A 72,089-nucleotide genomic window follows, 5' to 3' on the forward strand; every position below is an offset into this window, starting at 1 on the left:
CTGTTAATACACAATTGAGTCAATATTTTCCGTTAAAAGCATTATAGCACACACTGTCATTTATATATTCAAGATTAAGTAAAATAATTGCCATCAATTCAGATATTAGGTATTATTTGTTAAAAATATTAGGACAGCACGAAACACAATATATATAGATTTTATCTTATGTTTGATGTATTTTAAAATTAAAATAAAACGCGACATAATGTTAAAAATTAATATATTTTGATAGTTGATTTGGAATAAAATATAAGCCCACGTTTAAAACTTTCACCTTGAAGAAAGGATTTTAGGCCACAAAAGTGTCGTGTGCTTCAGATATGTTACTTCTGCAACTCCTCTGCAAACTGATCTCAAATCACCAATACAAGGACCAATTGAAATATCTTGCTACCTCATCACTTGCAAACAACTTGCATAGGTATCCCTCAAAGCTACTCACCCCTCTATTATAAATATAAGTGCCCTAAACATAAAGCATGCATCTTTTTTTACATTAATATGTTGGGTGGTGTTCCTCTGTTAATGATGAAGTGCACCTTATTAAAAAGGGAAAAATTCATCAATATTTCCGTGGTTTGCTTCAGAATCACCTATGTTCCTGTGTTTTTTTTATCACATATGTCCCTGTGCTTTGTAAAAAATAAAAAATCACATGGGCATATGTGATAAAAAACATACCCTTTTGCAAACCACAGGGCATATGAGATAAAAAAAATCACAGAGGCATAGGTGATTCTGAAGCAAACCACAAGAACATTGGTGAATTTTTCCCTATTAAAAATGGTGCATGGCTCAAGGCTGTCCACCTCAACTACCTTATCATTACAAAGATTCTAGAAGAATGTGGAGAGTTTCCCTCTCCCTTGTATAAACTCCATGAGATCATTTGTATGTTGGGGTTGGATTGTTAGAGAGTTTTTCTCGGCACCTCTGCGGAGAAGTCTGAGTATTAGACTTCTTTAGGGAAGTTTAAGTGTACCACCATTTGTTGATGAAGTTTGATCATTTATAACCTATTATTTTCATAGTGGAAGTTTAATTTTGGACTGTATCTCGTGATTTTTACTTCTTCACATTGAATGAGATTTTTCACGTTAAAATTGAACTGTGTTTCTCTCTCTCTCTCTCTCTTTTGCATTTTTCGTTTACTGCTGTGTTGGCCGATCTGGTGACTTAGGCGTCTCTTATTGTGCCGAGTTTGACGTCCAACTTAAACGTTTCTACACCGAGTTGAGGGAACCCAGTTCCCAACAGAATAAACCTGCTTGCACAAAATATGATTTGAGCTTGAGTGTCTTGCATGTGCATCCTCACCTTATTTCAGGGAAGACCAATGGATTAAAATTATATCAAATCACTTCTGTGGAGAAAAATCATCATAGTTAGCCAAGTAAAATTGGTTTTGATCAGTAGTGTTTGATAGACATTTTAAAACAGAACAAAAGATAACATATGAGTTCTATTTTATGCTTGATGAATTTTAAAAACAAAAACATGAGATTAAAAGTGCTATATTTAATGTTATCTTTAATTCCACCACAGAAAATAGAAGAGAACAAAATATTTTGTTTTACTCGATAATCAATACCTAAAATTTGAAGCTAAATTTATGTTATCTTTATCAAACCTTGTTTGTTTTTGGCATAGATAATTTGAAGCTAAATTTCCTAACTGGAAACAGGGGAGTTTTAAACCCTGTGCATCACCTAATGGGAAGTACCCATTGCATCATTTGTGCTAGTGTCTGTTGTGTTATTATAAACCTTTCTCGTTCAAAAGTCACGTATTATGATGAAAAAAAAACTTCTACCAATTGAGCAAGGTGATCTACAGCTTGCTCAATTGGTTAATATAGACTTAACTTTCTAACTCTATTCGTAATAACATATTTATCATTCAAAATAATATATATATATATATATATATATATATATATATATATGGTAAATATTTCTACAGCCACTTTTTTTTTTTTTTTGATAACATTCTGCAGCCACTTTAGATAAGGTTATCTACAGCTGCCCCTTTTTAACTAAGTGTGACCGGTCACACTTTAAAATTGCATTTTCTATCTTCGCCACGTCAGCCAACAGTGTCTGAGGAAAGAGAAAAAAAAACAGCTTTATTGTTATAACTAAGTGTAACCGGTCACACTTAGTTAAAAAAGGACAGCTGTAGATAATCTTATCTAAAGTAGCTCTAGAAATATTTTTTCCTATATATATATATGTGTGTGTGTGTGGAGGTTCTTTTTACACCAGTGTAAGACTAATAAGTCGTGCACCTCATCTCAGTCGTTGATGGACATAAATCATTGGTTGATATTTGTAATGTAATTAATGATTAATTAGTATTAATTAATTCGTATGACTTCTTAAATTATAATGTTAGATGCACGAAAATCAACGATTGGGATATGGTGTAAGACTTATTAGTCTTACACCACCGGTGTAAAATGATCTTGATCTTATATATATATATATATATATATATATATATATATATATATATATATATATATATATATATAATTTTAACAATAAATATTCTAATGTATAAAATTTCTTTTTTATTTTTAGTAGATAAAAATTTTAATTAGGGGAGACACATCTCATCCAAGATCAAACAGAATCACCAACTTCGTTAAAAATTTAAAATGAAATTAAGTCACCGCTAACATGGGCCAAAAATTCCACCAGCTGTAACAATTCTTATTGCCAATTTTGTGTGTGTGTAAAGTAAAAACATGAAATCGAGTCTCATCTTTGTACCAGAATAAGGAGTTTGGAGCAAATACAAAATTACCTCTCCTTATAATAATATAACAACCAACAAATGATGAGATGTTCAATCTTATAATTATCCTTTGTCCATTTTAAATTTACGCAAAGTTCTTTTTCCCATCTAATAATTACACCAACCAATTAGGCGGTGCTATGCTTTCAATCTGTCATTATGTGATCTAACTAACGAAATTAATTATTCTTTAAATGATTAATCAATATATATTCATAACAACCACTTCAACCATGTACAGGCTATATGGGTTATTCAGGCCAAGCCCGCAGCATTGAAAACATTACATTTGCAAGTAAAAAGAAAGACCATGGTTAACGTGACACATTTACTAATATAGTATAAGAAAAATAAATACCTTGGGCCTTAAGAATTTCTCCAAGAAACACCCCGCGTCACAGAGTCTGTGGATTGTGTTGGGTGTTATTGGGCCTGTACAACCCAATGCAGCTTACTTGTTATCAGTTCTCTGTTCACATTGCATCCTGCAAAACACAGCATCGCATGCACATGGTGCTTGCTTAGAATGGATTTTTTTGTGCTCCATTATTGGTTATGACAAGCATAATTATATATATTGGTTATCTAAAAATTAGGACACTTTTGAATATACAAAAAAAAAAAAAAAAAAATGTTGTTACTTGCAATTAAAAATTCGTATCAAACACAACTTGTCATTTTAAATTTTAATAGAATATTCTTTTTTATTGTTTTCCTGTTTTAAAATACGAGATTATAAAATATCCTCTCGCGTTGAATAAATTAGTTAGTTGAGGCTTAGCTGGTGAATGTTCTATAATCAAATGTCAATCTTGTTTTTTTCCTTAATGATGATAAAATGAGAAAGAACAAAATCATTCATCTAACAAAATTGATTCGAATGTTCATATTTGAACATGGTACAACTCAAGATAACAACTCAAGAAGATATACGTATATTGATAAAATTCTACGGCAATTCGAGGTTGCCGACAACTCCAGAAAATTCTAGGGAAGAAGAAGATGAAAGTTTCTCACAATATTCAGATATCTCTACTGTAGCATACTACCAGCATAAAAGAAGCAACAGAAATCCTAATGGGCCGTTAATAAGGTCCATGTTACAATTTTATTAAATTGACTGAAATTAGCAAGTGACTGAGTTGATGCTATTGGGCTTCATTCAATTCGGCCCATTCCTCTCATCCAATAGTCTTTGGTCCACTTGGACCTCAGTCTAATTCTTTCTCCTTTGTGTTGACTATCAGTTGTCAATCCCCTCTGTTCTGTCTCCTCTGTTTGAGTAGTCGGTGGCTCTTCTCCCACTCCACCAGTCAGTGGCACTTCTCCTTCTCCACCGCTTCCCATGCCACCTGTTCCACCGCTTAGCCTGAGGTTCGTATCAGATCCCTCCGTCCTTAAAGACTCGAGTTAGTATAAGTGACAAAACTCACAACATAGGATTTGATACCACATCTTTACACATTAAGTTTATAGGTCATTTCACTCATATGTACTGATCTGGATAAAATATAATAGGCCCGCAAAGGGTTAAAACCCAAAGATCAAAGCCCAAACACCTAGGGTCCATATAATGCGCGATATCTACATTACGCATAAAGAATCAAGGGGCGCGATGGATTCATCGTGCCTAAACCGCCTAAGACATGACTTCAGAGCTAAGGAAGAAATCCATAACATAAACAAGGAACCACCGCGCCATGAGCCAATACTCTAAGGATAGCATCAACTTGCCACCCCTCTACAAAGGTAGCTTGACATATAGAGCCAATACTCTAAGGACAGCACCAGTTTGTGTTTTACCTTGGAATTAATTTTATGCATTCTTGTAAGAATTGATCACTCATATAGGGATTTGAGGGTTAGGGTTAACCATAGACATATTGGAATTTTAATCCTGACAAGGGTAAAACAACAGTTCTTGCATGATCTAGAGATAGACTTGCTTGGATTGCAAACTTTTAGAATTCATCACGTTTAATGCTTAATCTAAGAGAAATTTACTAAGACATAAGTATTCCAATTGGGTTAAAGACACTACGATATTAGGATTTAAACAACCAAATAATTAGAAGATGAATTGTTTGAAATAATAAAGATGAATTATTATTGAAATTAATTTAAACTACTCAAAGAGGATCAAAGGTGAAATTTTCCCTGCCTACAGCTTCCGTTATTGAATTCTTAATTCACGTTTTAATTCTCTGCGTTCTTGTCTGTTCTTTATTTTCATTTTAATTGTTTTTCTTTTATTTTAATTCAAAATTACTCTTCTCTACACATATTGATTTGTACAAATTAAAGGAAATAGTGAGAATAGTACTTTGTGCAATTAATCCTTGTGGGAACGATATCTTATTCATAACTCTATTACTTGTATGACCAGTTACTTGTTGTGATCGCAATAACTAGTGTCATGTGGGTTTTTATTTCTTCATATTGAAAAGGAAATTTTCACGTTAAAAATTTATTGTGCTTTTCTTTTTCTCTATTTCCTTTGCATTTTTTCGTTTCTGCTCGCTGACCAACCTACTGACTCCGACCGACCTCTTTGATAGTCGAATTTTGAATTCGGCATGACGACTTCCATAAAGGCTTCCTAGTCAACTTCGAGGGATCGAGTACCCAACAAGTTAAAGTGAGCATTTGCACCTAAAACTTTGTCGTTTGAGAATTAATTGACCTTTTAGAAAGAGTGAAAAAAAATTCATTTTATACAGCACAAAATAGAAGCTAAAAAATTATAGAAGTCATTGACCTTTTGTGTCATGTCTCCATATTTGGACCCCACTGATAGCCTTGCAAAGTGAATCAAGGGCCAAATATATATTGATATCTTGATTTGAGTGGTACATACTACATGAGTAATTAATAGGGTGCGTATTATCAAATTCCTTTGGCACAGGTGGTAAGGAGCTTGGGTCTCTTATCCAGAGATCTCGAGTTCAAGCCCTGGAAACGGAAAAAAAAAATTTGGGAGAGCCGCCCCCGAAAGAGTCCGACAATGCTCGATTAGGGATTAGTCTTCGATTACGGCCAGAGAATACCTTTCATATTACTGGAAAAAAAAAATAGGGTACATATTCTACTAGCACAGTCCAAAGTTTAACCAAAAATTCATTGGCTTAAACTATTTTTAAATATCTTAACAATTAATAATGTTAGTTGGGGTCCTCTCATAAAAATTACATATTTTAATTACTTAATCGACAAATTTTATTACTAGACCTCTAGTTCTTAAAAAGTGGACTCCTCATGCAAAGTTTTAATATTATATAAGTGTTTTGGGTTGATAATTGTATACTCATTCATCAAATTAGGATTTTTATTATATTCATTATAGCGGAAATTTATTGCATGCTCTCTCTCTCTCCTCTCTCCTCTCTCTCTCTCCTCTCTCCTCTCTCCATCTTTTTCTCTCTTGCGGACCACGAGGGCCGAGAGCTTCAAATATAATCTCCACTATAGCATCTATAAAGGGTTGAAGTCTTCGTTTTTTACTAGGTTTATTTTTTTCCCTTTTGCAAAAATGAGTTGCGGTAGTGTGAGGAAAGTTCGTGACTTAAATTGTTTTTTAAGTTAGCTATATTTTCTCTTTGACCAAACTCATTTCGTGTTCAGCTATTGTTTGTACTTTTTGTTTCGTCGTCAATAAGTTAAAAAATTGATATATAATTATCGGATTTGAATCGTCTTATACGTGTTTCACCATAAGAAATAGTCAAAGCGAGATACACAATTTGCATTTCCTCACTTCTCATATTTATCCTAATATTTACTTCAACTAAACGTGTTCATTCCTAAATTTTTATCCTATCATGATAACAATTCCTCACTTCTCTTATTAAATTGATATGCAGCATCTGACTATAGAATGGAATAACTAATGTTTCTGGTTCATATATAACAAAATTTTAAATCATACAATTGGACCAATAATGAATGACGGAGGCATATAATAACGAGTAAATACTATTTTGGATTTCTGATAAAAAATACGGTTCCCACTTTAGTCTCTTATTAAAAGAAATTATTCATCTGGTCCCTATAAAATTTAAAGTTGATCCATTTTAATCCTTTTGAGGGACTAATGTGGATCTTTTTTGAATTTGTGAGGAATCACGATTTTAACTAAATGAGTCCATTTTAAATTTCTTAGGGACCTCGAGACTAATTTATTTTTATAAAAGATTAAAATGGGAACTGTACTTTTTATTAGGGACCTAAAAGCATATTTACTCTGTAATATCTTTAATATTGGATGATGTTACATGATTTCATTATCTCGTTATAAATAAATTGATTTTTTATTTGTAAAGTCAAGTTGTACTAATCTTTTTGTGAAAAACTAATTCAGTCTATTATCAAACGTCTTCCCCTCTTATAATTACGTCACAAGTAAAATTCATTTTTTAATGAATTTTCTACCAGCAATACCATATAGTGGACCACAAATGCTTCATAGTGGAAGAAAATAGAGGTTCAAAGTGGAAAAATTAGTTTTTTAAATATAACTTGTAATGTATATAATCATTATATATATATATATATATATATATATATATATATATATATATATATATATATATATCTTTGACAAGGATAATTTTATATAAATTACTGTAAAATTTTTACATAAATATTATTGAATATAATTTTTTTAACAATTATGTTATCTAAATATTAAAATAACCAATTTTAGTAAATGTATAATTTAATTTTAGTTGTTGTTTTATGTAAATAAATAAATAAATAAATTAAATTATATGATATTTTTAAATATAACAATTTCTTTTATGAAATTAAATTAAAACCTTGATACACACATCATTTTATTCTTTTATTTAATTGTTATAATTACTGTATTAAAAGTCACACCGGATTAGTTAGATTTATCGAAAAATTGACGAATTCAATCCGAATAAACTTGACGACTGCCTCATCAAAGAAGAGGTCAAATTAGTAACCATTTTTTATTTTGTAAGATATACAGTAAGATCTTTCTATATTATTTTAAAATTGTTCCCAGTTTCATTTCTTGTAATGTCATGTTAATTTATTAATTAATATCTTATATAATATTAAAGTTATACATATATATATATATTTATTTAATTATCACAAATTCTAAATCCATTATGGTTCAACCTTTAAATCGTAAATAGGTTAGGTTCTTTCCCATTTCAATGCTGATCCTATAAGATTATAATTTTCGTGTTACACGTTACATGCACATGATAATTAAAACAAAAAACAAAAAAGGTAAATGCTAGCTAGTATAATAATAAATTAAAAGTGTTCTCAAAAAAATAAAAAAAATTATAAGTTGCTGGGTCATTGACTCGATTGAGGTACTGGGTTAATAGTTCAACCAGTGGATCATTGGTTTAACCGCATGACCGGTAATTATACACAATTCTATAATTTATATTTAAAAATTATAAACATATTCAAATATTTAAAAAAATGATAAAAATTTCAAATATTTTAATATAAAAAATAATAAATCACACATTATTATCCAATAAAGGATCAAATAAAAAAATAATAATCGTGATACGGGTTTCAGGTTCAATAAAAGACATCTTTAATTATAAATCAAATCAAATTTTCTTGCATAATGCATAATTGAGATAATATTAGTATTGTAGGTACATAACCTATGTAAGTCAATAAGCAAAAAAATACTCAAATATGTTCATTATGATTATTATTATTTTTTTTGGATCCCGGCTGGGTCATTGGTTAACCGACCAGGTCATGGTTTTCACAAAAATCGGCCGCGTCACATTAGTTTTGATGCACGGCCGGTTCGTTGCTTCACTCAAAAGGTTATATGACTGGTTTACCAGTTCCCTGGTCGACCTAGCCGGACCGATCCAATTTTATTAACATTGGTTATAAGTAAAGGGTGTAAATAGACAAACGGTCTATTAAGGGCTTACGGCTCAGCTTATATCAAGTTAGGCTTGGCCTATTATATATCGTAAAATAGAACACTTTTAAGCCTTTAAAAAAGTGTATTTAGAAAATAAGTCACCAGTTTTCTTTTATAAGTTCCGGCCTATAAACTGACCTATATTATATTATTTATTCTAAATAAATAAAATTATTATTTAAATAATTTTAAATAATAGATTTACACAAGATAACGGCTAAGGCCAGATCTTTAGATTTTAAAAATATGCCATGCCAGACTTTAGTCTAAGTTAAGCTAATAGATCAAATCAGATTTAAAATATTTTACACAAGTCTAATTTATTTAAGCCAAAATCTAATTCGACTCAGCTCATTTATACCTAATAATCCTAGAACAAAATTGTTGACCCATTTTTTCTCTCCAAATTCTAAGAAGGTGATATATTATAGGGTTTTACTTCTCTCATGTTGTATGAGAGAAATTATTTTATGTTGTGAGATAAATTAAGTGTGGTACATCAATTTTTTAAAAAAAGAAGAAGAAGAGAGAGACACATTTTTTTATGTGAGTGTAACATGAGATTTGAATCTTATGTAAAGTAAAAGTATAATTTCCCTATATTATAACCGAGGAAAACCAAAAATTTGTCTTGCTGATACATTGATTTTTGTGTTTTTTATTTATTTTTTTTTAAAAAACATGTGGACCCATCGATTATTTTGTGTCAACACGAAATGTTTATGTTTTCCTTGGAACATAGCTCTCGTTTTACCCCACGGGATTTATAAGTATCTTGTAACAGGATATGCGATCTGTCATGCGGTAGAAACAAATTATGCGGAGTCTGTTGGTTTTTTATTTTTTAAATGAAGCTCGAGTTTTGATGTCTCTGCTGAAAAGTCACTTTTCTTCCCATTACAGGATATTTATAAATTCCTAAGGGCCGGTTTGCTACGCGAAATTTTTAAGATTTATTTTTTTAAATTTTTAATTTTTAGATATTATAATTTTGAAAATTTAGATTTTCGAATAAAAAAAAATTTCCTCTACCAAACATCCCTTGAACATATCATCGCAAAACAAAGAGATAGAAGGGGAAGATAAAGATTTATCTTAATTTACCTAATGGGATTCAACAATGTTTAATTGTATTTTTCTCGTAGCACTTATTGCAAAGCATTATATTTATAAGAAAAATATAAATAAACTTAAAAATTCTAAATAATAGTAGTTGTTCATAATATCAAGTTCAAAGTATTAAAAATAAGAAGAAAAATACTTACCACATACACACAAAAACTAAAGCCCACAATAATATCTAACCTCCCAAAACCCGTCAACAAAAATTATCATATGTATACAAAATATAAATTATACTCAGCAAATCTATATCTCATTATTATTGGTAGATAATCAATTAATTACTTCAAATCTGCCTGTTCATCTTTTTATCGTTTTTCTTAGAAAGAGAAATTTTTAAAATTTTAATAACCTTAAGATACCGATCAAGAAATAAAAGAGTACTAATTTTTTTTTTTAAAATTTAATATTTTGAAATTTTAAAAATTAATATTCTTTAAAAAATAAATACGATAAATAGTTTTTAACAAAACACAAAATATGAATGTTATTTAATTTTATTCTCATTGGTAAGTACGCGATCTGATGAGTGTACAGGCCCCGCAAAAAAAAGCTCATTCGTATACCATAAAAAATTCTAAATAAACTTAGTATTTTTAATTTGAATATACTAAATTTATTAATAAAATTAATATTTATTAAAAAATATCATATTTTTTAATATACTTAAATTGGACATACTAAGTGTTTGGTATAACTAATATTAGTTATAACTCATACTTCACATTCAGATAACTATCTTTGTTAGCGGGGTTAACAAAAAGACAATTGAGTCGTGTTCATTGCTGAGTTATTGTATTTATCCCGTTTTTAATAGTGTGTACGCCTTATGAATAGCTACTGTTAAATTTTTTAAATTCTATTTATATTTTCTTATAAACTTAGTGACTTGTAACAAAGTGTCACTGAGATTAATATAGTACGCACAAATTGGACATAACCTACATTGAGTAAAACAAGTAAATCATTGACAAACTGAATATAGCCTACATTAAGTGAACCAAAATTATTATGTAATTTTTCTCTTCCTTTTTCTCTCTTTTCTTGTTTTATGATCTTGTGTGTGTGTCGATTTTCAAGATTAAGTCTACATATAAAAGGATTCTTTATTTCTCGTATCATATTTTATATAGATAAAAAATTTACTTGGATTACATCTCGTGAAATTTGTATTTATTTTATGAGAAGAGTAGGTGTCATTTAAAGGACATAAATTTATAGAAATGGAAAAATATGTAAATCTCACTAAAAAATAAAGACAAAAAAAAAATATCTTTCACTTAAAATGACATAAGTTTGTTTCTTTTAAAATGACACATATTTTTATCTTATTTTATTTATAAATGATGATGAAGTAAAACTCTATTTGAATTTTATAAATATTTTAAAAAGAGAAGATAAAATTTAATATTTACGTGCCTCTGTCAACTCGTTGTTCTTGTCACTGTTGTTTGTTACGTGTATAAATAAGTCCCCTTCACATGTTTCCCAAAATCAAAGCTTTAACTTACAAGTTACCTCGTGTTCCTCTCTCTGTCTACTTCGTTAGCTAACGCACACAAACATGTCTGGTCTCTCCAATGGCCTCGCCGCTTCATCCTTCAACATCCCCACCATCAAGTTCACCAAGCTCTTCATCAATGGAGATTTTGTTGACTCCATTTCAGGTTCTTAAATTAAATTAAACATCTTCTCTCCTTTCTTTACCTTTTTATTTCCCTTCATTCCATGTTTCAATATTTTTCTTTCTCTGTTTCTCCATCCTTCTATGTTTATTTCCCTATGTTTTTCCCATGAAAGTAAAATAATATATAGTTCACTAGGCCAAATATCATTTGTTAGTAGTTCCAAAGATAGATGACGATCGATATGAAATTCAAAACTATGTTGAATAGGTTAAGTGGTTAGAGTAAAGCGGTGAATAGATAACGAGATAAGGGTTGTCTCAATCTTTATTCTCAACCATGCAAGTATGCAACAAATATTAATATTCATGATAAAGTGAATTTTGTTATATAGTTTGTATTTTTAAGTTGGAAAATATAAAAATAAAGGGTCGAAAATGGGAGCAGAGAGCTAACATGAAACATCCAAGTGCTAAAAATTGTTAAAACCTTTTTGTGTTCTTGTGCTTAAGCGTTTTTTATTTTTACTTTTTATTTTATATAAAAATTGAAAAACAGGAAAAGAGTTTGAGACAATAGATCCAAGAACAGGGGAAGTAATTGCAAGGATAGCAGAGGGAGCAAAGGAAGATATTGATGTTGCTGTGAAAGCGGCACGTGTTGCTTTTGACAATGGTCCATGGCCACGCATGCCCGGCGCTGTATGTTATCATTTCTTCTCTTTCAATAACTATTTTCATTCTTTTTTAAATGCTTCCACAGTTTTATTTGATTTTCCATCCCAATTAAGTTCTCATAAATATTATATATTATCGCTGTTCAGTTTTGATTTTTTCTTCCTAGTTGCTGTTTAAGTAAGCCTCCTTCTTGGCACGATGCATAGGTTTCTTTTTTGTTGACACATGCGTAGTTTTGGATTTATTCGAAATTAATTTAACCAACTTGATATGTGTTATGATGCATTATTGGATTTGAAGGAAATCGAATAACAATAAGTGGTTTATCAATTCGTACAATTGTTTAATTATTTGATAATTAGGTGAATTGATTGATTTTTTTAGAGCTTTTTTAATTTTTCTAGAGACATCATTCAAATAAATAATATTATATTGATGCAAACATGCAGTCACCTTAAATTATGCCGGCTTATATTAAAGTTGTTGTATAAACATATGAGTAACATTGAAATTGTTGTGTAAGTTTTGAGGAATTCAATCCTTGAAACATGTAATCCTGATTGTACCAATCGACGGTAATATTATTTTATATACTTGGAAATGGACTTTTCTTGGTATAATTCAAGCTTTGTCTCTATACTCAATGTATTGGACCAATCGACTCAACCCATGCAGTGACAGCATAAACAAATGGTTTAAATTAGATGTTAATCACTATATGTTTTATTGATTTGAATTTTTATTTATTTAGTTAATTTTTTTATTTTTGCTATTGAGTATTGATTGTTATAATTTTTTATTCATTTGAACTTTCATTTGTATATTTTTATTTATAAAAAGTAAATTATTTTTACTTTTTATGAATGATTGCATTTATAGTTTAACTTATTAAAATATTATTTCTAAAATTTTAAAAATTTAATAATATAAAATCATAAGAACATATACTTTAAAAAAATATTATTAGTACCAAAATCTAGATATACTACATATAAATTCGGTGCACTCAGATTACCCTATATATATATATATGTGTGGAACATGATCATTTTATAATAGTATAAGTTATATTTTTAATCTTGATCGTTGATTTTATTTATATTTAACAATTCTGATTTATTATATATTTAAATCATTAAATATAAGTAAATTATTGATTCATATTTGGTATAAGATTTTGAATTCTTATACCGTTGTTATCGTTCCCATATACAGATAGATATTTAATAATGATAATGATGCATATAAAACAAATCCGACAAATTTTAGACAGCCTCATTATATGATAGCGTTGACCGTTTTTGTCTTTCTGTTTGTTCTTGGATCTCTCCGTCGAAAAAAAGTTTTTGTGCTAAGGAGCACAAAAATTCAATGGTCCCTTTTAAAAAATTTGGAACATAAATAAAAATAAAATTAATTTTGTAATAAAAATACAAAAGAGGATCACTAATTTTTTTGTGCTTGAGGAGCCACAAAAACTTTTCTCCTCTCCGTCAGTTTTGTACAGCTTATGTGGGACCCTGCATACAAGAAACCAGGCTGAAGCCCCAAAAGGAAGGGAACTACTCAACCATAGGATCACGTTTCCCAATTTTGCATACATTAATTTAAGACGCATGAGAAAATAAACAGTCCATGTAAGTAATTTATATATTAACTCAAGACCTTATTTATCTAAGTATGTAAAAATTCAGTGCTGAAAATATAAAGCAGATTAGAAAGTATATGTTTACAGGGTATGATTTGATTTATGTTGTGCACTCTTTACCATCGACTTTCTTCCAGTGGGGCCCCCTCTGGGTCTTCCCTTAAAAAAAAGTGTCCTAAAAATATGTTTAACAGGGTGTGATTTGTTTTATTCATGACATGACACAATTCAGTTGGGATGAATAATTCTAGAATCTGTATAGAAAATTCAAATTAAATGTCTGGCGAAGGCGACATAAATATTTCTTCAACTTGATCACTGTCATTGGGTCCATGCCATGGGATGATGGGGATATTTTGATTTATTAGATAGAGCAAGCTAGCCTACAGGCCCTACACACGCTTGATTTTGCGGGGTCCACACATTTAAGACATGTACCAATTGTATTTAAGTTCCTTTTAGTAACAAAGTTCTCCAGTAAGCTCTAGACATTGGTAATTATTCCACTCATTCAAAATAATTTATCGTTAAAAACCACTAAAAGGGATTGAAATGACTTGGAGTTTTTCCTGTTTGGTATATAGCATAGAATAAGACTTAATAGTATAAGATCTGATTAAATTTTAATATTATTCAACGTTTGGTATGATATTGTATAAGATAATATTCTCAAATATTTTAAAAATTAATATATTAAAAAAAATTATTTTAATATATTAATATTGAAATGATATATTAGTTTTTGAGAATTGTACTTGTAAGCAATATTAATACATCAACCCCTTATCAGACCTGATCACACCCCCTTAGGCCTGATTAAGTTATACATCATTTTGATATATTAAGGGGTTTTGCTGTATAAGCTTATATTATACGATGGTCACACCAAATAAATAAAAATGTCATAACGTATAGTATAAGCTTACACTATCAAGCCTTATACATCACACCAAATATTTCCTTATGTTTCTTGTCAATTTTCAATTCTCTTTTGCAACATATTAAACTTGACATGGTTTGTTAATCAGGAAAGGGCAAAAATTATGATGAAATGGGCAGAGCTAATTGATCAAAACATAGAAGAAATAGCAGCATTAGATGCTATTGATGCTGGAAAGTTATACCAATGGTGCAAGGCTTATGATATTCCTGGAGCAGCAAGTACTATACGTTATTATGCTGGTGCTGCTGATAAAATTCATGGAGAGGTATTAAAACCAGCTCGAGATTTGCATGCATATACTTTGCTTGAACCAATCGGTGTAGTAGGACACATTATTCCCTGGAATTTCCCTAGCACCATGTTTGTTGCCAAGGTTGGTCCTGCTTTGTCTGCTGGTTGCACCATGGTCCTCAAGCCTGCTGAACAAACACCTCTCTCTGCTTTGTTTTATGCTCATCTAGCTAAGTTGGTATGTTTTCTGCAAATACTTAATTTCCTTTTCAAATTAACTACTTAAAGCTATGCTGATTGGTTTTCCTTGTTTTTATCTTTTGAAGGCTGGAATTCCAAATGGGGTGCTCAATGTAGTACCTGGATTTGGCCCAACTGCAGGTGCTGCAATAAGTTCACACATGGAAATTGATAAGGTAACATATATGTCAAACATTTGGAAGTACCATGATTTAAAGTAAGAGTGGTAGAATTGCATTGATTGTGCTTGTGTATGTATATAGGTCAGCTTTACTGGTTCAACAGAAGTAGGCCGTGAAGTAATGCATGCCGCAGCTAGGAGTAATTTGAAACCAGTTTCACTTGAATTAGGAGGCAAATCACCCCTCCTGATTTTTGATGATGCTGATATAGATAAAGCTGCTGAGCTTGCTCTCTTGGGCATCCTATTCAATAAGGTGAAATTTCTTTCAGGAAATCCCATTATCCATTTTACAAAGCAACCCAATTATACATACATCTTCTAATGGTGTTTTTTTTTTTTTTCCCTTTCTTGTATAATTTCAGGGAGAAATTTGTGTTGCAGGTTCCCGTGTGTTTGTTCAGGAAGGAATCTATGATGAATTTGAGAAGAAGTTGGTGGAGAAAGCAAAAGCTTGGGTAGTTGGGGATCCTTTTGATCCCAAAGTTCAGCAAGGGCCTCAGGTATGAACATAGCTGCACAATTATATCTACAATAGTTCTAAAAACATATCTAAAGTTGTTTTCTAGTAACCCTTTAGCTATTGTATGTCAAGCACTGCACTTGTTTGCTTGTAGAAACAGAAATGATACTAGTAATTATGATCCTCCTGTGTTGGTTAACAGTTTCTTATTGTAGGTTGACAAGAAGCAATTTGAAAAAATTCTTTCTTACATTGAGCATGGAAAGAGAGAAGGGGCCACTCTTTTGACAGGGGGTAATAGAGTGGGCAACAAGGGTTACTACATTGAGCCTACAATTTTCTCCAATGTTAAGGTGAATTTTAACTCCACAAAAGTATCAAATAGGGTGCCTTCAGAGTATTCAGATAACTAACCATCATATTGTCTTCTTTTTTTTAATTCATAATAACCTGTTTAGGAGGACATGCTTATAGCACAGGATGAAATTTTTGGTCCTGTGATGGCACTGATGAAGTTTAAGTAAGTTAATTTTATTTGTTATTATTATTTTTGTTATCCTAGTAGTAACCAAGAAAAAAGTTAGTTTGTTCATGAATACTAAACTTGGGGATGATAAATGAACAACAGGACTATTGAGGAAGCAATTAAGAGTGCTAACAATACCAGATATGGCTTAGCAGCAGGCATTGTGACTAAGAGCTTGGATACAGCAAACACTGTTTCTAGGTCCATTCGTGCAGGGATTGTTTGGATCAATTGCTACTTTGCCTTTGGGAATGATATTCCTTATGGAGGGTACAAGATGAGTGGATTTGGAAGAGACTTTGGATTAGAAGCCCTACACAAGTATCTACAAGTTAAATCTGTTGTAACTCCCATTTACAACTCTCCTTGGCTTTGAATATCTTTTGTGTGGGATTTGTAGGAATAAACAATAGTGAACAAAATCGATCCTTTACATATATACTTCACCAAAGCAATAAAAGTGTAGCATCGTATGTTACATACAACCAATTTTACGTGTATGTCTTTCCTAATTTATCAAAGGCCACAGTTGAAACTTGAAACATTATGCATATCTTGATTAATTGGTCATATACTTAAAAATTAAATTAAATGACAATAGTCAAATATATACATAACATTAAATTAATCCTTTGAATATGACAACTTTTGCATGAAAATTAGTCTTTGAAGGACTCAAAATATGAAGCAGAGTAGAGATGCTGCCTGATATACATAATTAAAAAGAGTCAATGGGTCGGGTCTCTACTCTCTAGTCGTTTGGGTCCAATGTCAGGAACCCAAGGTCTGAATCATTGTGATTTGGATTTTGATAAGGTTTTATCTAATTACATGAACCAGCAGTTGGTTTTGGGTCGATTTTCCAAGTTGATTGATCAAAACACATTCCTAATAATAGCGACTTGCATATATTGGAGAAATGATTGGAGTTTAATCTCTGCAATAAAAATTCTATAAAAAATGGTTTTACCCGTTATCTTCTCAACTCGAAAAGAATAAGTTTTTGAAATAAATGGTATTCATCCATAACATATATTTATACTTTATGATCACCACAAACCCTTTTGTGGCTAAGAAACAAGAAAGTAACTAATTTTGTGTGTGCGCCTTTTATGTCTCTAGACCAATTAAATATAGCGTCTCATAATATTGTGTCACCAAACAAGCTATCCAAAAATTTAGGTTAGGTGAGGATATATGTATTTATCCTGAGAGAGTTATATTTACAAATTTTTTGTTTATAAATTCTTATAAACTATATTATGTACTCCTAGATTACACTATGTATTTACGGAAGTACATAGTGTAATTTATAAAAAAATTTATAAATGAATCCTTTTCCATTTATTTTATATTGTATTCCATGATTTATTTTTTTTAAGAAAAAATTATAGGCAAGGGCCAAACCCGTCCATACTCCGTGGTCCTATATTAATAACACGGGGCAATAACGTTCAAACTCGAGACGTTTGGTAGAGAAGAAGAAAAAAATTGACTAGAAAAATCAATTACTGAGAATATAGGGCAAAAAAATTTATTTATTGTAATTTAATTAAATAATTACGTAAATATGACAGTTTGAGGAATATTTACGCATCTATTGCACACTGTAACGTCCCTTTTGGGCGTCACATGTGACGTCCCAGTGGGGCGTCTCTCATGAGGGGAAGACGCCAAATGGGGGGTCTCTCATGAGGTGGTGACACGTGTCACTTGTTTTTCCAAAAAAAAATTTAATTTAATCATAAAACTTGTAAAGGCCATAACTTTTGACTCGAGTATCCAAATCAGGTAATTCTTTTTTTGATTGCACATAACTTTTCGAGATCTACGCAATGACATCTCATTTAATATATTTTATTTCTCACCAACATAATTTAAATTTAAATCAGGTAATCCTTCTTCTTTAGATATTTAGAATATTTATTTAATTATTTCCTTTATTAATACAGATTTTTCAAATTGATTTTTTGAGTTTAAATCACAAATCAAATCTTTATTTAGTTTTCCTTATTAATAATAATTGTTACTTTTTATTTAAATCACAAACCAAATTTTTTATATCAAAAATAAAAAAAATTATTTTTTTTAATTTAAATCACACATCAAATCTTGATTTATTTTTTGTATTAAATCACAAACGCAGAACTCAGAGGCTTCTGAGTTTAAAAATGTGACACGTGTCAACACTTGTCAAAACCTAATACATCACCAATCACGTCTAAATTGGGTTTCAATCAAGAGGAAATTACGCCTAATTTAGGTAATTTTATTTTTGAAAAACATTCATAAGCCATCATTAATTTCAGACCACGAATAATAACCCAGAAGCTTATAGCATTAATCATTAATTTTAAAAATAATATCCTTCTTCCTTAGAAATTTATAATATTTATTTAATTATTTTCTTTATTTCTACAGATTTTTCAAATTGATTTTTTAGTTTAAATCACAAATCAAATCTTTATTTTGTTTTCCTTATTAATAATAAATTTTTTTATTTTGAATTTAAATCACAAACCAAAATTTTGTTATAATAAAGAAAATTATTATACAAAAAATTTAAATCACAAATCAAAAATTTTATTTATTTTTTTATATTAAATCACAAATCCAGAACTCAGAGGCTTCTGGGTTTAACCTCTCTTATAATACCATTCTTGCAAATTAAAATTGTGTTTGTGAGAAATAAAATATGTCAAATGAGATGTCATTGCTTAGATCTCGAAAAGTTGTGTGGAATCAAAAAAAGAATTACCTGATTTGGAAACTCGAGTCAAAAGTTATGGCATTTAGAAGTTTTATGATTAAATTAAATTTTTTTTTTGGAAAAACAAGTGACACGTGTCACCACCTCATGAGAGACGCCCCATTTGGGCATCTTCCTCTCATGAGAGACGCCCCAGTGGGGCGTCACAGTGTGCAGTAAATGCGTAAATATTTCTCAAACTGTGATATTTGCGTAATTATTTAATTAAATTGCAATAAATAAATTTTTTTGCCATGAATCGATGTTCATCAGGGATATTTCAATAACAACTCTTTGAAGCCACTTTGTCGTTTGCCATGCAAATGAGAATACCACCCTAGAGGGTGGTATAATGATAATAATTTTTTTTTTTGTATAACCTAACTATGTTGCATGGACACTGACACGGGACACGACATGACACGCCGACACGTTAATTCTAAAAAATGGCATATTTTGATACGTTGGGACACATTTTGATATTAAATAATATTTTTAATATATATAATATAATTTATATTTAATAGATATAACAATCCATAATAAGTCATATAACCAATCAAATATTCAAATTTCATAACATAAATATAAACAGAAATTATTTTTCGTACCTCGTTAATTTTTCATGTCAAATTTCATAACAGAAAAAAATTGATTTATAAATGATTTTTTTATTTTTAGTTAATAAAATAAAATTAAGATTAAAAAAAAAATGTGTCCGAGCGTTGACCACGTGTCGAAAAAAGTTGACTGCGTGTCGAAAAAACATGTTGGAGAGTTGACCACGTGTCCCAAAATATTGACCGCGTGTCAGAGCGTGTCGGAGCGGGTCCATGTCGGAGCGTGTTCGTGTCGGACATGTGTCCAACACACACAATTCACAGAAATACACGAGTCCGTGTTTCAGAGTAACCTAAAGAGTATCCCCATTTAACCTCCTCCGGTCACCTTGTCCTCAGAGTACGGCTCGAAGGCTACCCCTTATTGAAACAACGGGTGCATTAAGTTTCGTCACCGGAGGAAGGATAAGACTAATCTGGCAATCCCCCCTTCGAGGAGAGAGACACATCATCTGGCCCCCAAAGATTTTCCAAAAATTTGCTTGAGACAGAATTTAAACCTCTAATCCAAGCAAGTAAGTTTCCAAGGAAAATTTATTGCAAACCCCTACCAAACATGGCATTCTTTAAATACCACCCCCACTTTCCCATGCAAAACAATAAAATCCTTCTACCAAACATCTTTGAGTAATGAGAAAACTTGATGCCTAGACTAGAGAGAGGACTTTGTCAAAAATCTCTAATAAAAAGAATTTGTATTTATTGAATCCACCCATAATTAAAATTAATGTCACATTAAAGCCTTCATTACTTACTTCCCAACTAGGCTCATTCTAATCAGATATCCTCAATCCAAAAATACAATATAATCATAACAAGCTTAATTAAATAATTAACGGAATCAGAATATTTCATTAACCTGAATATTTTAAAGGGTTAAAGATTTCTCATGTTATATAGGAATAATATTTTATTCTACACACACAAAACATATGTGGTTTTTTTTTTCTCTTTCCTCTTTTCAATAGGACCCACATGTTTATTGTGTGTAGGAGAAGATATTCTTCTCATATAACATGAGAAGTGTTTTTAACCTTATTTTAGAATACTAAAATATAATTAATTAATAAAACTCAAGTTATGGATAAATTCAAACATTAAATCATTGTGATTTGGATTTTGAATGAATTGATCAAAACACATCCCTAATTAGGGATGTGCATGGGTCGAACCGAACCGAATTTTTTGAAAAATCAAACCGAATTGGTTTAAATGGTTCGGTTCGAAAGTGGTTCCGTTCAGTTCGGAATTGGTTCGGTTCGGTTCAGAACCGGTTCGGGTCGATCCTCTTTTGAAAAAAAAATTAAAATTTAAAAAATAAAGTTATAAAAATCAATTTGGTTCGGTTTGAAAATGGTTCGGTTCAGTTCTTAAACTGGTTCTAAAATCGGTTCGGTTAATGAACCAATTTTTAAAAATCGGTTATTTTAAGGTTCGGTTCATGGTTCGGTTCAATTTTTTGGTTATTTTACACATTCCTATCCCTAATAGCGACTTGTATATCTTGGAGAAAGGACTGGAGTTCAATTTCTGCAATAAAAATTCTATAAACAATGGCCTTACCCATTATGTTCTCAACTAGAAACGAATAAGCTTTTGAAATAAATGGTATGCATCCATAACATATCACCACTTATTAAACTTGACCCGGTTAGTGACTCGATTGATGGTTGAATTAGAATCGCATGACTCGGTAAATATATGCAATTCTATAATTTATATTAAAAAATTATAAACATACTCAAAACATGTAAAAAATAATATCAGTTCCAAATATTTAACATGAAAAAAAATAATAAATCACACATTATTATCCAACAAACAACGAAATACACAATACTTGACATGTTTTCAAACATTTAACTTCTATTACAAATGAAATTTAGATGAAATCTTGACGATTCATTAATTTATCCTGTTAATTATAAATTTATCTTTATTTTATAAGCTTCTTAAATTAAAAAAAAAAAAAAAGACTAAAATGGTCTTCTTAAATTTATAAGCATTTTATTAATTTTTTCATATGAACCGGTCGAGTCACCGATTTTGGTCAAAATATCAGCGATTCGTACTGGTTTCATTATTGATTGATCCACTGCTTTACTCAAACCGATATATCAATTACCAGATTGATCGGCCGACCGGGTTGGTGAACATTGTCACAAAGCCTTTTGTGGCTAAGAAACAAATAAATCTACCTAACAAAAATTTGCCCTTTATGTCTCTAAACCAATTGGTCATCTGCTCTCGTATCATATCACCAAATCAACTCTCCAAAAAAATAAATATTAGATGACAATATATGTATTTATTTTATATCATATCCATAAATTTTTTTAAGAAAATGTTTTAGACAACCGGCAAAGAATTAAAAATAAAATAAAATAACACATAACATGAACTCTCCTTTGGAGATAGTATCAACTGTAAGAAAATAAAATATTAAAAAAATAGTATTTAGAAGAGCACATGGCAGCATCCTTCTATTATATATAACTTCCTTAAAGCCCTTACTTCAACTTGTCTTGTCTTCACTTCAATAGCAGACACTAACATACATGGCTGGTCTCTCCAGTAATAGCGACACCGGTTCCTCCATCAACATACCCACCATCAAGTTCACCAAGCTTTTCATCAATGGAGATTTTGTTGATTCCCTTTCAGGTTCTTATCTAACTCAAAACCTTCTTCTCTTTCTTTTATTTGCCCTTCATTTCAACTTCTTTCTAGGTTTCGTTTCTCCCCTCCCTTATATTCAACTCTGCATTCTTTTTTCCCATATGTTTTCGCGTTAGTGTAACAATGCACGAGATGAAACATGATCACACTTCAATTCCATAGATAGATCACGATTAAAACCAAGTTTTATAGGTTAATTATCAAAGTACATTGAATTCATTCATCGAGGTTGCCTCTACAGTTACTCTCAAATAATGCATTGAAGATAAATTGACAACACGTCACAATTCAATGCCAACCACTACGTTATTTGTTTGCTTTTAAGATAAATTGACAACACAAAATCTTTTTGTGCTTTGCACTAACTTTATTATTCCTTAAAAAAAAAAAAAAAACAGGAGAGGAATTTGAGACGATAGATCCAAGAACAGGAGAGGTAATTGCAAGGATTGCAGCTGGAGCAAAAGAAGACATTGACATTGCAGTGAAAGCGTCACGTGTGGCTTTTGACCACGGTCCATGGCCACGCATGCCTGGCGCTGTATGTTATCATTTCTATGTTTATTAAATCTTAAGAAAATAACTGCTTTAGGATCTTTAAAATAAATTACATGTATGTTTATTTTTAGGGAGTGTTATATTTACAAACTTTTTGGTTACAAACTTTTACAAACGACACTACGTTCTTTCGGGAGAACACTAGGTTTTCTCCCAAGAGTACATAGTGTAATTTGTAAAAAATTTGTAAAAAAAAGTTTGTAAACGGACTATTCTCTTTATTTTCAATATATTATATTATTTTTTTTATTTTTTTCATTTAAAATTTATTTTAAACCAATAGCAGTTGAGTTCCTGAAATATTGCCGCCGATTTTTAGAAGTAAAGTAATACTGTTGCTCTCTTTTTTTTTCTTTTTTTTTTTGGTACATATACTTTTGCTCTTTTAATTTGCTTCGTTGACACAACTATTTAATTATTTTTAATCTATTTTTTAAATCAAAAGCAAAAGTTTAAGAATTTCTTATTAGTTAAAGGGGAATATGTTGGTCATGTAACAGAAAAACGAAAAAGTTTCCTGCGTAAACAAACAACAATTGGGAGAGAGAAACAATATCAATTGTTGTTTGTCCAGAATTTTTTTTTTTTTTTCTGTTACATGACTAACAAACATATTACCCATAGTTAAAATATCACATGCTTGTTTTTAAAATAAAGTAGTTTTTTAACCAATTTTTATAATTTTGTTAAGTGTTAGACTAATGCATGCTTGATATCTCATACATCTCTCCTCACATCCATGGCTTTTAGCCTAGCTATCGCTTAATGTCATACATCAATTCTGAAACCACCCATGTTAGACTAATTTCACGTATGATTTATTTTTTTTCGTAACTTTAAACTTTTTTAATTACAAAAATGAATGAAAACACTACGAGCAGTTATGTGATAATAAAGTTTCACTTTTGACCACAGAAAACTAAATTATTTCAAACCAAACTACATAGACTAATTGTAATTTACCTTCTAAAATAAAATTTTGACTCCTTTTTTCTATTAATTATCTATCTCTCTTTTTACCGTAGTAATTGCGCAAAAGTACCAATAATAGCATGTGTGGCTTAAAATTTTGTATATTACTTTGTTTAACACTTCAATTTCCTTCATCCACTCATCCACTCTTTTGTACTTTGTCTATAAATAGCTCTCTGTGCTTTAATTTCCTTCATCCACTTGCTGTTATGGACGGCCCTTCTTATTACTTGACTTATTAGAAATTCAATTCGTCGAAGCATGTAATTTTGAAGAATATTTTCAGTTTTCATGTAATACATAATACATCCACTTAAAATAAGTATAGGTGAGTGGGTGAAGATTAGTAGGTATGTTTCTATACTAATTAAGCAATGAAAATATTCTCCTAATGTAAATTGTGCTGTATGCCTTTGGAAATTGATTTTTTCTAAATATAAAATAGGCTCTGTTTGTATTCACAATGTATTAAAAATTGACGTAAATTCATTGAACCGATCAAGTAACGATAGTGACAGCATATATGAAATTAAGTAAAGAATAACTAAGGCCTTAAAGAAAACATTTACATAGAAATAACTGCTTTTGAGAAAAAAGAATCATGATTTATTTATCATAGCTGGCCTAGGACCAAATAAATTATAGAAACTTAAAGGGACAGTTTGTTAAATACAACGCATAAGAAAGTAACATTGCATGTGTACCTAACTCTGTTTATACCTTACGAGTCAACACAAACTTAAAACATGTAGCAACTCTCTTCCTCTAAGGGGAAAAAAAAAAAATCTTTTGTAGTAACTAAGTTCACCAAGCTCCAAATATGGTTACTTTGTGAACATATTGATATAGAAAATATAAAGCATCTGAGAGCCTTCTATTTCCAAATCTACCCAGCTATATGCAATATGATGGTCCCATGCTGGTAGAATCCACCTACAGTTGGGACTCACTTTCATTTATATCTGTTCATGCAAGTTTCCTAGTTAAGGTAGGGTGGATTGTTGACTTAAATCAATTAATGAGAGTAAGAAAGTGAAGATGGCTCACTTACTAGACTTCTATAGTTTAAATGGAAAGAGTAGCCTTAATGATGGGATGATTATTTAGCATGATTTAAACACTATTTTTAACCACCAAGCACGTGGATCAACTTGTAAGGAATTGTCCCAGCTTAACCAGTGGTCTTGAGTTTAAGTCCCTGGAACACAACTGTGTTAAAAACTTGATAGGGAGAGCTTTGTTGCTTACATAGTCCTACCTGACTCGAATCAAACTAGTCGAGTAATCGATGAACCGATAAGATAATATAAAAAAAAAAGGACTATTTTTATAGACGGCTGATTTTTTGACGAGATTTCATGATCTTGCCATGATGCTTTTCACCCGAGCTATATAGCTGGAATCCACAGATATTCCATAGTAATATATTTCAGTCATTCAAAATAACTTAGTCAGAACTCGGGAACCAATGTGTATTTTACTGATGGTTAAAATGAATTGACTTGAGATTTTTCCCTTATGTTACTTGTCAATTTTCATCCTCTTTTGCAACATATTAAAACTTGGTTTGGCTGGCCAATCAGGAGAGAGCAAAAATTATGATGAAATGGGCAGAGCTAATTGATCAAAACATAGAAGAAATAGCAGCAATAGATGCCATTGATGCAGGAAAATTGTACCATAAGTGTAAGGCTATTGAAATCCCTGAAGCAGCAAATACTATACGTTACTATGCTGGTGCTGCTGATAAAATTCATGGAGAGGTATTAAAACCGGCTCGGGAGTTGCATGCATATACTCTTTTGGAACCAATTGGTGTTGTTGGACTTATCATTCCCTGGAATTTCCCTAGCGCCATGTTCGTCGCCAAGGTTAGTCCTGCCTTGGCTGCTGGTTGTACCATGGTCCTCAAGCCTGCTGAACAAACACCTCTCTCTGCTTTGTTTTATGCTCATCTAGCTAAGTTGGTATGTTTTCTACAAATACTTAATTTCCTTATCAAATTGACTCTTGTAAGTTAACTACTTAAAGCTATGCTGATTGGTTTTCCTTGTTTTTATCTTTTGAAGGCTGGAATTCCAAATGGGGTGCTCAATGTAGTACCTGGATTTGGCCCAACTGCAGGTGCTGCAATAAGTTCACACATGGAAATTGATAAGGTAACATATATGTCAAACATTTGGAAGTACCATGATTTAAAGTAAGAGTGATAGAATTGCATTGATTGTGCTTGTGTATGTATATAGGTCAGCTTTACTGGTTCAACAGAAGTAGGCCGTGAAGTAATGCATGCCGCAGCTAGGAGTAATTTGAAACCAGTTTCACTTGAATTAGGAGGCAAGTCACCCCTCCTAATCTTTGATGATGCTGATATAGATAAAGCTACTGAGCTTGCTCTCTTGGGCATCCTATTCAATAAGGTGAAATTTCTTTCAAAAAATCATATTCCTTTTTATAAAGCAACATATTTGTACATCTTCTAACAAATGTTTTTTCTTCTTTCCCGATTTCAGGGAGAAATTTGTGTTGCAGGTTCCCGTGTATTTGTTCAGGAAGGAATCTATGATGAATTTGAGAAGAAGTTGGTGGAGAAGGCAAAAGCTTGGGTCGTTGGGGATCCTTTTGATCCCAAAGTTCAGCAAGGGCCTCAGGTATGGATATAGTAGCACAACACAATTATGTGTGCACTAGTTCTAAATCATATCTTTGTTGTTTTTTTAGTAATCCTCCAATTATTACATTTTCTAAACACTGTGCTTGGCATCATGCAAAAACCAAAATTAGAGAAGTAATTACTAATTAGGATCCTCCTTTGTTGGCTGTTAACAGTTTCCTATTGTAGGTTGACAAGAAGCAATTTGAAAAAATTCTCTCCTATATTGAGCATGGAAAAAGAGAAGGAGCCACCCTTTTGACAGGGGGTAATAGAGTGGGCAACAAGGGCTACTACATTGAGCCTACAATTTTTTCTAATGTTAAGGTGAATTCTAACTCCACAGGACAATTAGATTACTAACCATCATGTTGTCTTATCCTTTTTATTCTTAACAACATGTTTAGGAGGACATGCTTCTCGCACAAGATGAAATATTTGGTCCAGTGATGGCGCTCATGAAGTTTAAGTAAGTTTATACTTTTAATTCACTTTTTGTTGTACTCCTAGTATCAAAAGGAATATATGTGATTTTGTTCATGAATACTAAATTTTTATGAATGAAACATGAACAACAGGACCATTGAGGAAGCAATTAAAAGTGCTAACAACACTAGATATGGCTTAGCAGCAGGCATTGTGACCAAGAGCTTGGATACAGCAAACACTGTGTCAAGGTCCATTCGTGCAGGGATTGTTTGGATAAACTGTTACTTTGCCTTCGGAAATGACATTCCTTATGGAGGTTATAAGATGAGTGGGTTTGGAAGAGATTTAGGATTGGAGGCTCTTCACAAGTACCTACAAGTTAAATCTGTTGTAACACCCATTTACAATTCTCCTTGGCTTTGACTAAATGTTTCTGGGTTAATAATATAGAGAACATCTTTGGTACTCTATTAAGTACCACTCCCATTTAAAATAAAATTACCAACTATATATTTGGAAAATATATATGTATTTTTTTTTCTCTCTCTTTGGGAAAAGTATCAAAAGAAATATTGTATTTTTGTTGGACAGATGTAAATACCATACTAGTCTATTTGTTGGAAGAGTAGAAGATAATATTGAAAAATATGATGAGTTAGTTGCTAGAATATAATATCTTATACTAGGTCAAATTTAGTTAATAGTAAGAAAGATGAGGATTATCCTTATCATAATGGTATTGGAAGAGTGACCATTTTGTCACACTTCGCAAAAAAAATTACTAGACTGCCACGTCAACAGTAAATTTTGTCAAAATGTCACGCTGCACCCTTAGCCGTCGTTGAAGAAGTCTGAAAATATAACTAATTTGCATTATCTTATCTTAACTCTTAATTATTTTCAGACTTCTTCAACGACGGCTAAGAGTGCAGCATGGCATTTTGGTAAAATTTACTGTTGGCGTGACAGTCTGGTAAATTTTTTTGTCAAGTGTGGTAAAATAGTCACTCTTCCAGTATTTGTTATTAAACTCTTTGAATCAAATTCTATTTAAAGGTAAGTGAAACCTTCCTTGGAATAAATAATAAGGAGGAGATTTTTAAAGTGTGAATGTAGGTCTCATTTAATGATCCTCCAATAGTATTCTGCTCGCGTGCACTGAGGGTGTTTTTATTTTTTTCAGTATTTTTCAATTCTAATTTATGAAAACTTTTAAGTATCAATTTGAACTTAATTTACACAATGATAATTATGTACATATATGTTGAACATCAATTTAAATATAAATAATTACATTAATTACACAAAATATTTGAGAATAATATTAATTCTGTAATTTTTAAATTATTTTAGTTCATGTTTGTATTATCCACTGTTGAGACATTATGCGTTATCTTGTTCTATCTTTTTTTTTCCTGGTGGGAGGCCCGAGGGCGCACTAAATTCTTATTCTTCAATTGAATTGAATGAAATATATATTAAAAATAGATTACTTAACAATAATTAAACGAAATATATTTTAAAAATAAACAAGAAGAGAAAGACTAACATATAAAAATCATAAAACATTATCTACACAGAAATTTCATTGAAATCATTAGTCTGGCAAATTTTCAGACACAAACATTACTTACAACAACGTTACACCAGACCAAAACAAACAGACCCTAACACGGATAATAAAAGACCCGGAAAAAAAAAAGAGTGAGAAATTCATTTTCCGACTTTGCCCCTGAGCTTCACTCCAAGGACCCTCTCCATCTTGGCAAGCACGGCCTGGTTAGGAACGGCTTTTCCATTCTCGTACTCCTGAACCACCTGCGTCCGTTCGTTTATCTGTTTCGCCAGCTCAGCCTGGCTCATTTTCTTATCCAAACGCGCCTTCTGTATCGCGTGCCTCACCTCCCCCGCCACGCGCTCCAGAGCAGCCGGTTCGGTCCCTTCGTCGAGCTTCCTCGCGTTCACGGCCGGACCGGCGGTTTTCTTGTTCGAACCGGCGTCAAACTTCTTAACCGTCAGCACCTCCGAACCGGACCGGAGAGCCTGGTTCATAACCTTGGGGTTGCGCAGGTCCTGAGCCTTGGGCTTCGACTTGTGCAGAACCACTGGCTCCCAGTCTTGCGTTATGGCTCCTGTTGATCGTGTCGGCATCGTAACAACTAACAAGTGATGAATGAAAATGAGAAACGAAAGGTTCTGAGGTTCAACGAAGAAGGTGTAACGGATCGCGCGAAGCGTTTGGCTATTATATTGGTGGTGAGTATCTGGAACGTTCTATTTTTCTATGCTGGTGATATGTATCTGGAACGTTCTATTTGTATCGTGAACGTTCTATTAAGGTGCTGATAAATAAAAAATGAAAGTGAGATGAACTTAATTAAACAATAAAATTTATGCGTTAATAATGTGGAACTAAATAAAAATCTTATTTCATTTAATGAATGATTTAAGTCATGAAGATCTTTAATGAGATCTATAATTAGTTTATTATTCAACTCAATGCAAAAAAGAAAGGAAAAAGGATAAATTTAAATCTTTAGAATTTAGAGGATAGTCTTCAATTTTTTTTTCATTCCAACAACACTTATTTAGATTATTTTAATATTTATTTATATATTTTAAATGAGAGTTACTTTTTTTTTAAAAAAGACACATTATATCTCAGTGTATTTGAATTTTTTATTTGAAAAAATAGAATATTAAAAAAAAGCATTTAGAAGAGCACATGTCAGTATACTTCTATTATATATAACTTCCGTAAACCCTTGTTTTATATGATATATAAAATATGATAATATAAGCTTATGACATTTTTATTTATTTAATATATCATCACATAATATAAATTTATACATCAGAATCTTTTAATATATTAAAATGATGTATAAGATGAGCTGGGATAAGCCATAATAAGAAATTAATGTATTAATCTAAATCCTTCTTCTTCTTTTTCTTATTGTAACCCCACTGTAATCCCTATTTTTTCTTGTTCAACATTGAAGAAAATGAACTGCTAACAAAGGTGTACACAGTTGGCTAAAGTTTGGTCTATATCTTTCAAGGATGTGGGTTCAAACTTCGCTGGTCGATGTGAGAACTTTGTTGGTGAGTGATATGTAATTCCTCTTAGAAATCCTCAAAAAAATTGGGGGTCTTCCTTGACTCTAGTGGGATACTGGTGTGTAATTCCACTTAAATTTTTTGTTATACAAAAAAAGAGAAAAAGAAAATGAACTTCGATCGAACTCACACCACACACAGAGATACCAATGATTTCAATCGAACCATGGCCATGGTCATGGAGCTTGACTTGGATTCCATGGCTGCTTCAATCGTTCTTTGGTTCCAGTATCAAACCTTATCATATCGTATAAACCAAATATTAGCTTTTATAAGTAGAATACACCGTAAATTTTTATTGTAATCTTATCGTTGCATTTTTTTCCCAGCCTAATTTTTTTTTGTCACAAATAATACTAAGTAGTAAGGACAATAACATCACAACAAAGCAATTTTTAAAAGCAAACGACTCTTTATTTTTTTGGCATTATTTTTTTTTTTAGCAGCTGCAGAAAAGTAGTGTTTATCTCAGAGATAAAAATTGAGATATACTAATTAGTCTTTTTAAATTTTTTTTATCAGGATCCGACATTATATCTTAATAATTTTATATCTATGAGAGGCAAAATATTTCTATTGCAGAAATAGTTTTTTTCCTTTTTTTTAATGGTTTAACATGCTAGCTGAAAGTAAAACATAAATTAGTAAAATCTATTTTTTTTTTTTTTTTTGAAACAAGACGACTTAATTCAATTTTCGGGAAAAAGAGAAGAAAAAAGCACGTTTTCTTTGCGGTGACTTGACAAGTGTTTCTAATGAGGATACTGTATTAAAAGTTTATGTGCAAAAAAATTTATTTATTGTAATTTAATTAAATAATTACGTATTTATTATAGTTTGAAAGGTATTTACAGATCTATTGCACAATGTTACGCCTTTTTTGGGCGTCACATGAGACGCCTCATTTGGGCGTCTCTCACCAAGGGAAGACGCCCCAATGGGTCGTCTCTCATGAGGTGTTGACACGTGTCATTTCTCTCTCTAAAAAAATAATAATTTAATCATAAAACTTCTGAAGGCCATAACTTTTGACTTGGGTATCCAATTCAGGTAATTTTTTTTTTGATTCCACATCACTTTTCGAGATCTACGCAATGACATCTCATTTGATATATTTTATTTCTCACAAACATAATTTAAATTTGCAAGAATGGTACTATACGAGCGTTTAAACCTAAAAGTCTCTTAGTTCTTTTCGAATCAACACCAAACACACCAAAACCAAGTGTTTGAAAAAGAATAGTGTACAATGTTATTGAACCGAAATTCGTATTGTATATCATTTGGTTGATTTTTCGTATCTTGAATCATACGGTATCATAAGTTACATCCTTCTATTTTATGACTTTTTTCTTTAAAGCCATTTAAATTATAGCTTCGGAATGGTTTTCAAAAATAAAATCCTTCTCACTTGGAGATTTATAATATTTATTTAATTATTTTTTTATTATACAGATTTTTCAAATTGATTTTTGAGTTTAAGTCACAAATCAAATCTTTATTTTGTTTTCCTTATTAATGATAATTTTTTAGATTTTTTTAAATTTAAATCACAAACCAAAACTTTATTTATTTTTTATATTAAAAATTAAAAAATGTGATTTTTTTTTTAAATTTAAATCACAAACTAAATCTTTATTTTTTTATATTAAATCACAAATCTAATACTCAGAGGCTTGTGGATTTAAACGCTCTTATAATACCATTCTTGCAAATTTAAATTATGTTTGTGAGAAATAAAATATATCAAATGAGATGTCATTGCGTAGATCTCAAAAAGTTATGTGGAATCAAAAAAAGAATTACCTGAATTGGATTATTTTTTTATATTAAATCACAAATCTAGTACTCAGAGGCTTGTGGATTTAAACGCTCTTATAATACCATTCTTGCAAATTTAAATTATGTTCGTGAGAAATAAAATATATCAAATGAGATGTCATTGCGTAGATCTCGAAAATTTATGTGGAATCAAAAAAAGAATTACCTGAATTGGATACCCGAGTCAAAAGTTATGGCCTTCAGAAATTTTATGATTAAATTATTATTTTTTTGGAGAGAAATGACACGTGTCAACACCTCATGAGAGACGCCCCATTGGGGCGTCTTCCCTTGGTGAGAGACGCCTAAATGAGGCGTCACATGTGACGCCCAAAAATGACGTCACATTGTGCAATAGATCCGTAATTATTTCCAAAACTGCAATAAATGTGTAATTATTTAATTAAATTACAATAAATAAATTTTTTTGCCAAAGTTTATGACTATTTGTTTCTTAGAAGTTTATATTTTTTTTTCCTTATCACTTTTTATTATTAATTTTATTATCGTTATATCAAAATTAAATCAAGTTCTATGTTATTTTGTAATTGTTGATTTAGTTTTAATATAATAAAAATAAAAATAATAATAAAAGATGGTAAAAAAAATTGGTGGTAAGTCTAGTATATAGGTATAGTATATTATAACAACCAATTAGTATTACTACCAATCAGTTTTACTGTTAGATCAATTATGTTAATTCAACGATCATATTTATTTTCATCTTTGTATGATTATGATTTCTCTCATTTAATGTAAAAACATTAAATATGAGAAATCATAACCATACAAAGGTGAAAATAAATATAAAATATTAAATATGAGGAATCATAATCATACAAAGATGAAAATAAATATAACTGTTGGATCAACATAATCGATCTAACGATAAAATTAATTGATAGTAACATTAATTGGTTGTTACAATATCTTTTCCCTAGTGTATATATAGGGAGGTTATACTTACAACCTCATATCTTAACTGTTAATTTTCGCCAATCAACGGTTATCATTTATTGTGAATTAATAATTAATTAATAAATTTTATTTGCGAAAATCTTAACCGTTGATTGACAGAAATTAATGGTTAAGATATTGATTGTAAGAGGTTTTAAATAAAAATAGGTTGTAAGTATAACCTTTCCCATATATATATATATATATATTTTTTTTTTCAAAAGTTAAGGAAAATTAAGTAATTAACCATACATAAAATTAGAAAAAAGAAAAGGTAAAGATCTGATGGAAGAGGAACACTGAATAGTAGTATTTCCACGGCGCTCCAATGCAATGGGTTAAGCGCGAAAATGTTTTTTGGCGCTAAAATATTCAAATTTCTACCTTGTAATCGTTTATAGATCACAAAACCTTTATTTCTCTCTATCTCTATACTGAAGATGAATCGCCAGAAATCTATACTTTCATTCTTCGAGAAAACCACGCCGGAAAACCGTAGTTCCGGCGGCCGGCGAGCTCCTGCTTCGTCGGTTCAGCAAGCTAACCCGGCCACCTTCAATCAACCGCCGTCGTCGGCCGATGACGTCAGAGGAACCGACACGCCGCCGGAGAAGGTGCCACGTCAGCTTTTACCGGCGAGCTTCGCGCAGAAGGAGAACAACTTTGGTCCGTCCCTGTTTGAGAGCATCATGCATAAATTCGTCAAGGTTGATGATAGCGAAAGAGTTGGTAACAGGTACGTATCGGTTTTTTTTTTGTTTCGCTTCGAATCGTTACCTTAGGGTTTTGCTTAATGGAAATACAAGAAAATGGAATGTGCGTTGTTCGTACTATCGTAAGATTTCGATGTTTTATTCTAATGTTTTCGTATTCATTTGCGTCAAAGGCTAGAGAGTAATGCAATTTGTTTCAATCATTTATTGGAAAATAATGTTTAAGGAAATGACGCTGACGCTTAGTGTTGAGGATGACCTATGATTTGGAACTATTCAGTAAAATTGCACGATAAGGCTTTTGTAAATTTGAAATACTACAACAGAATTTCATTGTTTAGCCAAGTTAGACAGTACTGAACAAAAGATGCAGTTGAAATTGAAAATTGAAACTGAAACAGTTACTTTATCATAATGAAAAGTGATGTTTATTGAATGCTAAATTGATCTTATGTGATAATTTTTGCAGGAGCCAGTCATCAAATGAGAGTTTGCCTAAATCTTCACCATCATCAGGAATATGTACTGATACTAATAGTAAAGGGCTGCACAAGGAAGTTGCAGCTTTTCAACCAATGGTGAAAGTGAAAGATAATGCAGTAAATTTCAAGGAAAAGGCTAAGCAGGAAAATATGGTCCTGGTTATTGACGATAATATTTCTGGTCCCGAAACCCCAGGGATGCAGCCTCTTGCCTCTCATGCAAAGCGAAGTCGAGAGGATGGATCCAAGTATTGTTCCTTGCTGGATTCTGGCAAACGAGTCAGATTTCTTGATGATTCAACAGCACCAAACATGACTAAGAAGGAATTAGAAGTGGCTAGCAAGTTTGAATGGCTCGATCCTTCTCAAATCAGGGATGATAATAGAAGAAGGCCCAATGATCCATTATATGACAGGGCGACACTTTATATACCTCCAGAAGTCTTGAAAAAAATGTCAGCAACGCAGAAACAGTATTGGAGTGTCAAATGTAAATATATGGATGTTGTGCTATTCTTTAAAGTGGTTAGTCAACAAGTACTTTGAATATTGATGACTTAATTCCTTTACTTCCCATTCTTCATTTATTTTTGTATACATAACCTTTGATTAATAATTGTAAGCCAAAATTATTGGCCAACACAGGGAAAATTTTATGAGCTTTATGAAATCGATGCTGAAATTGGCCATAAGGAGCTTGATTGGAAAATAACATTAAGTGGTGTGGGAAAATGTCGGCAGGTGATTTCAAGATTATAGTTTTTTGGTTCTTGACCAATTTTTCCTATTTGGTTCTCTTAATGTTAGTGGCTTTTACCTGTTGATTCAGGTTGGTGTATCGGAAAGTGGGATTGATGATGCTGTTCAAAACTTGGTTGCTCGTGGGTAAGGGTGAAGTGGATTTAATTTCATAGTTTGTAAAACTATATTTATTGTGTGCCAAGTGGAGATTTTGTGCAACATATATATGATCATAGCTGATTCCAGATAGATTGGACTGTATGCATTAAATATCAATAATAAATAAACATGTTGATTTCCAAGTTAACTTGTTGTAACTTAGTATTCTTATTTCATTGTGAAGATATAAGGTTGGACGAATAGAGCAGTTGGAAACATCTGAAGAAGCAAAAGCTAGAGGAGCTAACTCTGTAAGTTTTCCCATGATTAAAGTTGTGCTGGCTACCTAGCTTCACAAAGCTCATTTAGATTTTTTGTTAATTGTTATTTGGCCGTGCTTGACGAGTTATGCTTCAATTAACTATGCTTTCTATATATATATATATATATTCTGTAGCTTACTATAATACACGAGAGATTATTCCAGGTCTCTATTTCTTCAATTAGCATTCTAAACTTCTCATTTGTTATTTTATCCAATATGATGAAGGCAACTTTTTAGGAATTTCACAATTGATATTGCAGACAGTAAACTTGGCAAGACACGTTATTGTTATTTGAAAGTGTTCCTTTCCTGATTTTTGAATTTTACAACTGATTTCAGATCAGTCTTTGTATAATATTGTACCCAGTATCCTTAATGCTTTTGAATTTACTGCTTTTTTACATGGTATGACTGTCACTGCTGGATTGCAGGTTGTTCGGAGAAAATTAGTTCAGGTAGTCACTCCATCAACTGCTGTGGATGGTAATATTGGCCCTGATGCCGTTCATCTTCTCGCAATAAAAGAGGTTCTCACTTCTCACTGTTACTGAGTTAATCATTTTATGTATGCTATTATAAGTATCTGTAATATATAGTTATGTTAAATGTTAGTACTTTGAATCATTAACATGATGATGAATTGAATATTTTCTACAGAGGAACAATGGCCTGGATAATGGTTCAGTTGTGTATGGATTTGCTTTTGTTGATTGTGCTCGTCTAAGGTTTTGGGTTGGTTCTATTGATGATGATTCATCTTGCTCTGCTTTGGGGGCTTTATTGATGCAAGTATGCTCAAATACCCTTCCTTTACCTATTCCCATTTTTTTTTTCAAGTTTCTGTCAATGATCATTCAGATTTTCAAATTTTAGCTAATTTGATTGTGGGAATGTGGTTTTAGGTGTCACCCAAGGAAGTTATATATGAAATCAGAGGTGAACAGTCTTATTGCTTTGCCTCTAACTTGATTACACTTCATTTCTGAAGGTTATATCATATTACTCTTTCATGTTAAAATATGTTGTTTCACAGGGTTGTCCAAAGAAGCTCAGAAAGCACTTAGAAAATTCTCGTTAAATGGTGAGATGTGATCTTCCTTTGTGGTTTAGGGATACATTAGCATGATATTGAAAGCATTCTAGAATTTTAAATGGGTTTTTCTATTTTCTTTACTGTGCTTTGGCTCGGAAGCAGTATGTGAATTACAAGACTACTTGGAAAATTAATCATTTTTCAGTTTTTAAGTTAATAACATCTTGTGTTGGTCGATTATTGTAAGTTATTCCTTGGTGCAGTTAGTTTTGCTGTGATTTAGATATAAGCAATGTTTTAATATTGACACTATACCATGTTCTTTTTGAATGACCTAGACAGTTAATACTTGTCTTGTATCCCTATGATATCTGTAAATATCAATAGAACAAAACAGTTTCATAGGGATTCAAGCTACTTGTTCCCTTTTGAAATTAAGCTGATATGGATATTACCTTCACGATTCTTTGTGATATATCTGCAAGTAGTGATATCTGCACATTTTATATTCTGTTTTACATGCTGAATTGCTGATAATTTGTTGTTCAAGTGGAAAAAGAAAAACGGATTATGCACTTAAATGTACATCTATCTGTGCATTATTACATTGTGAATAATTTGAGACAAGTTGCAGTAGGAATAATTTGGAGTTCGCAAATTTTCGCACTTTGCTGCAGTTTTATAATTTGGCATAATATCAACTTTTTATGGCATAAAGCTTTTAAAATATTTTATTTACTATGCTAAAATGAATTTATTTATTTTAAATTTTAAAAGTATCCTTGGATCTTATTATTGGTTTCTTTCCCTCTTGCAGGTTCAACAGCACTACAGTTGACTCCAGTGCAGTCGATCACTGACTTGGTGAACTCTGAAATTAGTGATTTAATTCAGTTGAAGGGATACTTTAATGGGTTGTCTCATTCACTGGATCATGTGCTGAGCAAAGTGATTCATCGTGAAATCACCTCGTCTGCTCTTGGTGGACTGATTGGTCATCTAGATAGATTGATGGTATACTTTGGTGCTAACTATGATGCCCTCTTTGAGAGGGTTAGTACTTAAAATATCGGCTGCTATGTTGTTTATGATGATTAATGTGTTCTACTTTTCATACAGTTAGATGATATCCTACAGAATGGGGATATATATCCATACCAAGTTTATAGGGGTTGCCTCAAAATGGATGGTCCAACATTGATAAATCTAGAGATCTTTGGCAATAATGCGGATGGTGGCAAATCAGGCAAGTACATGTTCTATTGGAGCATTGTTAACCTTGTAATGTATATTCATTGGAAATTTCAGTATGGAATCCTGGAATTTATTCTGCTTGAATTTCAGGTACACTGTACAAATATCTCGATAACTGTGTGACTTCATCTGGAAAGCGGCAGCTGAGGAACTGGATATGCTGTCCGTTAAAAGATGCTGAAGGAATTAATAACAGGCTTGATGTAGTGGATGATCTAATGGCTCGCCCAGAGATTATGTCAGATATTGCTCAACATCTCCGCAAGCTTCCAGATTTGGAACGATTGCTTGGCAGCATTAAGTCCAGCCTTCAATTATCAGGCCCTCAGTTACTGCCCTTGTTGGGAAAGAAATTATTGAAGCGGAGGGTGAGTTCCGCTACTGTTTTTTATGCTAAATTTGTAAAGGATATGCTAATTATTTTTTATTCTGATGTCTGAACAACTTTTCTTCCGTCATGTTTTGACCTAATTTCTCATTTTAATGTAAAAGAAAACACATTGACTTGATGGCAACATATCTTTTTAATATGAAGAGACTGGTGTCTCTCATAAACTAGTGTCATATAGAATGGAGACTGCAATGTTTAGAAGGAAATGTATCAGGCTATTTTTATAAACACTGAAATTGGTATTCTGAGAAATTTATCTACACTAAAGGAAAAATTCTGATCACATTGATTTTTGGAAACTTCGTTGTCCAAGCTGGGTTAACCTATCTACTTATGTAGGATTGTCAGACCGTAATTTATGATAATGTGTAGAAAATCTGTACCAAAGGTTGTAGAATGATTTTCGTTGTACACTTGTACTGTTTTTTTGTTATTTAGTGCTCACGAATAATTTTTAATGAAAAGCAGGTGAAAGTGTTTGGATCACTTGTGAAAGGCCTTCGGACTGCTTTAAGTTTGTTGCTTCTTCTACAGAAAGAGCAGCCTCTAATATCATCCTTGGCTAAAGTTTATAAACTTCCAATTCTGACTGGTAGTAACGGGCTTGATCAATTTCTTACTCAGTTTGAAGCAGCTATCGATAGTGACTTCCCATATTACCAGGTATTTTCCTTCCTTATTGCACTTTCCTACAACATGAACTGAAACTTCCCACACATATTCTTCCCAGCCCAGCCCTATGGGAGCTGTGCCTGAACATTTCTTTTGATTAAAATTGTTAATCTGGAATATAGATTGGTCGGAAATTGCCATGTATCATCTTTGGTTATTCTGTTATTTTGGTTGGAAATTAGAATACAGATCATATTCTGTTATTCTTTGGAAATTGGAACGATTGATAAATTCCTAACAATTTATTTATTAGCGTAAGAGATAAGTTTTTTTTTTTCCTGAAAATGGATGTATTTCTAGTTTACAATATTGGATATATGATTGAAACGGAGGTACCTCGTTGTGCATGAGCACTGATCAACCAAATCCAAGACTAAGAAGTGTGAGTGGCTGGCAGGAAGCCAACCAGCCTAGAGTGTGACAAGTCCAAGGAGGGGAGAGCCATAGCCCAAAGACTGTCCAGGTGCAACATGCATCTGACCGGTGACTGTCAGTGACAGAGGCAAGCAGGCAACTCAACTGGCCATTGGACAAGTACAGACAAGTGCCCCAGTTGCACAACAGTGCAGGTGTGGGAGATTTAACACAGGAAAGGGCTGGGAGGAGATGAACCGTTGGGTAATTTGGGGACGGATTGGCGAATTAGAAAATTTTTAATGTGGCTCCTGGGAAGTTTGGGGGGCGTGGGGGCCAACATGTTGGGGAGAATGCCAGAAATGGTAATGGGTAGTGAATAATGTCATGACCTTTTTATTTTATTAAAAAGAAAGAAAGAGGTAGGAGACAGTATCGCCCAATTTTGCAGCGCGAACACTTCTTTGTTGCCGTGGTTGCGACAGGCGGCGCAAAGAGGGTCATCCATGAGAACACCGGGTAATGGGTAGTGAATTGAGGCATGAAAGCAGGGCATAGGGCTCTCTGGTTTGGGGATGCTCTAAGCTCCGACAGTAATTGGTGCTTGAATTTGAGGCTCTGGTCTTTGTGTTGGTTCGGCCTGATTCTGGTCACATTCTAAATTCATGCCAGGCTAGGCCAAGTGAAAATTACTGGGGTTTGTATTTTGCTAACTCAGCCCACTTTTTGTCAGCTATTAGGACTAGTTTATTAGGTTTGATTCATTTTGACACCTGTATTATATGCCCTTTTAACAAGTTTAATAAATTAACTCAAGATCCTTCTGTTGATGTTTTCAACATCATTATGATAATGGTCAAATCCATTTCTACTTTGTTTTTGTTAAACGTGTGCAAGTTTGCAGCACTACTGATTCTTACTGAATTGCATCTTCTGTAGATAATTAGCAGTTTTGGCACTTTGATGTATCTCAAATGTTGATTTTAAATTTTTAATCAATTATATGGTCTTTTTTTAGAACTTATGCAATTTTGTTATCTTTAAATTTATTTTTTGTAATTAGGGTGATGGTTAGAATAGAATATTTCACTTGAGTATATGTCCAACTGAGCGTAGCCATGAATAATAGAGAAGAGAATCCTTTGTTATTTCTGGTCGATTTTCACTTGTTACAGAGTGTTAGAATACATAGACGGTACACACTAAACATATCTTAATCATAGGATATATGACAGCTACTCCTGGAAAGTAGGAGAACTATCTCAATAAATCTTTCTATTTGCTACACTGACCTTATATTTGGTGCCAGAATCATAATGTCACAGATTCAGATGCTGAAACACTCACAATACTCGCTGAATTATTTTTGGAGAAAGCTGCTCAATGGGTTGAAGTTGTTCACGCCATCAATTGCATTGATGTACTAAGATCTTTTGCTGTGACTTCTAGCTTTTCATGTGGAACTATGTCTAGGCCTGTCATAGTGCCAACATCAGAAAGTACAAGTAAAGACAGTGGGGGACCTGTGCTCAAAATGAAGGGGCTATGGCATCCATTTGCCCTTGGAGAGAGTGGATGTTTGCCTGTCCCGAATGACATAATTCTTGGTGGGAATGAAGATGGGTGTCATCCTCGCACATTGCTGCTGACCGGACCAAACATGGGTGGAAAGTCAACACTTCTGCGTGCCACCTGTCTAGCTGTTATTATGGCCCAGGTCCTGTCTCTTCTCCACTCTACCTGTTTGATCATGCTAGACATCACTGATGAGTAGTTACTTTTTTCAAAAACAATTTGATCTCACTTAATCCAAGCAATGGATGCTGAGAGAAAAACTGTAACACTTTTTTCCCTTCCAACGGGGAAAAATATTACATAATTTGGAAGCAGGATGGTCATTGCACTTAAGCAGATATTGAGGATGCTTTATAAAACCTCAAGGGGAGTGCATTTTACATTTTTTACATTTTGCTCTGTCAGATTGTTCTGATGCCTCTTTATAATATGCCTCTGATTTCTTTCAGCTAGGGTGTTATGTGCCATGCGAAAATTGTGCGCTCTCAATTGTGGATATCATCTTCACACGGCTTGGAGCCACAGATAGAATCATGACAGGCGAGAGTAAGTACTTTAACAAAAGCGAATGAGCTTTATGGTTGCATGGCATGCATGTACGTTAGAGGGTGTTGCCTACCTAAACACATGATGCTTCAATTAATAGAACTTTTCAGGAAGTGGAAAATGCAGAATTGTGGTCTTAAAATGTGCATGCGTACAGATAGAGTTTACCTCTTAACTTTATGGATTGCCAATTTCAATTAACTTTGCTTCTATTTTCAGGTACCTTCTTTATCGAGTGTACAGAAACTGCATCGGTGCTTCAGAATGCTACTCAGGATTCTCTTGTTATCCTTGATGAATTGGGACGGGGAACGAGCACCTTCGATGGCTATGCCATTGCATATGCAGTGAGACCCTACTCTTTACTATTCTTCTAGTCTTCTTCTTAAGTGAAAGTCTTTGTTCTATTTTTAAGTACTATTTTCTACCTACTCTGAAGTAGACATGCTCAAAATTTAAACGCTCTTTAATTGCTCAGTAAAAAGGAAAAGAAAGGAAAACGCTTTAATTAGACACTATGTGTCGTAGAAATGTGGTCATCCATCGAAAAAAAAAAGACCTTGCCATGTATGATTGTGTTAAGGTTCTTCTCTTATCGTGTGATTTTGCTCCTGGCATGGTAAAACATTTTAGGTTGTTAGTACTATGACCTCAAGTTATTCATGTCTTTGATATATTCTTGTCCCTTTAATAATTCTCTGGATGTGCACAGGTATTCCGGCATCTGATTGAAAAGGTTAACTGTCGCTTACTATTTGCAACACATTACCATCCACTCACGAAAGAGTTTGCCTCTCATCCACATGTTACAATTCAACACATGGCTTGTGCTTTTAAGTCAAAATCCGATAGCTATTCCAAACGTGATCAGGAGCTAGTCTTCCTATATCGGCTTGCCTCTGGAGCATGTCCAGAGAGCTATGGGTTGCAGGTTGCCCTCATGGCTGGAATCCCAGAAGAGACTGTAAACATTGCTTCAAGTGCTAGCCAGCGGATGAAGAAAATAGTTGGAAAAAGTTTTAGGTCAAGTGAAGAGAGATCAGAGTTCTCAACTCTTCATGAAGAATGGTTGAAGACCTTAGTGTCTATCTCACGAATAGAGGATTGTAAATCTTTTGATGAAGATGTTTTGGATACATTAGTCTGTTTGTGGTATGAACTAAAAACTTCATTTAAATCAGGCAACTAGAGATATGGAGCGCCGCAGGTAGGGTCAATAATCTGAGTTTTATAGGGCCGCTTGTAAAATTATGCTTAATACGTTAGTGATTAAGCACATTTATTTTCATTTTGGGAAACAAAAGGCTTCTTTATTTTGTTTTTGTTCTGGAGAAAATTGAACAAATAGAAAATATGCCATGGAAATAGTATATGAGAATGCATTAATGTATACATGATTTTTTTTTCCCTCGGACTGAGGCTCACTTAACAACCTAAAAGTCAGACATTGGACAAGATAATACCTAATTTGATGTGCATATTGAATGTGACGTTGGTAGAAGGATACCATATTTTATTTATTTGGAACTTCATTTATAATGACGATATTTGCGTATGAGATGTATAAAATTAAGTTCAAAATAGTGGAGAGCTTTACTGTCTATTGGTGATTATTGTTTTATTTCTAGTCAGGCCAAAATTTGAATGGAAAGAAATGGAAATAGAAACACTAAGATAAGAATTAATTTATAAAATCCCTCTTTAATGGTAATATTATGATATGAGTATGCAAGGTCAACAGACTAATTACAAAATAAAAATTTAAGGATAGCCAAGTGTTGATTTTCAAAGAGGGACCGCCGTACCGGATGAGGAACATCGGGGCAGGAGTGGGAGTTTATTTTGTATATATAATTTTTTAAATATATATATATATATATATATATATATATATATATATATATATATTTTTATAAACATAATTTTTTAAATTTACATGAAAATCAAACTACAAACTATTATTATAATTCCATTTTTTTTATTCGACTTATATACATAACATTGAATCGATGCTATTTATATAATCTCGCAAATGTTAGTTAGAGGTCAAAATATTGAAGTTTAACTCTAAAAGTAGGTACAATTTACATGTCCAAACTTTCGTGAGTTGGGTAATTGATGAAACAATGGAAAAATAAAAAATATTCTTAAAATTATATAAGCAATAATTTTTATATCAAATTTTTTCTTAAATATTCATTGATTTTAATAGAACATCAAATTAAGAAAAAAAAAATGAGAAATTAAGAAATACAATATATTTTCTATCAGCCGCTCAAGTGGCACTTTTTTTTCATGCAAAGTGGTCTCTTTTATTTATGATCAAGAGTTTTATAAGAGTTACGTTATAGGAAAAGTGATTGTGTAATGTTATAGAGATTCGTTTTACGTGCCGTAGTTTTTTTTTTTTCAAAAAGTGTGGGCCTCACAAAATATTGTGTGTGTAGGAAACTTTTTTTTTTTTTTTTTGTAATAATGTGTGTAAGAAACTTTGTTGTGTCATGCTAAATGACAAATGCAAACCCCTATGATTAATTATCCTCTAAAATTTCTTTTTCTTTGAAAAAAAAAACTCTAAAACTTCTTTAATAATAGAGTAAATACCATTTTTAGTCCCTAACAAAAAACACGGTCCCCACTTTAGTCCCTTACAAAAATAAATTAGTCAGTTAGTCCCTAACAAATTCAAAGTGGACCCATTTAGTTGAAATCGTGGTCCCTCACAAATTCAAAAAAGACTCCTATTAATCTCTCAAAAGGACTAAAATGGGTCTACCTTGAATTTGTAAGGGACTAACTGACTAATTTATTTTTGTAAGGGACTAAAGTGGGGACCGTATTTTTTGTTAGGGATAAAAATGGTCTTTACTCTTAATAATATATCAAAAGTTACACTATTAGTATAGGTGGCATAGAAAAGACAATTGCAACTTACTTAAAGAATTACAAACGTAACATTACTACTCCAAAACAAAATAGCACATCTCCTATTCAAATATTAATTTGTAACCATAGAAAAATTCCAATAAGACAATAAAACAAAACAAATTAAATCAACCACATCTTTACCAAACAATCCGGCAATCTTTTTTCCTATGATACTTTTGTAACCTCATAGACATACGAAACTCTCTCCAAAAATCCCTCTCCTTTGTACTCGGTCTTCTCCACTTCTCTCACTATGTAACCTTCATGTACTGACCAAGTATTTCCTCCAATAAAACACATTCCCAAAAAGGAAAAAATAAAAAAACTTCCTTTCATCATCACTTTCTGTTTTTGGCAAAAACACCACTTTCTGTTACACATCAAGCGGTGTGTGAAAATAAAAATAAAAAATTTATGAGGTGATGAAAATTCTGAAGCAAATAATCAAACTGTACTAAATTTCAACATTACCATCATGCACGAACACAGAGAGTAACATTCATTGTATGGTAAACCGTTTTTCAAAACGAAACCTTTTTCATCTTTTCACATGCAACAATGGAGAATAACATTGTAGAAGAAGATTTCATGAATGGATCAGAATTACAAGATGATCAAAACAAGAAGGGCACAACGAAATCCAAAAGAAGACAACTAGGACTCTCATGCATGTTAAACACCGAAGTTGGTGCTGTTCTAGCTGTGATACGTCGTTGTTCAGAATTCAACCCTCTCTATAACATCCCTTCCTCAGAAGAAAGCTATGACTCTTCCATTGTTAGTTCCTTGAAATCACTTCGTTCTCTCATCTTCAACACAGAACAAGAATGGCGCGTCATTGACCCTTCTATATATCTATCTCCTTTCCTTGATGTTATTCAAAGTGGTGATGTACCTGCTTCTGCCACCAACGTTGCACTTTCAACCCTTCTCAAGATTCTCAAGTTTCCATTCTTTGATGACAAGACCCCAGGTACTAAAGAAGCCATTGAATCCATTGTCTCAGGGATCACAAGCTGTAGGCTCGAGAAAACCGACCCTGTTTCTGAGGATGCAGTTATGATGAAGATACTTCAAGTTTTGACAGGGATAATGCACCATAAGGCTTCAACATTGCTCACAGACCAAGCTGTTTGCACACTTGTGAACACTTGCTTTCAGGTTGTTCAACAATCCGTGAGTAGAGGAGATTTGCTTCTGAGGAGTGCAAGGTTCACCATGCATGAGCTTATCCAGGTTGTTTTTTTAAGGTTGTCTGAGATTGAGGTTAAGGATAGAGAAGGGGATAATAATTCGGAATTGGACATGGAGGATGGTGATGATGGTGGGAATCTGGAATCTGGTTATGGGGTTCGTTGTGCTATTGATATATTTCATTTCTTGTGCTCTTTGTTGAATGTTGTATCAATTGTTGAGGCAGATGGGTCTACCACTCATACTGCTGATGAAGAAGTTCAGATTTTTGCATTGGTTTTGATCAATTCAGCTATAGAATTGAGTGGGGATGAGATAGGGAAGCACCCAAAGCTTTTGAGGATGATCCAAGATGATCTGTTTCATCATTTGATTTACTATGGGACATGGTCTAGCTCGTTTGTCTTGTCCATGATTTGCAGCACCGTTTTGAATGCCTATCACTTTCTGCGAAGGTTAGATTTTATGAGGAAAGAAAGAACAAAAAGATTGAGGATAGTTTGATTTTATTTACTTATTTAATTGCTTGTGGGAGAAAGAGTGAAGAAATTTTCATTCATTTTTGTTGTTGTTATTTTTATCTTTTTTGATTTTGTTTTGCATTTTTGTAGGTTTACTCGTTTCCAACTAGAAGCTTTCTTTGGATATGTGCTAATTAGAGTTGCAACTTTGGGAAGCACAATTCCTGTTCAAGAAGTTGCAGTTGAAGGAATAATAAATTTCTGCAGGCAACCATCATTCGTTGTTGAAATTTATGTAAACTATGATTGTGATCCATGTTGTAGGAATGTGTTTGAGGAGGTTGGAAGGTTACTTTGCAAACACTCATTTGCAGGGAATGGACCCTTAACCAGTTTGCATGTCCAAGCCTTTGAAGGACTCTTGATTATGATTCACAACATTGCAGATAATATTGACAAAGATGATTCAAGCCTTTTAGACTCTTACTCAATTCAATTGACCGAGTATAAACCTTTTTGGGAGGAGAGAGACAAAGAAGATGAATTGGAAGCTTGGGTGGAACATGTAAGGATGAGAAAATTGCAGAAAAAGAAGTTACTAATTGCTGCAAATCACTTTAACAGAGATAATAAGAAGGGTCTTGAATACTTGAAACATGCTAATTTAATCTCTCATCCTCCCGATCCTATAGCATATGCTTACTTCTTTCGTTACACTCCTGGCCTAGACAAGAAGACAATAGGGGAATATCTTGGTGACCCTGATAGTTTCTACCTCCAAGTTCTCAAAGAATTCACTGAAACCTTCTACTTCAATGGCATGAATCTTGACACTGCATTAAGGTTTTATCTAGAAAGTTTTTGGTTGCCAGGAGAGTCACAAAAGATTCAAAGAATACTTGAAGCATTTTCTGAGAGATTCTTTGATCAGCAATCCTCAGACATGTTTGCAAGCAAGGACACTGTTCTCATCTTATGCTACTCTCTCATCATGCTTAATACTGATCAACACAATCCCCAAGTCAAGAAGAAGATGACAGAAGAGGAATTCATTAAGAACAATAGAGCAATCAATGCAGGACAGGATTTACCTAGAGAGTACCTTTCTGAGCTTTTTCAATCTATTTCCACTTACGCAATTGCACTTGCTCAAACTACTGTGTCATTGGACATGAGCCCAAGTAGGTGGATTCAGCTCATAAACCTATCCAAAGTAGCACCACCTTTCATACAATGTGACTTTGATCGTAGATTGTGTAGAGATATGTTTGCATGCATTGCTGGTCCATCAGTAGCTGCTCTTTCATCATTCTTTGAGCATGCTGATGAAGAGGAGCTTCTCCATGAGTGCATTGAAGGGTTATTCTCAGTTGCTAGGATTGCTCAGTATGGACTAGAAGATACCCTTGATGAGCTCATAACATCGTTTTGCAAATTCACTACACTGCTAAATCCTTATGCTTCTACAGAAGAGACCATGTTTACCTTCACTCATGATTTGAAGCCAAGAATGGCAACTGTTGCTGTTTTCAACATAGCAAACAATTTTAGAGACTCAATTCGAGGAGGTTGGAAGAACATAGTAGATTGCTTGTTGAAACTCAAAAGGCTTAAACTATTACCCCAATCTGTCATTGATTTTGAGGATGTCCCAACAACACCTGAATCAGATGCTATTTCTCCAACTGATGATCACAAATTTGGCAGCCAGAGAGTTTCTAGCATGATCACTCGTTTTTCACTTCTTTCGCAAGAAAACATGGAAGATGGTTTGACCCTTGGAAGTGAATTTGAACAGAACCTAAAGATGATCAAAATGTGCCGAATCGGTAGCATCTTCAGCTGTAGTTCAAACATCCCTAAAGAATGCTTACACAACCTTGGTAGATCTTTGATATTTGCAGCTGCAGGAAAAGGCCAAAAGTTTAGCACACCTGTTGAGGAAGAAGAAACTGTTGAGTTTTGTTGGGATTTGGTCACTGCAATAGCTTTAGCTAATGTTCACAGATTCCATATATTTTGGCCAAACTTCCATGATTATCTGCTAGCAGTTGCTCAATTTCCCATGTTCTCCCCAATCCCATTTGCAGAAAAAGCTATTCTAGTCCTTCTCAAGGTCTCTCTCAAGCTCTTTTCTACACCAAGAGATGACAAACTAGCTGAGGAGCTTATTTTCAAGTCTATAACTTTAATGTGGAAGCTTGATAAAGAAATTCTAGACACATGTCATGAGATCATATCACAAACAATTAGCAAAATACTCATTGAATACCCTGCAAATTTGCAGACTCCATTTGGATGGAAATCAGTGCTAAATTTGTTATCAGTTGCATGGAGGTATCCTGAAACCTATGATCTAGGAATTGAGGCCTTGATTTCATTATTCTCTGATGGAACTCATGTGTCACGCACAAATTATGCATATTGCATAGATTGTGCTTTTGGTTGCTTTTTAACCAAGAACAGTCCGGTAGACAAAAAGAAGAAGATACTGGATATTTTAGCTGATTCAGTAAACTTGTTGATTCAATGGCACAGAAACCAATACTCAGATCCAGGAAGTAATTTTAGTGCAGCAAGCAACACAAGCAATTCCTCCATGGAGGACAATTTCAGAGGCCCTTCTGCAAACTATAACATGAATCTATTTGTGAAACTTGGAGAAGCATTTAGAAGGACAAGCTTATCTAGACAGGAAGAGATAAGAAACCATGCAGTTTATTCTCTTCACAGAAGTTTCAATCTAGCTGAAGAGCTGCTTTATACATCATCAAACTGTATTAACTATTTCAACCTTGTGGTATTTGCCATGGTTGATGAGCTTCATGAGAAGATGTTGGAATACTCAAGAAGGGAAAATGCAGAGAGGGAAATGAGAAGCATGGAAGGGACCCTTAAACTTGCAATGGAGCTATTGTCAGATATGTACTTGCAGTCATTGAGACAAATAGCTGAGAGTCCAGCATTTAGGACATTCTGGTTAGGCATATTGAGAAGAATGGATACATGTATGAAAGCTGACTTGGGACATTATGGTCCATCAACTTTGAATGAAATAATCCCTGATTTGTTGAAAAAGATAATAACACAAATGAAGGATGAGGGAATTTTAGCTCCAAAAGAAGATGATGATATGTGGGAAATCACATATATTCAGATACAGTGGATATGTCCTGCACTTAAGGAGGAGCTATTTCCATTTTAAGACAAATGACAGAAAAATGTATAAGACAGATGATCTGGTACCAATTTTTTTACCCCATTTATTTATTTTGTAGCACACTACCTTCATTTTTTAAAGTTCTTTTCAGCTTAAGTAAAGTGATAGTACTTTATTCCATTATCCAGCAATATTCTCTTAATCTTAGTGGACAGTTCTTTAACATGAAGCAGGCATTTTACATCCTATATCCAAATTTCATTATACCATTCATTATATTCTTTATATCCTGATTGTGTGTTATGCATGAAAGAATTCTTTGTTAAAAACTTGGCTTCAATCACTTTCTTTTACAGTTCTCTGTATCACATTACTAGCATATGTACTTGTATGAGTTGTATCTCTTTTTAGATTCTTCAGATTAAGGACAAAGTCAAGGAAATCCCTTTTCAGATAGGACTGTAAACCCATTTCAAAGTCAACAGAATACTCCTGCTCAATCTATGACACCTTTGGCCATACATATTTATTTGAGCCAACATTCTTTTTTAGTCATTTTGCAATCAGTTCGGCTATAAAATTTTTTGATATTTATTTAAATTCTTAACCATTAAAAGCAAGGTCAACTTATTTCTTTAAAAAAAATTGACATCAATTTACTCCTTCAAATATCAATAATTTTATTATTTTAGTCCTTTAATGATACAACAACATTAATTTAATTCTTTAATCATACAACAACACACTTTTGAAAGACTAAATAAATATTTACTCTATTTAAATAAATTTTCACGTTCAAGTCAAATGGATTTATCATTTACCCCAACGAATGAAAATTTAAAGTCAAATGATATGTTATCTCAAGAAAGAATAAAGGATCATCAGGCCAGTGGTCGTGGATTGTAGACACGGCATATCATTGTTTAATGCCGGCACTATTTCATATTTCATTTCCAGAACGACTAGTAGACAAAATAGTATATGTTATGTGTTTAATTTTTAATGACAAATTTGCTATATATATATATATATATATATATATATATATAATAAAAATATTCAAAAAAAAAAAAGACAGTGGGAATCAGCATAGCCTTCAAGCCATAATCGAAAATTGTAAGTAGTGACATCTAGATTCAAAAGTCAATGGAGACGCATTTAAGCTAAGCATACTATCAGCATTAACCTTCCATCCTTTGAATAATGGTGAAACCACATATTTGGATGAAATGGATTACAGAAATATGCTGCAAATTATTAAAAGTGCACAATATTTATTGCAGGTTATTCTTACAAAAAATTTACATTTTTCGAATCAACTTCCTCATTATCAGAGTACACGGATGGGTTGAAAACTTTACTGGTAGCAACTCATCTCAGCTTGTAGACAATCTTTCCCCCAAAACTGTTGCACTATATCACCACCACCACCCTTTGAAAGAATGTAACTCCTAAGATAGAAAAAATTATAAAACAACGCAATATCATTTTTAAATATTATTGAAGAATCAGATACCTTGCACCATTTAATATTACTAGACAAATATGTACATATACAATTACGAATCCAAACATAGTATATATTCAAGAACCCGGATTCCGGGAACAAGATATAAGCCATAGGGTTGTGCATTGGAAAGCATAAAAGCACACCCCCTCTAATGCATAAAAGGCCAGTGAATCTGTGTAAAGCAAACTTCCCCATAGCTATATTTTATTAAAATCTTGTATGACCAAATGACCAAAGTAAGGCAAGGTAAACAAACTTCCCCATACAGCCATCCACCATTTTTGCACTCTGACAGCTTCTTGCTCAGTTCTTCATGCAACTTCTTTCTGTATTTCACACAGCAGCCTTATGGAAGCCTATATTTTGCACAGTCCCAGCCTTTGTTTCCAACCTCTGTTTCGGAGTTTCATATTGCTACATCCTCTGTTTCATTTAGTTATTTGAGTCTTAATGATGTATGTGTCCTAAGTTTTCAGTATCCCTTATCTTCGGTGTAGCCGTAGTAGCCACTTTATGACCTGCTATCCCAATATAGCATTTTTGGGGTCAGCCACTCAGCATTGCTATCCAATATTGATAATTATGCTTCCTCTTATTACTCATTTAAACAATTGGCATGTCAATTTTTCAATACCCGACATTCTTCCATTATCCTTTAGACTAAAACATTCAATACACATATGACCATTGTCTCAGTTTGAACCAAACTAATATTGTAATTTGTCCCCATTTCAGTCAGGTTATCCTTGCCCATTCCTTAAGTCAGTACTCACATTGAAAACTTAAAAGAATGTTTCTTATCTTAAAATAAATAATCTAAAAAGCATCTTTTCTTAATTTTACTGCAGATCCAGCAGTCTCTAATCTAATTTGTAAGGCATCACTTTCAGCACTTCACAGCTGTAAGTCAATTACTTGCTTTATAGTTTTATACAATGTTTATGTTATCGTATAGAATATATGTGTAGTTCCAATTTCATTTTGCTCTAGGTTGTCAATAGCGGCCCGTAGCGCCGCTAAACCGCTACCGTAGCGGGTAGCGGCGGTCGGCCGCTACAAACCGCGACGCTACGCGACATTGGCCGTAGCGGAAGATAGCGGCGTAGCGTAGCAGCAATACCACTACCCGCTACACCGCTCCCATGTTGGAATTTGATGGAGAATCCGGAGATGATGATGATTTTCTTCACTAGTTCACTTCTTGTACTTGACTATTTGACAATTTTATTGTTCATTTGTGTTTATTTTTGGATCCTTCCTTTATGTTCCTTGTATTTGACATTGATTGTGGAATTATGTGTTTGATTTTGTGTGACTTCTTATGTTTGAGCATTAAAACTAAAAGCGGTATTGCCTCGTTTCTTGACTGTTAGTATAATACATGTGGAATTAATACTTCACCGTAGCGACAATACCGCTACCCACTAGACCGCTATACCATTTTCGAGGTCAGCCGCTAACTGCTACTGACAACTATGATTTTGCTTGACGATTCATATATTATGAAAAGTCTAACTCTAACCAACACAAATCAATGATTTTTATATGATGTGTATGAACTATTCCAATAGCTAAAAGAGTAAGCCTCCTTTCCTCATAGTAAAATTTTCCTGAATGAACTATTCATATAAGTCAATCTTAGGAAAATTAATTAGAAAATCAAGTTCATGACCACCACAACCACAAATGTGACAACCCATTGAGAAAAGCAAATTACATTGATTACCAATACCATTTACCACATTGCTAAGGAAAGCAAATTAAAAAATTATTAATGTTCTATAATTTTACATTTCACGGAGAAATGAACATTAATATAGCAGCACTAAACAAACTTGGTCATCACATACAAGAAGAAAAGGGAGACAAAATTATCTGCATCCTATAATCAAATCATAAGCAATCCAATATGGCAGTGTAAGAAAATATAATTAAACAGTAACCAAACTACCTACATCATTCACTGAGATTCTCTGCAGAAGTGTCCTGGTCATCCTCATCTCCTTCCTGTATTTTTGTAATTTCAGCCTGAGCCCTTTCCAAAATCTGCTTCTTCTGCAGCTCCAACTCCCTATTAAAATCCAACCTCATCTTCTCCAACTCCATCATCTGCTGCCTCTTACTATTCTCAATCTTCTCATATATTTTCCCAAACTTCTGAATAGAATCAGCCAGCACCCTAAAGGAAGTCTCCTCCTCTTCATCCTCATCATCATCAGCACCACCACCGCCACCACCGGACCTCCTCGGCGCGGTCGCAACCCCATCGGAATCATTCTCGTCAGAGGTCTCAGACTCAACAGGACTATCCCTCATCTCATCAAACTCATTGGACCTATTCAAATACACCCTTGTATTCATGAACACATACTCACCAGAATCAACCCCACAAGCAAGCCCATACTCTTGCCTTGCAGATGAAGCCATCAACATATCCATCTTCTTAAAATAAGCCCATTTACAAGAACTCACACCCATTTCATCCATTCTAGCCTTCTCTTTCTTGTACCTCCTTTTAAGCTTATCCAACATGCTCCTACATTGTGCCACTGTCCTTTCAACCTCCAATTCCTCAGAAACCTTCTCAGCAACATCTTTCCATTCCTCAGACCTCAAACTGTTCCTCCCAAGTTGAAGGAATTTGTCACCCCACACCTCCAACAGCACAAAAGTCGCTTCCTCCGTCCATTCCTCCGAGCCCCCACGATTATTCCCGTACGAGAATTTCACGCGAGGTGCAAACTCGTAGTTCGAGATTCCCGAGGAGGAACCTCGTACCTTCCTCTTCCTCGTGTTGCTCCTCCCGAACCCATCATCCTCTTCGAAATTCCCGCCATACCCATTTGCGTTTTCGACTTCTTCGTCCTCCCCGGCGTCGTTTTCGTCGTCGTAATCGTCGTATTCCTCGGCTTCTTCGTCTTCCTCGTCGTCCACCTCCTCGTAGCGAGTGGCTACTGGTCTTTGATGATATGGGGCACCTCGAATTGGGTGTTTCTGGCGATGGGATGGGTTTTGGCGATGCAAAGAGAAGGACTTTGGAGGGTACCTTGCATCATCTTCCATATCGTCCATGTTATTGGGAACGCAGATATAGCACGAACCCTAATCGATTCTGAATCGTTCTAATTCGAGATTCCGAAAGGTAAGAGATTTGAGGAACCACAGAGAAATTGAATTTTGGGGAAGAAAGGGGGAAGCAAAATTAGGAGAGATTCGAAGAAAGAGTGAATTGGTTAGGATTTTTGTGCAGTGTTCAATTTGGGGAATTTTTCAACGTTCTCTCTCTCTCTCTCTCTCTCTCTCTCTCTTACTGAAAGACAAGTGTTCTTGGGCTAAATTGGAAGCCTGTTAAAAAATGGGCCTCAAAGGTAGAAGAAAATGTTAATGGGCTATTGCTAGAGATTAGAGTTTAAGGAGTTTAGATCCAATTTGGCCCAAAGTTAATGGCTATAACTTTTCAATGAACTCCAAAGTCCAAACACTAGAGATCCAAATATTTTTTTGCCTCTCCTTACGTAACTATGCCACACTTAAAGAACATGTGAATGTTTGTACTTTAAAAAGAAAAAGAAAAAAGAACATGTGAATGTTTCCACATGGTAATTACTGCTAGCTCATCTCATCGTGTTATGTGGATGATGGGATCGAAACAAACAACAACATTCATCTAGGACTCCTTAATTAAGAGACCAAATCCAAAAAAATTAACAAGATGAAATCAATAAATACAATTAAAATTAAAATTAAGAAATAAATCAACCAATGCTGTTAATCTAAATCTAACCTAAGGATAATTAAATAAATAATACGAGTGGTAAGCCTAAACCAAAATAAATACCGTAATCTGGAATCAAATATACTACTTTGAATCAAATATAATAGGCTAGGACAATTCTGATCATTTAGCTTGGTTACTTTTGGACTGAAAAATTTCTCAAAATTATTGTAGAATGAGATTCCTCTATGTATACTGTCCAACTCAATTCTAAAAAAGAAAAAGAAAAAGAAAAAAAGAAAAGCCTTATGTGCACAACATGAAACCTTAGAGTTATTATTTATTTATTTTGGTGATATGATGAAAGATATTTGTTCCCTTTGGAGTTCCAACTCAATTAGCTTTTGTTTAGATTACGAAGGTAACTTAATTATTTGAAATGCATGCGAACCAAACGCCATCCACCATGAAATCAAAACCAAAAACTACCCATGCAACGGGCCCAACATGGTAAAATGAGTCTTATCCCAGGTAAAACTCTTTTTTTAGAAAAAAAATAAATTATTTCAATTAGTTCATCGCTTCACGATTAGTCTGATTCGGGTGTGTATATGATTAAGGATTTAAACTCCTCCCTAAAATGATATTGGGGAGGATCGAACACATCCCAGATAAAACTCTTAGGTTAAGCCTTATAGGTATTTCTATTCAAAACCCTAACTTCTATGTCTATTATTCCACGCACGCACACATTTTTCTTGGCTCTCAATTCTTTATTTGTGCTGGCCACACATGACTGTTTCTTTCATAAATACCGCAAGCTTATGGATCATATAACAACACTGATCCACCAGAATCAAACAAGCAACAAAGAACAAAAATGCAGCAAAGATGCACTGCCACTGCCATATATAATAAAAATCAAACTGCAGTTAAAATTAAGGTTAAAAAGGATTTATAAGAGATTTACAAAAACTCTTAGTTTTATGATTTGAATTTTTCAAAACGAATAAATTTCAAACTTACGGAATTCGAATAAAAGATTGATAATTGTTCTCAAGAGAAGAATCCCGTGTGTCTATACATAGAGAGAGAGAGAGAGATTTTTTTTTAAGTCGAAGTTATGCACAGCACGTGTAAGAAACGGTGAATAAATTAGGTCATGCGACACTATTATAGCCACACAGCTTAACTACGCACTGTCTTAATAGACAATGGAGACAAGGCATGTTCTTACATGTCTAGCTTGTTTTAATTTAATTGCAAATCCTGCACCTAACCGAAGCTTCTCCCAATGAGTATATATATATACATATATATATATACACACTCAAATTAAGAATGTCATTAAGGTGTTAATTTAAATTGCTCATACGATCTAGTTGACTAGCCAAAACCTATAAAGATCCGTATTCATTATCCCGTCACAATCTACCACCTATAAACGGGTGCCACTACCCCAACAAAATAATGACAATATATTGTATTATGTTGTAGGGATGATTATATTTATCACCAATTAAATTTATCATCTCTTACTTTTTGTTTTGTTTTTGTAACGGTTTAATAGTGATGTAGAACCTAATAGAAAGAGAAAGATGAGACAGGAAAAAGAGATTTGTATCAAATGATAACTATTAATTTGATTTTATTCGATAACGTTTTTTAAAAAAATAGTGCATGTTTGGATCATGTATTTTTTAAGCTAGAAGTTATTTATAAATATAAGTTAGACCAAACAGATTTGGAGAAAAAACTCTTATCTGTTTAAAGGTAAAAGCTCTTAGAAAGAGCTTTTTTTAAGCTCTTATCTGCTTTTCTTGAATTGTATATTTTTTTTAAATGAAGAGCTATAGAGATAGTGAAAGATAATTTTATTGAAATATGTTCTTTTAAGTAATTTTTAAATTAAAATTTGTATGTAATTACCAAATAGCTTTTAGCTTTTTTCAAACTCTTTTTTTTTTATAAATGTTATACTTACAACTTATTTTTGTTTACAACCTCTTACAACCGTATCTTAATCGTAACGATTATTATTTTCGCAAATTAAACTCATTAATTAATTATTAATTTGTAATAAATGATAACCTTTGATTGACGAAAATACAGTTAAGATATAATTGTAAGAAGTTATAAACGAAAATAGGTTGTAAATATAACTTCCCTTCTTTTTTTTTTAGCTTTAACTTGTAGGTAGAAAGATCAACTTAATTTAATTTGTGGTAAGTATAAATCTCCATTATTCCACACACCACTGCTCTCTATATTGTGGTGTCATGCAAATTAAGTGTGGTGTCAGAAATGGCCCCTGAACCTGGCAAATTGTACTATACTATAGAGTTAATGGCTGCACAGGGAACAAGACCACCTTTGTTCCCACTCAAATACAGAATAGCAGAGTGGGCATGCATTGGCCAATCATCAATGCGAATGGAACGTCACGTTTCTAGGCATGTGGTAGCGCAGCTGGACGATTACAACGAGAGAAGGTAACTTGTGAGGTAGCAATAAACAACATTCGCCTAACCCTTCAACTGTACATTAAATAAATATTCATCTTAATTTTTTATTTTATTTTATTTTTTACATTTTTTGAAATAAAGAATATTAATTATTCGTGCTCACTTTCGCATGCAACTATGCAAGCGAGTAACTATATAAATGCATGCATATCCTATGGTGAACTAAGTAAAGTGTGTGTTTACTAGTCTAAGTTATTATCGTAAGATCGTTATGGATAGAAAGTTCATTTCAGTGGTTGTTCTAGGGATATGTTTAGTGCTTGGAATGTCCAATTATGTAGATGGAAGGAACCTGAAGAAAGCAAAGGACGAAGTGAAAAAGCCAGAATGGTTTTTTGATAGTTCCCCTGGAGTTTCAATTGGTGGTTTGGGGGATGCTGGAGGCCTTGGAGGTTATGGTGGTGGTGGTGGTGATTTGGGAGGTGGATATGGAGGAGGAGCCGGTGGCGGTGGCGGATATGGAGGAGGTGGTGGTGGTGGTGGTCTAGGTGGTGGATATGGAGGAGGAGGTGGTGGAATTGTGGGTGGAATTGGTGGTTATGGAGGTGTTTACAAAGGAATTGGAGGGATTGGGGGTGGAATTGGTGGTTATGGAGGTGTTTACAAAGGAATTGGAGGGATTGGAGGAGGTGTAGGTGCTATAGGTGGAGTTGGTGGTGTCATTGGTGGTAGTCTCAAGCATGTTGATGCAAATAAACCTTAAAAGTTGAGGAGTTAAATTCGATTTGTGAGTCATGCATGAATAGTGTTTCATTTTACGTAGTTTCTCATTGGTACTTTTGTTGATTTGTGTTTTTTTTCTTATAATGTTCTGTAGTCACAAATAAATTCATGGACCTAGATGCTTTACCGTGTTCACTTGATGTAAAAGATCCCAAAATATCTGTGTTCTAAATGTTATATATATGTCACATGTTATGAGTTGTGATTCGAGTTCTTGAATTAAGGTTGCCAAGAGAATATATGAGTATATTTTTTTTGTATTATGAGCATGCTAGGTTACGGTTACAGTTTTTAAAATATGTATCAAGTCATCAATCAACCCGTGGATTGGATATATCCAAAAATATGTATGAGTGACTTAAAGAGTTATTAACTTAGTTTGTGTAGTTAATATATATGGTCAATTTACTTCACGTCAAATAGTTTTAACAAAATAATTATAATTTTCATTCGATTTGGATTGAGTATTTGAAGTCAAATGAATAATTAGATAAAAGTGTTTAATTTTTTTTTTTTGTATAATATAAAAGCTTTTAATTTCATTGAAGTAAGCTTTATCAATCAAAATGATTAGTAGTTTTACATCACTTGATTAAGAGGAGGATTGAATAAATTATGAAAACGCATATCACTACTAAAAAATGTTATTTTTTCGACGGAAAAATTCCGTCGAAAACAAAATTTTCGACGGAAATAAAGTCATCGAATATCTCTTCGTGGGTAATGTATTTTTCGACGGAATTAGAAATTCCGTCGAAAATTTTCGATAGAAATAATTTCCGTCGAAAAAATTTGAGGGAATAATTTCGGTGGAAATTATTCGACAGAAAATGAATGAAGTTTCGTCGAAAAATATTCTAATAATTTTCGACGGAAAATAAATTCTGTAGAAAATTTTCTATGCAAAATTAATGAAATTCTGTCGAAAAATCTTCTAATAATTTTCGACGGAAAACAAATTCTGTCGAAAATTTTCCACGGAAAATAAATTCTGTCGAAAATTTTCGACGAAAAATTAATGAAATTCCGTCGAAAAATCTTGTAATAAATTTCCACAATTTTTCGTCAAAAGAATTATATTTCTAATAAATTATTTCTTTTAACATTTCAAAATTTTGGTTAAATTCCACCAAAATTATTTGAATTAATTATTTAAAAATTATTTTTCATATAGATATTAATTCAACAAAAACTTAATGGTGCACCTGATAAACAAATAAGAATTTCAAATATATAATACACAATTAAATATAATAAAAAATATTAAACATGTACAAGTTTATATGGAAAGCTATTATAATGAAAAATTTCTTTTTGTATACAAGGAATTTCAAAAATTACAATACAAAATGGAACTTGTGAGCACTGTTTTCATCACTAAGTCTCATCATTACTTTCCTCTGTCTCAATAGAACTTGTGATCCATGTTCTCTTCCCTCTTGATTATTTGTTGATAGCATTACCATTAAACCAGTCACCTGCATTTAAAAAATAAATAAAAAATTACCTCTTTTCTTGTTAAGGCAAAAATTACAATATATTCCTATAACTACATCTATTTATCTATTTGTGAAAGGCATGACATCTCGTAACCATCCAATCTTGAATGAGACCTTGATGATTAAGTAAAAAAAAAAAACGAAGAGAGCAAAATCAGGTTCAAAGAACAAATGAATAATCAATCTCCATGAATCTTCCTTCCACATCAATCATGATATCTAAAGCAATGTCTATGTCAGTACTTTGATGGCACTAAAATCTAGTCCTAATGTTGTATAAGTTCCATCATGAATGGAAAATCGAAAACAACAATTAGTCATATGATAGTTAATAAAAGTGCAAACACACCACTACAAACATAGAATAATGATAATATTAAAGTTATAGAGATGTCTAGATTTGACAATAGCATATATCTGCTTCCTATTTGTCAATTGGTTGGTTATGTAGAAATCCATTATGCTCATGGAAGGTAACACACACTAATCATTCATCCCTCTCCTTAAAGAAAGAACCCACACAATCACTACAAGAAATCTATCATTTAAAGGCGGTTCAATTTTACCATCAAAGACGGTTATAACCACCTGCAATTACTTCAATTAGCGGTTAGACATCCGCCTCTGTTACTACCGTCGAGACATCATTCTTCGACGGTTTTACAAAATCGCTGGAACAACCGTCTATCGAATACGCTAACGATTCCTTTAGCGGTTGATGCGGACGGCATTTCATTTAGAGAATCATCGAAAATAATTGAAAGACGGTTAGTTGAACCGCCTCAACAACTCATATACTGTCATTTCATTAGCGGCTATATTTGGATTAATGGAATTTATGTTTTACATCACAATTTTGTTGTTCTTTAGGATTTTGATTTACTTTTTAATTGCATAAGAATAAGATTTAGTTTTTTTTAATTAATTTTCCTTAAAAAATATCTTTACGCCATTCATTAACCACTGAATATCTAAGGGACATATTGCTCACATACATAAAATACCAACTGTATGTAAAGCTAAGCACTCATTCATTCAGCGAAAAATATAGGGCAAAGATTCATAAAAGAAAATCATAGTTATCGGGAATACATGCGCATAAACAAAACAATTATCGAGGGTACTTAAATGTCAAATACTCCAAAAGTCATAACAAAACTTAAAAACTATCCATGATGACTAAAGATTATCCAAACTTAACAACAGAATATCCTAAAAACCACATCCATCAATAATATCCAGTTGATGAATGACAAAATAAAGTAATCAAGTTTGTGGTGGAGGGGCAGCATCACGTGATGAATTTGGTCCATCACTAGGTGGCTCATGACTAGCATTGGAGGACTTTCTCATCCCTAAGGAACCCAAGTCAGTAATCTGATGCAATGGGATTAAAAAAAATAGCATCAGTGAAGAGACCAATTCAATTTGTATAAAAACTAGTTAAAATGGCAGCTGTAAAAACTAATAACTGATTGATCAACTTAAATAGTATGCAGACCTGCTAATTCCATATATATGCAATTAGAGCATATAAAAAACAGAGTAGATAAAGCTCTTACACTAATTTTAACATTTTTTTCAATATATTGTACAATTAGAACAGATAAAAAAAAGCAGTTTCAACCAAATATTTAACTAAACAGTCACACTTTTATTGCAAACACAGACAATATAGCTATGTATCACATGAACAACAAATTAGCCACTCAACAACATTCACACTATTATGTCCACACTATATATGGTATCACATATTGAATATTTAACAACATTTAACAGTTATAACTATTAGACAATGATTCAATATATAAATTGAAAACAAAAAGCCCACAAATCAATGAATTGCAATTAACTTCCAAAAAACAACGATTATTGGAGCAAGTGAATATCATATTTTCAAAAATTAACTGATTACATTGTAGTTGAGTTCCAAAATGTATTTTTTGAAGATTTGAATATAAAAAACTATACTAAGAATGGAAATTTTATGGCACAAAATTACCTTGTTGTCTTTGACAGTAACTTATGCCTTTTAAGGCCTGTCGAGTGGATGAGGTTGTTTCAGGAAATCAACCTTCTTTCCTTTAAATCTCTCACCAAGTGCAGTATCAGCACTTATTACACAGACCCTGCACGTAAAATAATCAAAATATAAGATTACACAAGCCTATTGACATATTAAAAAAGATACATATAACTAACTACATATCCTCAATACATTACTAATAGCAGACCATCAATAAAGTTAAAAAGAACCTGTCAATATGCCAAAAACAATAAACAATAATCAGTAATAATGAAGCATAAGCAAATATTCAAAGAGACAAAAACAGAAAATGATAACTTGGAAGTCCTTTGTCACCATGCAAACTCTGGAGGGGAGGTTACCTTCGAGCTTGCTACAAGCAAAGTTACACCTACAGCTCCGGGAAAAGGAAGGAAGTTTGTGTCTTACAAAGATAAAGTTCTTTGCTTAAATAGAGATGACTAGGTCTCAGACAATGAAGAAGTAAAAGGTGTCTCACAGTAGCAAGTAAATCAACTCATCCATCAGCAAAAAATAAAATAAAATAAAAATAAAAAAACAAAAAAACATCGGTTCAAAAAGAAAATCACGAAAGCCAAAGACCGGTTCAAAAAACTGCAATGCATTGTGTTGGATTCAAAAATCAGAATCAAAAGTGAAGAAAAGAACACCCAAAAGTGAAGAAAGAAGGCACCTTGGGGGTTCTAGAAGTCGGAAATCAGAAAATGATGACTCTCTATGAGTTGATGACCCACCAAGTTTCAGAAAAGGAGCCACCTTGCACGCATTCTTCACCGTTGTGATCTGCAGAAAAAAAATAAAAATAAAAACCAAATGGTGAAATGATGAAATGTTGATAAAAACCCAACCTTTACATGGAAGAGTGTAAGACGAACGTTGGAACAGAAGGAAAAGAGTGAAAAAATCGTTTTAAGTGCGGAAGAGAAAAAGAAGACTGAAAGCGTGTGTAGTGGGAACTGAAAGTATGAAAGGGTAAGTGGGAAACTGAAAGGATGAAAAGTTATGTGGATGAAAAAAATGGGGAAATAGTAAATTTTGGGAATAGAGACAGGGAACATTTCATCTAGTTAATGCTATTATTATTTAACGAATAAATGGGAAAAGAAGATTATAATTTTCCATTGGACACAATGGTGAACGAGACTTACTGCAACCACTTGATGAGCACGGGTTCAAACTTGGTCTCGCGTTTTACTTTAATATGTAACTCAAAACCGCTTCCAAATTCAACTTAAACCGCCTCATGTATATTTATTCATTGGCGGTTACATTACACCGCCTGTGTTTAACTTAATAATCCGACCTTTCAAGAAAGAGTCGCCAATACCGCCTGGACTAATTCATTGAAGGCGGTTTATAATAAACCGCCTCAGAAATCCCGCCTCTATGTGCCAGCTTTCTTGTAGTGAATACACCCCAGAAACATCCAAAAGTTCAAATGACTCCCACCTCAGCTGATAAGGAAGATCCGTCCCATCTAATATAGCTCAAAAATATACCTAACATGTACAATCTTTTTATACAAGGCCACAGAAAGCACTCAGTTTCATGACTATAACTTCAATATATACATGACCGTCGAAAAGTCCAGAAAATATAATTTCTTTTTCTTTTATTTTTTTCAAAAATTCGACGGAATTCCTTTTCCGTCGAAAATCTTCGACGGAATCGAAATTCCGTCGAAAAGTCCACAAAATATAATTTCTTTTACTTTTATTTTTTTTCAAAAGTTTTCGACGGAATCGAAATTCCGTCGAAAAGTCCACAAAATATAATTTCTTTTTCTTTTATTTTTTTCAAAAGTTTTCGACGGAATTCCTTTTTCGTCGAAAATCTTCGACGGAATCGAAATTTCATCGAAAAGTCCACAAAATATAATTTCTTTTTCTTTTATTTTTTTCAAAAGTTTTCGACGGAATCGAAATTCCGTCGAAAAGTCCACAAAATATAATTTTTTTTCTTTTATTTTTTCAAATTTTTTTTAAGGAATTCATTTTCCGTCGAAAATCTTCGACGGAATTTCTTTTTCCATCGAAAATTTTTGACAGAAAAAGAATTCCGTCGAAATTTTAGACGGAAAACAGATGCTGTGAAAATTCCATCAAATATTTCAACGGAATTTTTTTCCGTCGATAATAAAGACTTTTCTAGTAGTGATAGTTGCTCGCAATAAGTAATGGTGCTGTTGAAAATGCATATAAAAAATGACTAAATACAAAGTTGAGATTTGATAATTAAAAGATTAATCTTTGTTTTCAATTATAATTATTAAAATAAAAAAATATTCAACTCCTACAATAAAGGTCTTAAATACCCTTCTATAGATAAATTATAAATTAATTCAAAATTTAATATCCTAAAAATAATATAATGATAACTAACTTGCTTTTAAAAATAAATAAATAATTATAATTAAATAATTCAAAACATATCTCAAATGTTAAATCTCAAATTAAGTCAAATTTATTATTATTATTTTTTCAAATAAAAAGACTAAAAGGCATGCACCAGTAAACACTCAACGAGGATCGCCGCAACACTATTAAGACTAGTATGAATCATCTTGCCTTGGACATTTTAGTTTTATCCGTTGCATTCTGTATTAATGTTTCTCTCATAAATATGAGATAATTTTATGCAGTGGCGGAGCCGAATTCAAATTTGAGCCTGGGTCAAAAAATTATATGTATATTTATTTTTCTTAATTTTAGTTAGTTTATATCATAATATATTTGAATTATATTAAATACAGAACATCTGACCAAGCAGTACTAATAAGAGTTATAATTTTATTGAATATTTTTTAATTTTACTAAAAGAAATTATTATTTTTTATACAAGTGAAAATTAGACATATAACTTAATACAACTTACTCAAATCTTTCACCAAAAATATTTTAAATTTTACATAGAGCAAAATTATAAATTGTAGCTCGGGTCAAATTACAATTTTAATCCGGACCAAATTATAATTAATTTAATTATATATAATAAATACAATTTGTTAAAATTTAGCCCGGACCGAGGGCACACCCACAATATACATGTGGCTCCGCCACTGATTTTATCTTCTTTGCACATATTCAAGTGGTTGGGGCTTTATGAATAGAAGAAAAAGAAAGAAAAAATGTGAACTTCACTCACTTGCATGTGTATAGGAGATAAAATTATCTCTTATTTTTCTGAATAACATTAACCCTTATTTTTAAAGCAAAAAGTCAGGTATATCCATTCTTAATTTTAGTGTATTAAAACCATTATGTAATTCGACTTAAATAAAAATAAGATATTACTTATTCACTTCGTGGCAGCCTTATATATATCCATGATGCGAGAACGTGGCTCTTTATTTTATTTTATTTTTTAGCTTTTGATGATTTTAGCATATAGTTGAAGTTCAAGAAAAAAAATCACCTAAAAAACAGCAAAAGGTTAATTCTCAATGTTGTGTGCCACGAGTTCTAAGCTTCCAAGTTTAAAGTTCAAAAAAGGTTCCAAAGTTTCTGTTTTATATGATGCATCTACAAATTCCAACATAAGTCAAAATGTTTATAATTATATATAGAAGTGGGAATACTGTATCAATCAATTTGCTTTTCCATTTTATACATTTCTCGGTGTAGGTCATATGTGTGGCATAGAAAATATAAAGGCCCCTTTTTAATTAAATTTTTAGTCAAAAGGGCAATTAAAATCCAATCCCCATAATTTTAATGCAAATTATGAAGCTGTGTCTTTTTTAGTAGTGGTTGAATATTTGGCGTATCAAAGATACGCTTTCAAAGGATAAGACTATATATACACTCTTACTTGGTGTGGTTATTAGATAAATTCTTTGGTGTTCAAAGTAGGGGACCCAGAAAAATTTCTCTATGTCTGCACATTTAGTGGTGGAGGTTCGGGGGCAGCGCCTCCGAAATTTTTTTGTAAAAAAAGTTTAAATTAACGTTTGAACCCGCTTATAATCTAGTTGCTTCCATAACAAAGGATGCAGAAATCATGGGAATGGGAAATCATGGGAATTGGTACGTGACAGGGGAGGAAGAATAAGTTTTCTCTCTAATCAATTTGTGTTGCTACGTTGTTTTAATCATCTCTGTACGTTGCTAACTAATATAAGAATAAATATCATTTTTGGTCCCTAACAAAAAATTCGGTCCCCACTTTAGTTCATTATAAAAAAAGAGTCACCTGGTCCCTATGAGATTTAAAGTAGACCTATTTTAGTCTTTTTGAGACTAATGTAGGTCTTTTTTGAATTTGTGAGGGACCACGATTTTAATTAAATTGATCCACTTTGAATTTTTTAGGGACCTCTTCGAGACTAATTTTTGATAAGAGACTAAAATGGAGATCATATTTTTTTGTTAGGGACTTAAAATGATATTTACTCCTACTATAAATATTGAACCAAGATACAAATAATAACCTACATAACTAAAAAAAAAAAATTAAAATCCAAGTGCGGACATGTGACCCAATGTGAGTCCGCCGGTGGTTCAAAGCTTCGAGTGAGTACTAAGAAGCAATTTTTTGAGTGGATACTTTTTTCAGAGACCCTAAGCATGTCACGAGCACCCTGCCCAATAGTATTAGAGTAATTTATCGTTACTATTGTTTTTAGAGCAGAAAGAAATAAAAAAGATATGTTTTCAAGACATATTTTCTAGTTAAATTAAGTGTGTTGTCTTAATCTTGTTACCCATTGATTATCAACTGCATGAGCTAGCTTCTAAATATCATTTTTTTAAGGGAATAAAAAAGGGGGTGAAATATTAATAATCATAAACACAAGCCACTATCCTAACTAATTAATTAGCGAAGGACTAAAACTTATATGTGTAATCTTAATCCGAGGCAAACCTGTATTTAATTTTGACCTTTAGGTACCACAAGAGTCAAACTCAGGCATATAAAGCTATATAGCAAATCTATCTAGATTAAAGATTAGAAGAACACGCATGCAAGCGCTTCAGTTACATTCACAGTCTTATAAATTGACTTTTTCAACAAGTTAGTTGAATCTTTCTAAGCTAGGACAATCGGTTTTTGTTTATAGTTCGGAATGCAATTCGAGTTTCTAATTTGCATTTGAATATGGTAGCAAAATCGTTCTTTCTATGTCATCTTTCCATATATCGAATCGTGCTATCGACTTGGCAATGGATGCCACGTCCTCCATTGCTGATTTTTTTGAAATGTACATATATTCCACATGACACGTACATATTCCACACGATTCATTTTTTACTTTTTATTTTTATTTTTATCGTCAATCAACTTATCTATCCCATCAATAAAGGTTAACGAGTCGAGCCGAACCGAGCTTTGGTGTTAAAAAAATAAGTCTGTGTTTAAATGTGTTCAGTCTGATCCAGCCTACCTGTTATGAATATAATTATTGGTCTGTGACCTGACTTATTTACAAAAATTAAAAGTCTGATTTAGCCTGTTAAAAAAATCAAGACAACAAAAATTTATCCAAATAGAATATACAATCAACAACACTAATAATTTCATAAAAATTCATAAATTCAATATATATCCAAACAACATAATATAGAACAAAATCATTCAAAAATCCTGTTTAACCAATAAAATATGATGAAATAGGTTGAGGAGAGAAATGGTTATTGTGAATAGTATAAAAAATTAAAATAAAAATAAAAGTTAGTATGCTATACCAGCCAAGAGGCTTTAAGGTTGGGCTTTTGAAATGGAAGCCGAAGCTTTTTTTATTAAACGAGCTTTTATATAAATCGGAGTCTGATTCCAACAACTAATTTTAAACATGTAAACTCAGACCTTCACGAACTGGATCAAAAGCCCCTAAGAGACCCCTGATTTATTTACCACCCTCACCCATCGACCCTAATGAATTAGCCTAAGTTGAGTTGGGTTGATAATCTTTCAGTCCATAAATTTATTTGGTTCGACCCACTTAACATCTAACTCATGACGGTGCAACTTAGATGAGTTTTAATTGACTCGTTTTAGCATATTTATGTGTAATATAGTGTTTATAATTTTATTTTAAATATTCATTTTCAAATTTTTACAATCACAAGTCTGGTGATAAATTAAGGGAGTGTTTGGTAGGAGGTAAAAAAAATTTCTTAGGAAGATCGGATAGGGAAAATTATTTGCCTATGTTTCATACTAGGTGAAGTAAAAATATAACTGAAAAAATTCATTTGTTTTTCTATGTAAAATGGTTGGGCAAGATTAGCATTGAAGGGGTGGAATTATTTTTTTCTTATGTAATGATAAAATTAACACATAACATCAGTAAAATTAACTCAATATTCTTAAAAAAAAAATTGGCCTAACTAAACATCTTTTAGTAACTTACCCAGAAAAAAAATAAATTCCCACCATATTTTTGAAAATTATTTTTTTTCTGATAAAAAAATATTTCTCTTCTATCGAACACCCCTGAGAATAGAGCAAGTGGATCCATAAAACTATTGTAGGTCATTGTAATATGGGTTCGCTTTTTCTGCAGTTAGTGCATATAAGTTATCTGCAGTAAGCCCAATACGACGTCGTTTTGGGACGGAAATCATGGTATTTTGTAATTTTAATTTATTTCAGTGTTATAATAGTCTTTATATTTATAATTTTTTAATATTTCAATACCAAACGACGTCATTTTGGGAATAAATGCAGATAACTTATCTGCATTAACTGCAGAAACATTTTTCCTTGTAGGGTTCGCTTTTTCTGCAATTACTGCAGATATGTTATCTGCAGTAAGTCCAATACGATGTCGTTTTGGAACGGAAATCATGATGTTTTTATAATTTTAATTTATTTCAGAGTTATAATAGTCTTTATATTTATAATTTTTTAAGATTTTAATATCAAAACGATGTCGTTTTGGGAATAAATGCAGATAACTTATCTGCAGTAACTGCAAAAATATTTTTTTCCATTTATTAATGTATATATTCAACTATTGTATTACAGAATAATTTCAGTCATAATAACACTATTGATTCATTTCCTTCAATTATTAATTGTATACTGAGAAATTCGAATCTTTTTTTTTTTTAGTGTCACGTCTGTAATTTGGCTTACATATCACTGAATGCTGGAACCAACTTTCATCATTATGTAATAGTTTCAAAACCTCTAATTTACACTTCTGTTTGGTCTTTTGTGTTTAATTGGAACGCGATGCAATAATTGAGGTTGTGGAAATGCTGTGAATAGCCAATATATTAATGACCATCACCCACACCAAACACTCACTTACGTTTCAAATTTGAATAATAGTTTTCGCTTTTGGTGTGTAAATTGGCAAAATTTGGCCAACTGAGGGAGGCTTATTTGGTACTTCAAAGACATACTCAAATCCCCAGTTTGGTGACTTTTTTGGAAGCATTGTGGAATTAAGATTTCCACGCTTAGACTTTTCTCTTTTTTTTTTTTTTGTAAATAGACTTTTCTCTTTAGAAACAACCTCCACTATTTTATTTTATTTTTGGATAACATTTTCAGTTCTTTTTGGCATTATCACAAGCATGAAGCTGATTTCTTCAATAAAATCAAGATCAATCAAATCAAATTCCTCTGTTGACGCGTGTTTGGATAAATATCTTAAATAGGTAATGCATTAGTTGAGAAGAATTATAATGATTTAGTATAAAATTAATTATTTTGATATTATGCAAGCAATTATTTTTTTTTTTAAATGGCGTCTGGGTTTTATAGTGGATAATTTTTAACCCAAGATTAAAAAATATTCAAAATAGAAAACCAAGACAGCACAAAAGAAATAAGTGCACACTACGGAAAAGAAATTGTTAAGAACTTTGGGATACATCATTCCAAAAGCTAGCTCAAAGGGTGAGAGTGCCTAAGACCTTATAAAGGCCATATTAGTTGCCCATCCAATCAATGTGGGACTATATATCTCAACACGCCCCCTCACGCAAGAGCCCTTTAGGCTAGAAGCGTGGAATTGCACAGGCCCAATTTTTGGTTTACCTTTTTGTGCTTTTTATTTTAATTCCACTTTTAAAGTGGGGGACGGTGAGGCTCTGATACCATGTTAAGAACCTTGGGATACACCACCCCAAAAGCTAGCTCAAAGGGTGGGAGTGCCCAAGACCTTATAAAGGCCATATTAGTTGCTCATCCAATCAATGTGGGACTATATATCTCAACAGAAATGGTCACTGCAAACTATAAGATTTACTTTATTGTACTTATTATATTAAGAAAAAAGTGTATTATATATTATTTTTTAATCTTTTCTTGCACATAAATAACATTAATCCAAACAAAAGATTTTAAAAATAAAAAGTTGAACTAATGCGATTTAAATCCAAACAAAAGATTTTAAAAATAAAAAGTTGAACTAATGCGATTTAATTTCTTTACATTTTAAATTTTCTTAAATTTTAAAATACTCCATCCAATTACAACCTTAATTAACTTTACATTATGTGTGTGCGTTTACAAAAAAAATTACATTATGAGTGTACAATAAGATGTAATGTGTGCCTGGGGAAGGCATTATTTTCCTGGAAGTGATTACATATTTTATACGTTCAAGTTTGTAGCCAAATCATGTTCATTAATGTTCTTCTTCAAACATGCATACATGTCAATTCTTTCAGGGTTATCTGATTGAAGTGTCTCTACCCAGGTCCCAGACAGCATTAACGTACCTTAGTTTACTTCTTCCTGAAGTTCCTTGAATTATGGCATAGATAAGTTTGAAATTTAAATCTAGTCTACATTACATAAACTGAAAATGGTTAAATCTAAAATCGCATTTTAATATTTCAATCTTTATCTCATCACGGCAGGTATATTGGTTGTACAATTAATAAAGTGTGTGAGTAGAGTATTGTTTTCACAAGAATTGATCTATCAAATAATATTTTCATTATGCAATCAAAATTGGATTAACCTTAGAGTTTTTGAGAATATGATTGAGATATAAAAGTAGATGCTAAGACTACCCAAGAACAAGACTAGAAATAGAAATAAAAATTAATAATGCAAAAGCGTAGCAAGGGATTCAATTTTTCTAATTTTATCCTAATAAATTTACCATTTTCCTCAATCAATATTCAAACCCTATGTTATAGACGGTTCATCACAAATTAGTTAAAATTCAATACCTTGGTATTTCAATTCTTTGACCTATTAAGAATACTAATCATTTAATGATTCCGCCCAGGACAAGCATTAAGAACGATGAACAAAAGAAAAGAAGTTATAGATTTCATAAGTCTATCCCTATATCAAATAAAACTAAGCAATTAACCAATCAGAATCATACACCAACATCTTTATTGTCATGCAAGATTCATGTATTCATTTATGAGTGGTCGATTCATAAACAAAACTAGGAATGAAAAATAGATTAATTGCATAACAAAAAGATTAGATATCAAATTACAAGAAAAATGTAAATATCATCAAGAATCAAAAGGTTCCATCAAACCCTAACTACAAAGAAACCTAGCCTAACATAGTTAGAAAAACTAAGACAAAATATAAAAAGAAACTAATAAAAGCATAAAAGAACGTGATATAACCGATCTCCAAGGTGAAACTTTGATCATTCCTTCAACTCCTCCGCTTCAAAATAGAGCTTTCTCCTCTTCTAGGTCACAGTCATCACGAACTGAATCACCCTCTTTCTATCCTTTCTTTTAAATAAAGGTCCGTGGGCTTTTTTTACGACGTTGCTAACTGGTTTGCTAGCATAGCAAGCAAACTAACAAGATAAAATGTCTCTACTCTTTGTAGCGAGCAAACTAGCGAGGATGAGGCAGCAAAAACATAATTTTGTATTTTGGGCATAACTTGATCTATACTCGTCCGATTGATGTGATATTGGTCTACTTGGAAAGATAAAAGAAAGATCTACAACTTCTATGAAAAACAAAAGATTCAAATCCATCATCTTGGATACTAAAAATTGGCCGGAAGACAGCTTCAAGTATCTAATAGACAGTAGTAAGTTAAATTTAGAGGCCTGGTTAATTTTTTTGTTTTAAAACTATATATGAACCCAAAAATTTACCATTAAGCTCCTATAGTTTCAAAAGTTTCTAAGTGGATCCCTACAATTAAATAATATTCTAACGAGTTTCTAATGGTACTTGACGAATTTTAAAGGTCCAACTAAAAAAATTTAAAACTTTGAAACTAAATTGAAAAGTTTTAAAATAAAAGGATTTATTTAAAAATCCTAGAATAATACAGAACCCAAAAATTAATTCAACTTAAAAAAATAACAATTTCTGATTTTAAATAATCAAAACAAAAAACTAGAGAGAGTTAAATTTTCCTAAAAAAAGTCTTCTTTATTCTTATTATTATTATTTTTTTATACCGATTCCAATTATCTATGTGAATCCCACAAGACTCAACTCTTAAGTCTAGGAATTGAACTCATGCTATATTCTTTCCTCATCTACGTATTGCCAACTGAACTACATTTATTGTGTTGCTTATTACTTTCTTTTGAACTTATTGTTACATGCACATAATAATAAGAGTTATGACAATTGACATTACTTTTTAATAATTGTAATGAAAAAAATCGCATTTAATAATTGATTATAGAAGCCTCTTAAACATTTTCGATGGCAACCAATGCGGGGTAAGGGCACAATATGTGGACACCATTCGTCGAGAAGCAATAATAGAGGAACTTGGCGCTATGATTATAGAAGTCTTACTTACATTGTTTTAAATATTTCATTTTTATTTACTTTTCTTATCATCAATTGCCTACTTTAATTTTTGAAAATCTTGTGGGAGAAAATTTGTAAGTAGCTATCGTTTTTTATTACGTTGCCGATGCACTGCCTACAATGTAATAATTAATTTAAAAATTAAACAATAAAACCATATATATATTAGAACTTCATACTAATTTTTTTAGGAGTCACACAGGATTTCCAATTCATAGTTGTTGTCCTAAAGATAACGACGATAAATTTTTACAACAACTTTGTTATGCTCCTATCCTATGTCCCTTTCAGGACGGACAAAAGCAGCCAAACCATGGCGGGTTATAGATTAAATTAAAAAAAAAAAACTGAAATTACCATTTGAGGATATTTCTAAATATTCATAAAATAATTTTTCAAAAATAATTGATATATATTTTATTTGATTTTTAGAAATTAACAATGCTAAAAAATAATATAAC

General features: G+C 32.5%; 7 protein-coding genes across 8 annotated transcripts; 5 read left to right on the forward strand and 2 right to left on the reverse strand.

Annotated features, from left to right (window-relative positions):
- The first annotated feature begins 11,381 nt into the window (after positions 1-11,381).
- On the forward strand, positions 11,382-16,887 carry LOC133309716 (aldehyde dehydrogenase family 2 member C4-like). The gene is made up of 9 exons (XM_061510515.1): positions 11,382-11,529; positions 12,046-12,188; positions 14,841-15,224; positions 15,313-15,402; positions 15,490-15,663; positions 15,773-15,910; positions 16,086-16,223; positions 16,329-16,390; positions 16,499-16,887. Exons 1-9 carry the CDS (start codon positions 11,427-11,429, stop codon positions 16,770-16,772), a joined length of 1,506 nt encoding a protein of 501 aa, XP_061366499.1. The 5' UTR covers positions 11,382-11,426; the 3' UTR covers positions 16,773-16,887.
- A 5,431-nt stretch (positions 16,888-22,318) lies between these two features.
- Positions 22,319-27,502, forward strand: LOC133309715 (aldehyde dehydrogenase family 2 member C4-like). Its single transcript, XM_061510514.1, has 9 exons — positions 22,319-22,429; positions 22,843-22,985; positions 25,558-25,941; positions 26,044-26,133; positions 26,221-26,394; positions 26,488-26,625; positions 26,817-26,954; positions 27,035-27,096; positions 27,206-27,502. The coding sequence occupies exons 1-9, from the start codon at positions 22,324-22,326 to the stop codon at positions 27,477-27,479; spliced, it is 1,509 nt and encodes a 502-aa protein (XP_061366498.1). The 5' UTR covers positions 22,319-22,323; the 3' UTR covers positions 27,480-27,502.
- Positions 27,503-28,608: 1,106 nt separating this feature from the next.
- On the reverse strand, positions 28,609-29,307 carry LOC133309711 (multiprotein-bridging factor 1c). Its single transcript, XM_061510509.1, has one exon. It carries the CDS (start codon positions 29,205-29,207, stop codon positions 28,770-28,772), a length of 438 nt encoding a protein of 145 aa, XP_061366493.1. The 5' UTR covers positions 29,208-29,307; the 3' UTR covers positions 28,609-28,769.
- A 3,956-nt stretch (positions 29,308-33,263) lies between these two features.
- On the forward strand, positions 33,264-42,441 carry LOC133309706 (DNA mismatch repair protein MSH7). The gene is made up of 16 exons (XM_061510505.1): positions 33,264-33,690; positions 34,137-34,674; positions 34,795-34,890; positions 34,979-35,034; positions 35,234-35,300; positions 35,746-35,841; positions 35,972-36,111; positions 36,328-36,395; positions 37,165-37,361; positions 37,467-37,614; positions 37,692-37,969; positions 38,461-38,655; positions 40,328-40,735; positions 41,043-41,139; positions 41,359-41,486; positions 41,852-42,441. The coding sequence occupies exons 1-16, from the start codon at positions 33,395-33,397 to the stop codon at positions 42,326-42,328; spliced, it is 3,285 nt and encodes a 1,094-aa protein (XP_061366489.1). The 5' UTR covers positions 33,264-33,394; the 3' UTR covers positions 42,329-42,441.
- Positions 42,442-44,625: 2,184 nt separating this feature from the next.
- On the forward strand, positions 44,626-48,927 carry LOC133309693 (ARF guanine-nucleotide exchange factor GNL2). Its single transcript, XM_061510484.1, has 3 exons — positions 44,626-45,716; positions 45,873-48,372; positions 48,418-48,927. The coding sequence occupies exons 1-3, from the start codon at positions 44,626-44,628 to the stop codon at positions 48,925-48,927; spliced, it is 4,101 nt and encodes a 1,366-aa protein (XP_061366468.1).
- A 1,081-nt stretch (positions 48,928-50,008) lies between these two features.
- Positions 50,009-53,664, reverse strand: LOC133309702 (trihelix transcription factor ENAP1). Of its 2 annotated transcripts, none has more exons than XM_061510497.1 (2): positions 52,348-53,664; positions 50,009-50,333 (listed from the first exon to the last, which is right to left on the reverse strand). In XM_061510497.1, exon 1 carries the CDS (start codon positions 53,462-53,464, stop codon positions 52,349-52,351), a length of 1,116 nt encoding a protein of 371 aa, XP_061366481.1. In that variant the 5' UTR covers positions 53,465-53,664; the 3' UTR covers positions 50,009-50,333; position 52,348. The 2 variants fall into 2 exon arrangements, with proteins under 2 accessions (XP_061366481.1, XP_061366482.1); XM_061510498.1 differs by lacking the exon at positions 50,009-50,333 and adding an exon at positions 50,363-50,910.
- Positions 53,665-56,411: 2,747 nt separating this feature from the next.
- Positions 56,412-57,335, forward strand: LOC133309694 (glycine-rich protein 5-like). Its single transcript, XM_061510485.1, has 2 exons — positions 56,412-56,599; positions 56,852-57,335. Exons 1-2 carry the CDS (start codon positions 56,412-56,414, stop codon positions 57,333-57,335), a joined length of 672 nt encoding a protein of 223 aa, XP_061366469.1.
- Positions 57,336-72,089: the final 14,754 nt, after the last annotated feature.

This window comes from Gastrolobium bilobum, unplaced genomic scaffold (genome assembly GCF_033153095.1).
Source record: "Gastrolobium bilobum isolate Gb01-03AN ecotype WA unplaced genomic scaffold, APGP_CSIRO_Gbil_v1 utg12305, whole genome shotgun sequence".
NCBI lineage: Eukaryota > Viridiplantae > Streptophyta > Magnoliopsida > Fabales > Fabaceae > Gastrolobium > Gastrolobium bilobum.

Coding starts and splice junctions, on each gene's coding strand:
- LOC133309716 (XM_061510515.1), top strand. CDS start 11,427: ATGTCTGGTCTCTCCAATGGCCTCGCCGCTTCATCCTTCAACATCCCC. Junction 11,530..12,045: donor TTTTGTTGACTCCATTTCAG/GTTCTTAAATTA, acceptor ATTGAAAAACAG/GAAAAGAGTTTGAGACAATA. Junction 16,224..16,328: donor CAATTTTCTCCAATGTTAAG/GTGAATTTTAAC, acceptor TAACCTGTTTAG/GAGGACATGCTTATAGCACA.
- LOC133309715 (XM_061510514.1), top strand. CDS start 22,324: ATGGCTGGTCTCTCCAGTAATAGCGACACCGGTTCCTCCATCAACATA. Junction 26,395..26,487: donor TGGGCATCCTATTCAATAAG/GTGAAATTTCTT, acceptor TCCCGATTTCAG/GGAGAAATTTGTGTTGCAGG. Junction 26,955..27,034: donor CAATTTTTTCTAATGTTAAG/GTGAATTCTAAC, acceptor CAACATGTTTAG/GAGGACATGCTTCTCGCACA.
- LOC133309711 (XM_061510509.1), bottom strand. CDS start 29,207: ATGCCGACACGATCAACAGGAGCCATAACGCAAGACTGGGAGCCAGTG.
- LOC133309706 (XM_061510505.1), top strand. CDS start 33,395: ATGAATCGCCAGAAATCTATACTTTCATTCTTCGAGAAAACCACGCCG. Junction 35,842..35,971: donor ATCTTCTCGCAATAAAAGAG/GTTCTCACTTCT, acceptor TATTTTCTACAG/AGGAACAATGGCCTGGATAA. Junction 41,140..41,358: donor TAGAATCATGACAGGCGAGA/GTAAGTACTTTA, acceptor TTCTATTTTCAG/GTACCTTCTTTATCGAGTGT.
- LOC133309693 (XM_061510484.1), top strand. CDS start 44,626: ATGGAGAATAACATTGTAGAAGAAGATTTCATGAATGGATCAGAATTA. Junction 45,717..45,872: donor GCCTATCACTTTCTGCGAAG/GTTAGATTTTAT, acceptor GCATTTTTGTAG/GTTTACTCGTTTCCAACTAG. Junction 48,373..48,417: donor ACTATAACATGAATCTATTT/GTGAAACTTGGA, acceptor TTATCTAGACAG/GAAGAGATAAGAAACCATGC.
- LOC133309702 (XM_061510497.1), bottom strand. CDS start 53,464: ATGGACGATATGGAAGATGATGCAAGGTACCCTCCAAAGTCCTTCTCT.
- LOC133309694 (XM_061510485.1), top strand. CDS start 56,412: ATGGCCCCTGAACCTGGCAAATTGTACTATACTATAGAGTTAATGGCT. Junction 56,600..56,851: donor GACGATTACAACGAGAGAAG/GTAACTTGTGAG, acceptor CGTTATGGATAG/AAAGTTCATTTCAGTGGTTG.